This window comes from Manis javanica, chromosome 14, assembly GCF_040802235.1.
Source record: "Manis javanica isolate MJ-LG chromosome 14, MJ_LKY, whole genome shotgun sequence".
In the NCBI taxonomy this organism is placed as follows: domain Eukaryota; kingdom Metazoa; phylum Chordata; class Mammalia; order Pholidota; family Manidae; genus Manis; species Manis javanica.
The window spans coordinates 9,825,683-9,895,473 of record NC_133169.1 but is presented as its reverse complement, the minus strand read 5'-3'; the positions used below and the strand labels follow the sequence as shown (position 1 = coordinate 9,895,473).

The window sequence follows — 69,791 nt, the reverse complement described above, 5'->3', positions numbered from 1 at the left end:
TTTTGATCTACAACCTCACTCTTTTTGTAGGTCCTGCACTTTCATTTGACCCTAGGTATATTGCACCAGGTCTAGGGCTCAAAGATGGGAAAAGCAGCAGATAACTGGAATCTCTACCCCTACCTGCCTCCTTTCATCAGAATATTCTTGTGCTTCTCCGGTACTGATCCCTCTCAGACTGAGATCCTAATCTTTTAGGACGGCAGGATCTCTATTAATGGTTTTTCAACCCAAAACAATGAGGGAAAGGTTTTGGAAGTTAGGGGCTCCTACTGGGAAACGCGGGTCTGAGCGAAGCTGGGCCTCTTTTTTCGCCGTAACGGGAATATCTCTTGAACCTGTTCGCGCACAAAGTTCCAGAAGGGGGAGGCTGAAGAATTCCAGTCCACATTAACCGGGGCAACACCTGCACATCTGACGGTGGCCAAGGAGACCCCTCGCGAGAGCCTTCTCTCCCTTACCCCAACGGGTGCGCCTCCAACCTCGAACCCTGCGCTCCTACTCCGGTTCGGTCCCCGAGTGTCTGGAGAGACGCGGTCCCGGGAAGGATCACTCTCCTGGAAGGTTTCAGGTTCCGGGCTTTCCCGACCCGGCTCTCTCTGGTCGGGGAATCATAGCCGAATAACGCCGGGTCCTAACCCGGGGCCTCAACCGCCTCCCGCAGGCAGGATCCGAATTTTCGCTGCCTGGCGGAATCTTTGAGAAGGGGCCCCGGGCCCCTACCTGAGCCGCTGTGCCTGTCAGGGAGAAGTTGGAATACCCATCCCGAGTTACCAAACCCATCCACGCACCCTACTCTCTACCACTTTTCTAAAAAAAAAAAAAAAATTCCTACGACTTAGACATCTGGAGCCAGTCGGTCGGCCTCATATGGGCGGGCTCTGTCAGCAGAGGTCCTCCAACACTGGCCAACGGGTGCCCTCCGGGGGATCCCGGGTTGGGCCATCCTGTCGGCCAATTTGTTTTATCCACCTCTAAACAATCTAGGACAAAGCCCCAAGCCTCAATGCTGTTCACCTCGGTTAGATGCAAATCCATGACCAGTGGGTTTCATTTGATGCTCCCCTCAAAGACTGAAGACTGAACAATCCCTGCATAATTGTGATGTGGGGGATAATTTGACATAGGATAAAGCCGGGGTCCAGTGTTTTCCTACCAGAAGAGCAGCTTGGAACTGAAGCAGACAGCCTGACACCCCCAGGTCTCAGGGCATTCTCAGGGCTGTGCTTGTCAGAGGCTTTCCCTCTGCTAGCCTTCACAGGGTCTCAGGGCCCTTTCCCAAGGGAAAGGCTTTCTAGAGGCTTCCACAGTGTCCATTCTTCACACTGCCAGAACTGGGAGCACACCAGTCAGTGGTGGGGAGAAAAGGAAAGAGACAGTGTCCACTCCTTATTTTGTTTTCTCCTGCCCCCTTCCAGCTGGGAAAGGAGCTCCAGGACAGCTGCAGAAAAGCAGAACCTTCCCCAAACACTTTCACAGATAGACCTACTCTACTGTCATGCTGTTAAATGCACTCCCTAAATGTATGCTCCATACCAGGCCCCAGAGAAATTCTAGGCCCCTTCCAGCCTTTTCTCTTCATGCCTATACACCTCTTCAAATATTTCTCAGTACACCACCTTACCCCGTTTTATAGGATAACCAACATTCTCTAGACATTGCAGCAATCCCAAATAGGGCCTACATCTCTCCATACCATACAGCCAAATTGACAAAAATTGCCCCATCTGCCCTCCCACAAGATCCCTTAAAAGTACCTTGAGAAAAAAAAAAAAGCACCTTAAGTGACCCTTTGTTGCCCTCCTTCCTCTCCTCACACACAACCTGGGAGGCTGGGGTCAGCTTCTGACAAAGAGCTGGCTGTCCTGCTGGCTAACCCTCTCCTGTTTCTTCTCTGTCACCAATTTCCAACCAGCCCTCTGTGGGGCCCCAACTTATCTCCACAACCCCTCACCCTGGCCTGGACCATTCAGACAGCACAGGAAAAGGCATCTGAGATCAGCACGAAACTTCTTCTCTAATAGCCACTGCTATATTTTTGTTGGGAAAGGGGAGGACAGGTTTCTTTGCCCAACAGAGACCACCCCCTCCCCCTGCATTGGCCAAATTCAGACTCAATTGGACTTCCTCAAACCAAAGTCAGGATAGAAATGGGTATGGATCGAAATTTCTGCAGACAGCTAAAGAGCGGGAACCCCTTGCCTCTAACTGACTTTGGCTTCTACAGACGTGCCTCATCCTAAACAGAGAGTCCGAATTTAAGGAGGCCCCCACAAAAGAATGGAGATTCGTTGAAGCTGTTCTGGCACTGTCTACATGGAGCCCTCCTCTGTCCAGATTCCTGATGAAGTAATTTTTTGTTTTTGTCTGGAGGAACTTGACAACCTGATCTCCCCTAGTGCTCCTGCTCAGAAGGTGAGAGGGCTAAGTCTTCACTCCAATGGAGAAGGAGCTATAAGCCATGAAAGAAGCAGAAAACTCCCCACTATCGTGTTAACAGGGATTAATTTGTATACCAAGCCACTTTGCTCTAGTTTCAAAAAAGAAACTATGAGGACAGCAAATGAGACAGCCCCTCAAGAGCAGAGGCAATTCCATTCATATTAGAGTCTGTGGTATTTAACACTACCTAAAAGTAGGTGCCCAGGAACAAGTGAATTAATAAGGCCTGTGGGTACCTGGGAGTGTGTCTGCAAGCCTGAGTTTGCCATCATGTGGTTTGAGTGCATTATGGGTGGAGAGGGGAGATACTGACAAAATGTGTGTCCTGTGGGATCTGTGTATGTGTGTGGGGAGGGGATGGGGGGAGGAGTTTTGTCTATCCCGTTATGTTTTAGTGATTATTCAGCAGTTCCTTTGATCAGAGGACACCATTATATTATCTAGAATTGGATACACAAAACTGAGAGGCTAACAGCTGTCACAAAATGGGTGTATTGGGTCCCCCTTGTGCTTGGCCCACCACCTCAGTCTTCCTAGGAAGGCCTCAGTTGGAGCAGTCCCCTCCTTCTAGCACAGAGCGCACTCCACTGCAGTGTAGAGCAGTGGTTTGTGGAGCCCACCCCAAGTCCTTCCAGGGAAATTCTGGGGCACTGTGGGGAGAGCACAACAAATCCCTGGTACTGATCTGAGTCTCTAAGTGTCTCAATTAGCTCAGGAGCCTACAACATTCTTTGCCAGCGCCTGTCCCCACCCCCATCCCTACAGTCCTGATGCCCACCCATTCATTGTCTGTGTGCCTGGAGAGGCTCATGTACAGAAAAACATGGCTTGAATTATGCTCTCTGGATGCAGCCTTTGGACAGATTCTTATAATTTGGGTCCTAAAATAATTTGGTATTAAGCCACTATCTTGAAATATTCCTAATTAAATAAAAAGTGTATATTTTCTTTGTTTCGGTTATCAGGTTAATTTGCTTTGAAGATACAGATGAAAACTGCATTTGGAGGAGGGTAGGTTCAGGTATTTATTTGTCTTATAAGTGCATTGTTATAATGAATATTATCATACTTATTCTTTTGCTATAGAATATTTGCATTGTCTATGGTATAGAGACAAATAAAAGCAAGAATTGGCAGTTTAAAAAAATGCCGAAGCTGTAAAAAAAATATATAAATATCTCCAGTGGGGCAGATAAGGTTAGAGGGCAAGGGGACATACCTGGAAGATTTTATCCCTGGGGATGACACCCTCCCCTCCCCATGAGAGCGGATTTTTGTTCTGCTGAGAGGCCAGCCTGAGCATCCTCGGGCCTGTGTAAGCACTACTTCCCCCGCCTGCTCCCAGTTCTGTCCTTGAACCCACATGCTGCTCCCTTGCCTGAGGGTTCCATGGGACCTGGGAGGTGAGAACAAGGTGACAGAGATGGTAGAGGGTGGGCCATCAGCAAATGGTCTCCTTGAGGGGCAAAAGCCTGCACATGTAAGGGGGCTGTGCATGTATGCACTCACACACACACAGACACACACACACACACACACACACACACATACTCCTATCAGCTGAGGTAAATGCAAAGACATATTCACAGATACTCCCAGTAGGACCATCTCCCGGTGTTTACAGGCAGACTCCCTGGTGCACACAGGGCTCCCTAGGTCCCCACTCACCACAGCCCACTCCTCTCCTTTCTCACTTCTGTCACCCATGAACAGATACTCTGCTTCTTCTGTAACCCAACCACCTCCCCCAAGGGCAACTGGCCTCCCTCTCTGCCCTCAGGAGCCTCTGAGAGATGGGAAAACAGTTCCCTGAATCCTCAATGCCTCCCCATCTCACACAGAACTGAGCACAGGATGGCGGATGGCCTTTCTTTCCTAAGCCACCTTGTTCCATTCCCACTGTCAATGGCTATACAGGACTTAAGTGCAATTGGAGCAGACCAAAATCAGTGCCCAAAAGCCAGAAGAGATAGGGAGTGGGAGAGAGGGGTGTAGGGAACAGGAGAAAACACGAGTGATGAAGGGCCAGCTTTCTTTCTCCTCCCCTACCCATACCACCATTGAAAACAAACAAATAAAATAAATACCCCAAAAGCCAAAGGTGGCCAATTACGATGACACCAGAAACAAATGAGGCTGGTTCTTCTTGGATGCCCAGCTCCTGTCAAAGAGAATGCCAAGGTTAAGGTCCTGTTAGTGGCTCCAATCTTCTCTCCAAATGTTGCCAGTCTCCCTCCCACTCTCTCATCGACTCCTTTTCTCCTTGTCTCATGTTTTTAGGAGCTAGGCAATGTAGGTTGCCCTTTTCAACCGCCTGAGCTCAAGGCTGCACAGGGAGATAGCTGAAAGAGAAAAGCCTAGCCATCCAGGGAGGGCAGAGCCCTTGGCCAGAGCCTCTCCAGCTCCATCCTGCCTGGACAACTCTATCCCAGCCCCATCCTCACAGCCTCGCTCCACATTCATCCAAAACCTCAGGGCCCAGGGGTTTGAACTGGGCCTGTGGAGATGCAGCAGCCCTTCTGGCTTAAGCCTAAAGTAGTCCCCTACCCAATGGGCACTACTCTTCACAGATTCCTGCTGCTCATGGTCGACCAGAAAGCATGCTCAGGATTGAATGAAAAATCTGGGGTCAGGGATGTATTTTCATCCATCTATATATAACTTCATTGTAAACTGTCAAGTGCCATGCATTTAGGATATTGTCAATCACATTATGTCTAGCTTTCTCCCTTCTCATCTCTGTCATTATCTAACTACCTATCATCAATCCATGCATATCTCTGAGGATCCATAAAGACATATCCTGTAGCAATCAATTTTCTCCCTCTCTTCCTCTCCTTCTCTTTCTCACATACACAAAAGGAGTGAATACAAAGCAGTTAGGTTTTTTAAATTTTAATATTAGATATGGAACCCAAGTCTCAATATCTTATAGTCTCACCTTCTCAGTATTTTGCTTTCAGGCTAAATTATTATTTGGGGGAATGACTTGTATACAGTAAGTGACCCAGCTCCTAAAATACTAAGAGGAATGGTGTGTGTGTGTGTGTGTGTGTGTGTGTGTGTGTGTGTGTGTGTGTGTGTGTGTGTGTGTGTGTGTGTGTGTGTGTCTTTGTGGGTAAGTTGGTGAATCCTTCTACCTCAAGCCAATTCCACAATTAATTATTCTTCTCTCTTTTTTTTTTAAGTCAAGAAGGTAAACCTACTTAAATGAAGAGGAAATCAGAAAAAGGAGAGCTGGGAGCAGGGATAAGCCTTAAGGCCAATCCTGATTTCTAGGAGGGGTGTTTTGCACCTCTCCTCCCCACTTCTAACACCTACAAATAACCCCTTAACTCCAAGCCTCACTCTGCCAGCCCATCCAGTTCCTAAAGGGATGTCTCAGTCTGAAATTGTTATCTTCATACCAAAGAGGGAATGACCCCCCCACAACTTTTAGAAAACAGACACAAGGACAGTTGAGGAGCCTCTGTCTCCTTCCACCCTAATCAAAAGAGTTGTATGGTCCCTGGGGCAATGTACATCTCCTTGCTGATCTCTGACTTGTACCCCCCAACACACACACACACACACACACACACACACACACACACACACACACAGTGCTCAGGGGAACACAGTGACAAGGACCACCCCCCAGGAGGCATGGAACATGTGTGTGCATGTTTGATGGCTGACATCCCCAGCCTTTCCCAGAAATCTGGCCTCTGGGGTACCCAGAGATAGTCCACTGGCCTACAGCCTCCAATACCCCACAAGCCCTAGCCTGTCTCCCTGAAAGCACCATGTGGGTGGGGACTAGGGGTGAGAAAAGTGCCTTTTTCTATAACCCCTGGTCCTTGTTAAAAAACAGGAAATTTAAAAATCAGATGGGTGTGATGAGGGCTGGAGTAGAGTTCTGTTCCCTTCTAGAACCTAAGCATCTGCCCCCAACACCTCCCTAGACATTAAGCTCCCCTCAGTCCCTTTCCCACCTGCCAGCTCATGGGAAAAGCAGCAGGAAGCAGAATGAAACTAATCTAGATTCTATAGAATGTTTCGGATTTTTTTTTCTAATTCTGGTCTCTATCTTTTTGGAAATGTGGCTCCTTTCCCCCCTACCTCTGCCATTCAGACTTTGTCTTCCCCTAAAACCTGAAGTCTCTGAGGCAGAGAGGAATAAGAGCCAGAGCGAGGAAAGAAGCTCAGCAGCCCAAATACAGAACCATTTTTTGTCTTTCCTCCCTCCCATCTCCATACAACCTCCCTTCCTGCCTCTCCTGGTGCAGGCATTAGGATGTTGGCTGTGTCTGGTGGAAAGAAGGGAGGGGCAGATTAATAGGATCAGTAGCTCTGTGACCCTAAAGCCCCCTGAATCCCATTGACAAACTTAGTGAGCTGTCTCTCGGTTGGCCAGGGAAGGAGAGGGACCTAGATGCACTCTGGGGCGGCTGGGCAGGGCTGCTGCCTCAGCTTGCCACCATAGGTGCCCAGGAAAGGTGAGGGCCCACTCTGCCAACCATTCCTTCACACACATGCCTCCTCCGTTTTTGGGCATCCCCTAGATCTAATCTGCCTTTCCTTTCTGTGATTATTGCACCCACCTCCATTAGCCGGTGGGCAAAGTAGGAAGGTGACGGTGCCCTGACTGAATGTAGGGGATCCCTTCCCACCCCAGCCCAGGTGTCTGACGGGGCAGGACCCTCCCAGATGGCCACTTACCTGGCTTATGGAGGAGAAACTGCTCGGGTGGCCCCAGCCGCTGGACTGCCTCTCTCCCCGGCTCCTAGCCTCTTGTGGAGCAGAGGATGCAGCTCCGGTGACGTAGCATCTCTCTATCCATTCAGGAATTTCGCTTGCCTCTCTCTTTCTTTCTCTTGTTGCTCTCCCTGGAAAGGCAGCAAAATGGGGGTGCTGCCCTTGTCTCGAGACACTGCCACCACCAAAACAGCAGCCCACTCTGATGAAGCCCCCTCCTTTCTTCTAAAGGGGGCTTTGTAACCTCCACTCTTGCCCACCTGCTCCTACTGCCTTTGCTGACCTGAGGCAGGAAGAAGGGGCTCAGGGAAGCTATTGTTCCTCCAGGCCACCCTCATCCCCAAAAGAAGCAAGAGAAAGGGTGTGACAGAAATACCCCTGGGCCCAGTCTTCTTCCAGTTCCAGCTCACCTTAGAACCTGAGAGCACGGTCAGCTGATGCGTGTGTCGGGCGGAGGAGTGGAGTTGATAAGGAGTGATAGAAAGAGGAGTTTGTCACTGGAGGTTCACGGTGTTCTGGTCCCCCTTCCCAAACCTCCCCCCACCGACTCCCTGACCCTGTCAGCTCAACTAAGCACAAATCCAGATCTTAGTTGTACAGGAGAAAGTGACAATTGGAAGATGAAGGCTGAGAGCTGGAGGGGGGACAAGGTGGGGGTGGTGAAGGCCAGGCCTTGAAAGTCTAGACAAGGAGGAGGGGTGGGACCATGGATTCAAAGTGGGAGATAAATTATCTTGTTCTTGGAGGAGGGAGAGTGATTTGGGGGTTGGTTTCCAGGGCTGGGGTCCCGATATTTGGTGGGAGCTGGGGCCCAGCATGGTACAAAGGTTGGGTCTCTTTTCTCTCTCACCCCCACTCCCAGCCCCTCCCGTTTTCTCCCTCCCACTCTTCCTGGCCTGCATGGGAACTCAGTCTGAGCTCGATGTGACAGACAGCAGGCCTGCATGCTAATGAAGTTTGTCTCAAGTTCATTGTCAAAGCCCCCCCTTCACCAAGATCCCCTCCCCTCCCCTCTCATATACAAATCTCCCTCCAACTTTTGTCCCACAGACCTGGAGGCCACTTGAGTCTCTGCGCTCCCCTCTCTCACCCTCCCCCACTGCTTTCAGGCTCCCCTCTGCTCACTACCTCGCTTGGAGCTGGGCGCTCTTCTCCCCGGTGCCTTTCCAGCCACCTTCTGGACTGGCCATCCTAGGCTCTGAAAGAGGGATTCTGAGAGCTAAGGTCAGAGGCTATATAGACCTGGTTCTTCTTTCCCCACCCCAAAGTAGGGAGACCTTGGGGAGGTGGGAAAAGGCAACGGACTGCCCCCACTCACGGTTCCCTGCCCCCCCAGTTCTCACCCGTCCCAGCCCAGTCCCTTCACTCCAGCCTTGGCCTCCCCTCCCCTCAATCCTCCCATTATGATTATTTTGCTCTCCCCTTGATTACATCTGCTTCACTAGCTCAGAAATAAAGATCCTTTGAGACTAATTTTGCACCCCCCACCCCAGTTGCCCACCCCTTCCCTCCTCCTTCCCTCTAGACCAGGGCTCCCTTTAGCTCCTTTCTCACCGGCTGGAGGACATTGAGTTCCTTGTCTAGGGAGCTGGGGGGTTGATGGGAGGGGGTGCCAGTGGAATGGAGGGGGGGTCTCTCCAACTCTGGGACGTGTCCAGCAATCCAAACCTGTCCTTCCTTTGTTCCTACAAATCTCGTCATACTGTCACCACCCTCTGGAGTCTGCCTTTCCCCCAGTAACCAGGGGGTAGGGGAGGAAGGGGAGGAGGACCCTGAACTCACTCCACCCTTCAATTCCAGGGAAAGGAGGGAGGGGGAGAAGAGGGAGAAAAAAAATTTAATCCCCCCCTCATTAGCCAGAAAGGAAGCAAAAGGGGATAATTATAATTAAAAGCAGACAGCTGTGGATTGCATCTTTTATGTTCCTCTAAGCTTCCTCCCCACTTCTGCCACCATCACCCAAAAATCTGCACAACTCTGTGAGCATCTTCCCCAGGTTTCCTGAGAGTGGGGAGCATGCGGAGCGTGGGGGCAGATTTGGGGAAGGGGTGTCCACTTCCTCTCCCAAGATAGCATTTTCTTATACATCCCAACAGGCCTAGGGTCTGGATGTGTCCTCTTTGCATGTACCCCAGTGTGTGGGCCTGTAGGGGGTGGGGGCATTCAGATAATAGTAGCTAATTCAATAATTCTGGGAAATCTTTGATTTTCCTAAAAATACTAAAGGCTTATTCATAATAATATCAATAAATTAAATATAAAATTAAATATAACCAAGAATATTTTCTCATTCAGGCATCTCTTTCTTCCTCCCTTGGAGTTGCCTCAAAACACAGGAGCAGCTGAAAGCCAGAAGTCCTAGGATCTGTAGAGGAGTTTATTATAACAAAGAGAAGCTCACAGATTTAGAGTACACATAAATGCACACATATACATACATATACATTATAATTTTGGGGGTGGTGCTCCTAGGCTTAGCTTTGCTATACTATGTATTTATAGAACTTGATCACAGGCCAGAACAGCAGGGTAATTATAGCATTATTAGCATATATGCAAATCAGGTAAGCTATATATGCTGAATGGAAGCAAATTATTATTTATTTCTCTCCCCCCTCTCCTTCTCTTGTATCAGCTCTGGCTCCTCAGAGCTGCACACCAGCAATTATCTGACATTATAAGAGGGGGTTGTAGCCCTGGAGGAGGGGGGCTGAAAGGAGTAGGACAGGCGGGTTTCATCTCATTTTACTCAATGTTATTCTGGGAAGAGTGGGGAGGGGCTCAGTGAGAAAGAAGCCTTTGAATTAACAAAAGGAGGGGGGTGAGCATGGAAAGACAGAGACAGATGAAGCCAGAAAAGCTGTGAAGCAATGACGGTGATGGAGAGCGGCAAATCCATAGTTTGAGGGTGTAGAGAAGCCAGAGATAGTCACAAACTCACACAGAAGGAGGCACAAAGAATTCAGGTCTGGAGAGAAAGCGAGGATCTGTTTACCTAGAGCAGGGAGGGTTGAGCTCTCCAGTTCACTGGGGCTGGGGCAGCATGGAACCAGGCCTTGCCCATCCACACCCCACATTATCAAGTCCTTTGCCCTCTTTCTATGACCTATTAAATGGTCAGGGGACCCAAGCAGAGGCTTTTAGCTCATCCTTTATTTCAACCACCACATGATAAGCACAAATCACGTGGACAAAGTCCGACTCTCCACTCTCCCTTCTCCCACCACGCCTGAGCTGCCCCTCCTCTTCCCTATGGGGTTGTGCTATCTTAGTCGGCTAACAAGTCTTGTGCTTGTTCAGTCTCTGGTTCTCTAGCTAGATCTCCACAGGGTGCTCGGTCTCTAAGGAGTCAGTCACATCACTGCCTTCCTTTTCCTACTCTAGCCTTCCCTTACTCAGATGTATTTACACCAGATCTGTGATTTGGAAGCAGGACCATGACAGCTTTTGTTACTTTTCCTTCATATTGCTTCCAGGCCTTGCCCTGCAGTTGGGCGCCTCTTCCCCTGCCTGGCTGTTTGGGATTCCGCTGGCCCTTGGCAGCCATGGACCAGGGCTGGGATTTCAGAGCCTTGTCTACATCCTTATTCCACTCCTCCAACCCCTAGGTAGATTAAGAGTTTCTCTGGCCCCAAAGCCCTTTCTATGTTCCTAGAGATACTTGCATCTCCGTCAAATTTCAAATGTCTCCAGGTCAGCTGCAGGGGGACTATTAGCTATCTCTGTCTCAAAAAAATCTGTGCCCACCTGAGGCAAACTTCAAAGAAGGCAATACGGGGGGAGGAGGGATTACCAAAACTGGCAGGGTGCAAGGCCCAAAACGCCTGCTCACATGTGCCACAGTGGAGAAGGGGAAGGGCCCTTGACAGAAATGGATACAGAGACAGAACATAGCCAAAAGACTGAAAGCAAGCAATTTCAAGGCTGTATGTAGTTTTTTATACACACATAAAAATGTGCTGTCACTTAAATGTATACAGATCCAAGATGGGTGGGCTTTCTCATCAATGACCTCCACATTTATGATGTGCATTTGTATTTATAACTGCTCCCGTCTGGATCTGGCTGTGTTTCTTTGTGGCCATATAACACAGGATAGTAAAAGAGCTAGAGAGGCAGTGACAGAGAGAAAGACAAAACCAACCAGAGACAGAAACTGAGAGAGAGAGAAACACAGTGACAGATCTACAAGAGCGAAAGCCAGAAGAGTGGAGAGGCACCAGCAACCCAGCCAAGGAGAGTGCTGACCCACAGAGTGCGAGCCAACCCGCCCCAGGGGCCAAGCTTGCCATTCTCTACCCCATGTTAGAGTACTGGGATGTGGCCCTCATTTCTGCCTGTTTCTTCCCCAGGTTCAGCCTGGAAACTGACAAGTAGATTTGCAGCATCCCTTTGCACACATCTGGAGTTGTGTGGGCAATCAACCGACCCCCTTCCAGGGCTGCCCCATACAGACCCATCTTGAAGTCTGGCATTCTACTTGGGACTCACCGGCATTTCTCTTTTGAACTACGCACGTTCCTACCTCTTCTGTGGCTCTCCTATACAATAACTGAGCTCCAAACCTATTCAGCACTGTGTGTATATATACATATCTCTTATTTTCTCCCCTACAAAATTAATGTCCCTGGCAATCCAGGTGGACATCTGTGACTGTACATTGCCTGCCTCCTGCCCGGTGTGGTTGTTGGGAGCTGTCTGTCTGAGGAGCAGGTCTGTGTACGACATGAACAGGTTTGTGTTTTCACCCAGACGGTCTGTGTTTGACACCTGCCTGCACTCAGGCTCCACCACCTGACAGGCATGTCTGGCCACCACTTGCACTGCTCTGACCAAGGGCACCTTCCAGACCCAAGACTTCTGGGGCTTGGTCCAGATAGACTTTTACCCCAGAGATTCAGATTCCCCCCCACACCCTGCAAAGCTTCCCAATCTCCCCTTTTGGGGCCTTGATAATATATCAGATATCTATGGTTCTCCCACAAACCAGCCTTTCACCACAGAGCTCCCACAGCACCAAACAATCATGTCTGCCCTGGAAAGGAGAGCAGACCTGGACACCCAGGCTCAGGCAAGTGTGCCAGCTTGATTACAATGCGGTAAGGAGCTAGAGAGAGACTTCCTACTTTCCACCTCCTAGGAGTATACTGGTACCTGTATTTGTATCTGTATATACATATTACTTTTAATCCTCAAACCAAATACATCTCCTCTGCTCATTTTCACAAAAATAATGGTCTCTATGCAGGCATCTGGCCAAACACCAGCGCTGTGTGTGATCCATGTGGCATGGCATACATCCTGGCACACACACCGCATGCCTGCTTTTCCTCTAAGAGTGCCATTTTCTTGGTGCAGTGCTGGCTTCTGTCTGCTTCACAGAGGGCTCTCTAGGTATGATGCTCATTTCTGGGGCTCAGCCTCTCAGATTTGGGCTAGATCCCTCAGCTAAACAAGCAGCCAGTGTTCCCCACCTTTGGAGCCCCTACAACCTTAGTCCAGGCAGAGGTACTGAACTCTTGTGTGGCTGTGTACATGGCTACTGCTGTGCCTGCTGGTGAGACCAGGCAGGTTTCCCTTCCACTGCTCAGTGCTCCTGAGGGTCACCACTGTGATGGTCTGAGTTAGCCCTGAAATACCCCTGAGCTGCTAAGTGTGTGCAAGTAGGTTTCTTGTATCTCTGTGTCATGTGTGTTTGCAGCGTGTAATCATGTGTGTGCTGGTTGGTGTATGTGTACTATGATCACGTATATGTCCATTATATCTATGCTCTGTGAGGGTTGTGTATGTGTATGTTTGGGGCTGTGCGTGACATTTGTTGATCTCGGTGTTTGTGGCCGGATTTGGCTGTGAGGCTCGGTGTGCCTGTGTGGTCCGTGGACGATGTCTGCGGGCCGAGTCCCACTGTGTGGGGGCCTGTGGCTTGTGTGTGTGAGTTGCGGGTCTGCCCCTCTGTCTGTCCCCTGGGCCAGGCCAAAGCCAGCCCGGAGCGCGCCGCGCCGCTGCCTGGTCGGCGCTCTGGCGGGTGGCTGCGGCTCGGGCTCCCGCTTCCGACAAAGTCCCAGCTCCGCTGCGGCCGATGGCGCACCGAGGGGCTCCCGGAGGCGAGGCGCGGGGCCTCCGGCTCTTCCCGGGGGCGGGCGGCGCCGACGCTGCCCGTCCGAGAGCCCCTGGCCGCAGGCGCGCGGAGAGGAAACGAAAGCACGAGAAGAGCCGAGGCGAGAAGGCTGCAGGGAAATAGAGACTCGGAGACGTGAGAAAAGGGAAAACTAAATCCATTTGGACATACAGAAAACGTGGGAACAAAAGGGATAAAGTGACGCTAAATGAAGTACAAGGACACTGCATTTGTTAGACTAAATGCCAGAAAAGGCAAGAAAACAGAATGTAAAAGAAAAGGCTGCCAGGCGCCCAAGGGGAAGGGGCTCCTAGACGGGGCGACGCGGCGTTTGCGCTTCGGGAGCCGGGCGGCTGCGCCGGGCGAGCCCAGACGCCGAGTCTCCGCCGCCGCCCGCTCCCCGACCCGGGTCGGGCGAAAAGTCCCGCCGGAGGGTCTGCCAGCTCCCACCCACCACCGGCAGCAGCGGGACACACGGAGGGCCACCGGCCCCCACCCCCGCCGTTGAACCCCTCCCCCGGGGGAAACACAACCAAGCGTGACCCTCGGAGCCGCCGCCTCTCAGGGTCAGGACCCCCCAGGGTTCGGGCTCTTGGCCGCGAGGCCCGGGGTCCACCGGGTCTCTAGGTTCGCGGCGCACAGCGGAGCCTTGCGGAAGCCCTGACCCATCGAGAGGCGGGGACTCGGGTGGGCGGCCGGCACCCCTGCCCGCGCGCGGCTGGGCACCCCAGCCCCAGGCGGCAAGTCCCGGACTGTGGTGCGGGGCCCGGGGGTGAGTAATCAATCACCAGGGAAGCTGGGGTAAGAGCGGAGTCTGGCAAGCCGAGGTGGAGGAAGAGGAGAGAGACAGAGACAGAGGAAAAGAAGAAGGGGCCAAGAGCCAGGCGACAGGAGAGGAAGAGTGGCCGGGGAGAAAAAAAATACAGACGAAAGGAAAAAAGCGGGAGAGAGGCGGTGGGCCTCTGCGGGGGTTTGCCAGGGGCCCTGATAACCTCCCCAAGCAGCTGCTGGGAGCCCTTTCTCTTTTCTTCCAAGGCTACCGAATTGTACCCCTAGACCCTAGGCTTCCGGTAGTGGATGGAGCCAGGGTCCAAAGAACTAAGAATGTGTAAACCTTGGTGTGGCTCTCAGAAGCAGGGAAGGTATGGATAATGGGGGCGATGGGGAGGCTGTAACATCTCAGGGAACAGAGAAGATGCCCAAGAGAGGGACCCGGCAAGCCCAAGTCCTCCAGGTCAAGGCACACAGAGGCATCTGGGATTCTGGGATCACAGCAGAAGGAGGCTGGCAGGGTCCACAGCTTATGCATCTTAAGCCTCAGTGGACTTCAGGGTCAGGGATCAGTGGCCATTTCATTCTCAGAACACCTGAATAAATACTTCCCCTTAGCACACCCCGACCCACATACCTGAACTGGTGGGGAAAGGACCGCTGTGACCAACTATATAGCCTTAGCTCAAGTCATTTCCTCCACCCCTCTCCTCCTTTGTACAAGAAGTGTCTGGGGCAGGAGTGACCAAAGTCCTTCCAGTAGAAAGATGATCAGAGCCAGGAAGGAATGGGACCAACCCAGATTTGGTGGATCAATCAATCTCATCCCAGCCTACTTTGGACTTCATCAGGAAATACATTGTGAGGCAACCTGAGAGAAAGCGGTCAGCTGTGCGGGTAGGGAGTGAGGGATGGCTGCCTTTGTGAGAGAAACCCAGCACACGGGGAACAAGAGGGCTTCCCAGGAGGGTCCCTGCGGTGAGGTGAATAACCAGACAGGGGGCTCTGGGCAGAGGATGATGGAAAGGCTGCACAGCTTGGTGGAGGGTGCAGGGTGTTGGGAAGAGCACGGTCTGCAATAGCAGCCCCATCACTTAACTGGCCGTATGACTCTAAGCCAGTAACCTAAACTCTCGGTATCTCCCTTCTGAACAGGTAAAATGATGGAGGAAAAGCCTGCTTCCCGGGGTTGTGAACGCAAGTGAATTAATATACCCATTGTGCTGGCTAGGCCCTTCATAGATAGTCAAAAAAATAGTAGCTGTCCTCCAATTCAGGATAGTTGTGTCAACTTTTTTATTTTCATATTTCTGGGTGGGGGGTGGCCAGTGGGGGGAGTAGGGAGTGGGTTGGGAGGTGGGGAATGTCTGGAGCTTGCTGCCTCTCCACCCTGCCTTTCTATTTTAACCAGTCTACAAATCCCTCTGTCAGCCTCAAATTACCTCAAGTAAATACATGTATAAGAGAGTGTCATTCTTTTAAAAAATGATACTAAAATAAAACAAAACATACCTCAATTCATTGAAATAGCCTGAAATAAAATTCCTCCTGCGACCTCCACCAGTCAGCTGCTATATCTCTTACAGCTAAAGTTAATACACCCAAAAGTGTTGGAATTTCTATTTGGAAGTGAGTAATTTGTGCTGCCTTTCCATCTGCCCAATCCCCAACTTTCCTTATTTAAGTATTTATTTTCAAAGAATTGTGGAGAGTCTGTGTATGGAAAAAATGCATATTTTAACTGTTCATGTTTTGGTTTTTAATTCTCCAAGTTAAATCTATACACTTGATACAGTTCCAATCAGATACTATTCAAGAATAGTTGTAACAATAAACTTGTGAAAGTGACTTAATGCTGAAGTGAATAAACAAAATGTGAAGTAGTTAAAAGGAAAATTTAGACTTATATTTTTCAACATGAATAGATCTCATAGTATAATGCAGTCACATTTCAGTCCTGCCTCTTACTGAACTGGGTGACCTTCTCTAAACCTGCTTTCCATTTTCAAAAGCCCCCCTCACACAGTTAGTTATTAGGAGATCCAAATGACATTGACATTTTGCATATCGGTTTCTTTATAAACTGTGAAGGGCTATAAGGATACTGTAAATAACTTATATGACCCAACTTACTGTACCACACCTCATACTGAATGGGTCTCCCATATGCCCCCAACTCAGTGGCCAGATTCTCCAGATGGAGGGGATCCTGGGCCTGGGGGCACTTGGGCTCTGGGGGCTGGAGGTGAGTTAAGAGGGTGGAAGGCTGAGCAGAGTGATTCATTATCACCTTATCTCTCCTTTCACATTTCTACCCCCTTCCCAGTCCCTCCCCCAGTTGCAGAGTACCCATTCCCCCTCCTCCTGTCTCTCTCTCTGCCTGGCTTTCCAGGCAATGGAGTGTGGAGGGGTCCTTAGGAGCTGTAGTGTTGGGAGTGGGAAATGGACGGAGGTCCCAGTGGGAGGGATATAATTTGGTTTCTAAGAATTTTCTGACCTTCCAAGGCAGGAGACCCAATATCTTTCTCTCCTCAAAGAAGGGTCCCTGAAAACCTTGGGAGTGGAAAGGGTTGGGGGCAGAGGATGGTAGTGAAGATACCCCAGCACACTCAAAAGAGAGCAAGAAGGGAAAAGGAGGGAAAAAATGAGGCTATGAGAGGGCCCGGGAGAATTCTTATTTCTGTGCTCTCTCAAGAGGAGAGGGGCTTGCATTGCGCAGCTAACGAACTTGTTCCGAAATTCTCTGTGCGGGATTTCGCTGCTCCCAGAGGGGGGTCCTTTCTAACAAGGTGCCCCTGGGCCCTGCCCCTCCCTCCCCAGGAGCTGAAGCCGCCAAAGGTTCGTGGAATATAATGGATCATTTTCCAATTTACCAGGGTCTTAGAGATTACGCCGCTAATCCCATCAAAGACCATCTGCTTACATTGTCCCTCCTGAGCCAAAATAAATAGATCCTTTACTCCATCCACTTCAACTCCTCTAGGGTATTGTAGCGGGAGAAAGTCCGACAAGGCCCATCCCATTTCCCCCTCCCTCCCGCTGTGGGCTGGACAGAAAAGGAGAAAACAAACTTAGCTTGTCTGAGGTGTGAAAGGTCACTTATGCTCCCGACCTGCATTCTTCTCAGGAGCCTGCGACGATGGGAATCAGGGAGAGGGGCGGGCCAGGGGCTCGGGGGTCTCTGAGGATCAGCCCCCTGCGGAGCTGTGGGACAGGCTGTCTCAGCTCTGAGGCCACCTTAGCCCCAGTCCATTTTGGTCTCTTTCTCTCTAGTGTTTTTGAGTTTCTCCCACCTGCGATTGTTGGGAAATAAATAATTTCTGAAATCTAACTTTCATCTGTCCCTTGACAGAACTTGGGAAAAAGGACAGAAAAATCCACAGTCACGTGATCCCAACTAAAAGACGTTCTATAGGCTTTTCACATTTATCCTCTTATTTGTTATTACTCTGTCACTAAAAGGGGCTTCATAAATGGAGGAGAGAGAGGCTCAGGAGGCATCTTTCAGGAAGTATATGGCTAGAACCAGGAGGAATGTGTATGTGAAAATCAGGCTCCAGGAATTAGATCATGCAAGTTATATATTAAAAGGTGATAACTGCCATAGAAATAAAAGAAATATAAAACAGGGTAAGGGAGTGAGGGGCGGAGCCTCATCTAGAAGGTGGCATTTGAGCAAAGACAAGAGGTGACAGAGTTATTTGAGACAAATCAGGAGAGTTTCACACACAAAGAATAACCAGGATCTTCTCACTGTTTCCTCTATCTTGGCCATTTCTGTCCCATTCAGCTCCTTGACCATCATTTTTAACTGTTTCTTAACCTGCTCAAAAACCTAAAGGGGCTCCTGGCAGCCTGTCTTATTCTCTGCCGGTCTCCCCAACTCTGCCAAAGCTGCCTGTGTGGGGTGACTGCCCTAAACACATTTGGTTTCCAGAAGGGGCACATGTTTTGCTTTAGAAAAGAAGCTTAGTGACAGAAACAACACAGCCATTGGAATCAGGAAGATCAGTTTGAATCAATGTTCTGTGCTTACCAGTGAGGTGATACTGGGTCTGGATTCTCAACTCTGACTCTCCATTTCCTCATTTGTAAAGCAGAGATAATGCCTACTGCAGAGGACTGCTGTGAAAATCCAATGAGATAATACACATTGTGCAAGAACAGAGCAGGGATGGAGCCCCAGTGTAAAAGCATTTACATATCTGGGGACAAAATATGAATCTCTCAGTTATAAAATTTCTTCATTTGGCAAGTGTTTGTGGGATGCCTCTATGTTCAAAGCACTAAGGACACAAAGGAGAATGAGGCATATACTTCAATTAAAGAGTGAAGACAAGGACACAAATTACTGGTGTACATAACAGGGCATGATATGGACTCAGAAAATGAGATAGAAATTCTGTGGAGAGAGAAAGAGATAATACTCAGTTGGGATAATGTGAGATCAGGAAAGTTGCATAAAGGAGGTGTCATGAGCTGGGTGGTCCTTGAAGGAAGGACAGGATCCAAACACGCAGAACATAGGAGAAAGCAGAGACGTGAGAGGCCATGCCTGCTGACAGTGCATATCCAAAAGACCTGAGCATTTAGGTAACCACAAGCTCCTTATGAGCCAAGAACATCATGGAACTGCTAAAGCTAACATCGTCTTTAACTCTCTGAGGGGAAGAATCACATGCAATCAAGAAAGATGAAGAATGTTACTGTACTTTGAACGGGCTCCATCTGAAGTGAGATACTGACACACAAGAGAGCGGTGAGATTAGTCAAAAACAGTGAGGGGGCGCTGACATATACAAAGGGTGTGATCTTGGGTGGATTTTTCATCTTCAGTTTCCTAATCAGTAAAGTGAAAATGAGATTTACTGCCCGGTAAGTGATGGCTAAGTGAAATTATATGAAAACACCTGCTAGAGCGCTTGGCACATGGGAAATATGTAAAGTGATCCTTGAAAAATAACTCCTTAGACGAGAAGCATTGTGAAAAAACTGATGCTGAGACATAATATCTGTCTTCAACTATAGAATGGACCATTATGTAGAAGAGGGGCAGATTTATTTAATGGTGTAGAGAAAGAATAAGTAAATGAAAATAAGGAAACAGATTAGGAATGGCATGAAAAAATAATGTACAAATGGTTGGAAAAGACAAAATACAGTGTTAGGTCAAGAATGGTCACCCATTAAAGATATAAAGAAGGAATTTCTGTTCTTCATAAGTGACTGAACTAGCTAGTTTCTAACATTCTGTCCAATGCCAAGATTCTAACACAAATCAATGGATGTGTCAGCTAAGTTGAAAACCATGAGCTTCCTTTAAAAGTTCCATGAAAACAGGGGTCATGCCCATTGGTTCATTTCTTTCTTTTTTTTAATCTTGGTATCATTAATATACAATCACATGAGCAACATTGTGGTTACTAGATTCCCCCCATTATCAAGTCCCCACCACATACCCCATTACAGTCACTGTCCATCAGTGTAGTAAGATGCTATAGAGTCACTACTTGTCTTTGTGCTATACTGCCTTTCCCATGCCTGCCCTACATTATGTGTGCTAATCGTAATGCCCCTTATTCCCCTTATCCCTCCCTTCCCACCCAGCCTCCCCAGTCCCTATCCCTTTGGTAACTGTTAGTCCATTCTTGGGTTCTGTGAGTCTGCTGCTGTTTTGTTCCTTCAGTTTTTGTTTTGTTCTTATGCTCCACAGATGAGTGAAATCATTTGGTACTTGTCTTTCTCTGCCTGGCTTATTTCACTGAGCATAATTCCCTCTTATCCATGTTGTTGCAAATGGTAGGATTTGTTTTCCATTGGTTCATTTCTATCATGTGCCCAGAAGAATGGCAGGCATATATAACAGGCATCTGATAAAGTATTTGTTGAATGAATGAATGAATGAGACAACACAGTGAAAGTTTTTGTAAACTAAAATACTGCAGTAGTGAGAAGTAGCAATGGTAATCATGGCATTTATTATGCTTCAAGTGCTTTTTATGCATTATTATGAAGACAGTAGTGCTACAAAAGTTCAGACAAAGGAAAAGCATGGGAAGCAATGAGGTCTGGAGAAACAAGAAGCACCAGGGAGTCATAGCTCACAGACAAGAGGAGACAGAATAAGATGGTGCTCTTGGTTCTACTGAGCTAAAGGAAACCGAGAGGGGCATCACTGGGCTGCACATCAATGGACAGCTATTAAAATAGGATGCTGAACAGAGCAATAGGCGGAATGGAAATGATAGCAAAAGGGTTCATCTTAGAGTTATAAAACCCAGCAAGGGAAGCTAGGGAGAAGGCAGCATCTTTCCAGTGGAACTATGTATGACCCAGAAGACTTGCATTATGGTGGCAAAAAGCTGGCATGATTAACTCCCTGCTTTGTACCACAGTAGCATTTCAGGATGACATGGCGGCTTACTCAGTGGATCCCAGCTTTTGGCAGAGGCTTCGTTCCTGTAGCAAAATCCAAATCTTGATGGGAGGATAAAATGAAGTTTCTGTGAACTACATACCTGCTTTCTTATCTTCTTAAAGATTTGAGACTCTTCAGTATCTTCCTTTTTTGTGACTCTTCAGTATCTTCCCTTACTTTGCTGAGAAAGGCTATGGGCTCTCTATCTATGGAGAAATTGGAGGAGAGACGTCTGAGGTGTCCTGAGGCAGAAACAGATGAGCAGTAACTTCTTCAGAGTACCATTATTTGATTAAAGGTAAAAATAAAGATTCCTGCCACCAGTTCTTTCCCCAGTCAGTCCAGATTGGGGAATCCTGCCTAAATGCTTCCTTACCCTCATCCAGACTTCTCAGGCTGAGTTTCAAATTTTCCTCTTTTCATACCTTTTGAGAGATGGGAAAATTCCAATCCCAGGGGCTAATTGAAACCAAGCCTAGGTATTATGTTTTTGGCTCCCCCTGGGTTTTCTCTTGCCTGCCTGCCTCGGTGTCTTTACCATTAGTCATCATTTGAAAGCATGTATAGGGAAAGGAAAGAGGAGCTTAAAGTCAGGAGAACACGGAAGAGCAGCCTTCCGGCTGCTCTAAAACATAATGCCCTTTAAGAGCGTCCAGAAAGAGGCTCTCGTCATTCGGTTTGTTGCCCTGTGCTGCCACCTAGTGTCCCAAAACCTTAAAACAACTTGCCTTATGGAGGGACCCTATTTCATTCATTCATTCATTCACTCATTCAGATTCATTTATACATTCATATAGAGAGAGGTTGTGAATCATCAATGTAAGGGAGATCACTGAAGCCACATAAGTAAGTGAGAAAATCCAAAGAGAGAGGGGAGAGGGGAAAAGATGAGGGATGGAGCACACAAACATTTAGAGGGCATGAGGAATCACAGATGCTGTCATGAGAGGAGAACAGGAGAGGGCAGGAACATGCAGCCAGAAGAGGGCCTCAGGATGTATGGCATCACAAGCAAAGGAGAGGACAGAGACCATTCAAGATGGCTTTGAGGTAGCTTGGGAACTTGAAGACTGCAATTTCAGGAAAGGAGCTGGAACACAGGTAAATGAGAGTCAATGGACTCTTTGGAGAAGTTTAATGGTGAAGGAAGGAGAAAAGGCAGTAGCTTGAAAGGGTAAAAGGGATAAGGGAACTCTTCTTCTCCTTCTCTCCCTCCTTCTCCTTCTTGTATAGGAGAGATTTAAGTATGTTTGTTGTCAAAGAGAAGGCATTAATACTCTAATAATGGGAGACAGTGCTGATATAAGACAAAGGCTCTAGGAGGAGGCGGCTGGATAGGAGTGTTTGTTGGGGGATCAGCCTTAACAAGGAGGGAGAAAAAACAACCTCTCAGAGACAAGAATTTAGGAAAAGAGGAAATTAAGGGAAGATACTGAAGAGTGACAAAAAAGAACGCACTGTGCACAGGAGCAGCAAAAGCAGGACTAGAAGCTTAAGGAAAACACAGACGACTGAGAATTATCCCTTTGAGAAATCTGGTGTCACCTTCCCCTCTGCCTTTCAAATGAGCTGTGTATTCCAAGGGTATTGTGGCAATACTCATAAGGGGATGATGAAGGCTTTAAGAGAAAGGCAGGGGCTGAAAGCTTGAGGGACAGATATAATTTATTAAATCAGCAAAAATTAAAAATAATAATATCCAATGTTGGCAAAGGTACAGGCAAACTAATACTGCCATACACTGCTGGTACAGTTTTTCTGGAAGGCCATTTTGGCAATATGTATTAAAAGCTTTTCAAATGTGTGTACTTCCTGGCCCTCCATTTTCAGTTTTAAGTACTCAAACAAAGGAAATAAAATATAGGCACAGATGTGTTACTGCTATTTATAACAGAAAAAAGGAAACAGAATTTTCAACAAGGTGGTAGAATATAGTACATGTGTACTATAATACTACACTACTATAATATACACTATACATACTATACATAATAATACACAGCCACTAAAAAAAATGTAGATAGGTATTGACATGATAAATGATCATGACATAAATAATAAAAAAAGAAACCAATATAAAAAATACGTTCTTATTCTTCTAAATACCTATCTACCCACACACATTTGGAGAGAGAGAGGGAGAGATGAAGACATGTACCTGGCTTGGAAAAGTACTGTGACCATAGCTAAGATAAAGAACTTAGGAGAAATGAACAACTTCAGTAGGAGATACTGAGTTCCTGTTCAATTTAACCTGTTAAACACACTGTGGATATGTTATATAAGTAGCTGGATACATAGATCTGAAGCCCAAAGAGGGATTTAAGCTACAGTCACAGTTTGAGAGTCTCAGCATTTGGATGGTTACTTAAACGTCAGTAGATGACACTTCCATGAACAGGAGTAAAGAAGAGGGGGCAGGCAAAGACAGAACCCCCAGGAAACAATTGGGAGTGAGCAAAAGCAGTCTGGCCAGCAAATAACAATGTCTCTGAGATTGCCAACATCTGTAGTTCTGCTCTATCCCCCCAGAACTGGAGACATAACCTTGCTTCCATCTTACTGATAAAATGCACAGGAGCTCTCGTGTATCACCAGTCCCCACCTCAAAAGTCTGTATATAATTGACTTCTGCCTTTTACCCATCTGCCTACTTCAGAGGAGGTGACTTCTCACTTCCTTGCAAAGGCTAACCAAACCCTTCAATTGGCTGATTCAGTTCTCTCCTGTCACTTCTGATGGTGCACTCCCAAATGTTCCCTTTCTCAAGCATTTTCAACATCTCCTATGCCACTGGTTTTGTCCCCCTTACCTACAGATATGCCAGAACTTTCTCAACCTTAAGAACTCTAATTGGCACTGTTGTCTCTTGTACCTCCTGCTTGATTTTTCTTTCCATATTGCCAGACTTCGCCAATGCATGATCTACACCCTCTGTCATCACTTTATGACCCTCTACCTTATAAAGTACAGCAGGATGTCTTCCAACTCCCTTTGATGAAACTGTCCTCTCAAAAGTTACCAATACTCTCCTAATCTTAAAATCCAATGGGTTTAATTTGGCCAACACAGTCTTTGATCTTTCCACAAGTTTGTTGATGCTGACCATCCTTCCTTTTTGAAGAAAACACACTTCCCATTTGGTTCAATAAACACTGATGGAACACCTCTTAGGTGATAAAATAAAAAAAACTTTAATACTTGATCTCTGAGTGTGAGGAAGTTTAGCCTAGTTGGAGCAGTTCAATGACTTTAACAACAGATACCTTTGACCTGGTCAGAAAGGCTTCAATGCAGTGGTGGAGGCTCACCTTAAACTACAGTGAGTTGAGGAATGAAACCAACTTATAATGGGAAAAGAAAGAGTAGAAATAGCAAATTGATGCTGTCAAGAAATTTGTTGGAGAAGGGAAAAAGAGAGAAAGAACTTTCTAGAAAGTCCCTAGGAGGAATTTTTAGGAGAACAAAGCAGTATTTTCAGGATGTGGAAAGACTTCAGCATATTCTTACAGTGAAGGGAAGATGCAAATAGAAAGGGAGAAACTGAAAACAGAGGAGAATGAGGGGATAATTAATGGTACAAAGTCTTGGAAGTACCAAGAAGGGCTGTGACTGATATCACAGAACTGCTATCAACAGAAACAGGAGGCTCTTCAACCAAAATTATACTTAAGCATGTATGAACTGAGGGTGGGAAAAGAGTTCCTCCTTGGTATTACACTAGAGAGGTTAAGAATGGTAGCCCCACAAATTTGGCCTATGTATGTGGGTTTTTTGTTTGTTTTCTCTTTTTTACTTACTTAGAATTTTTAAATAATCTAATTTGACTGTCAACACTGAGATTTTTTTTTCCAGTTGTAAAATTCCAATCCTCTGCACAAAAATCTGTGTATAACTTTGGACTTCCCAAAAACTTAATTACTAATAGCTGGAAGTCTTATTGATAACATAAACAGTTTATTAACACTTATATTTATGTATATATATTATGTACTGTGTTCTTATATTAAAGTAAGCCAGAGAAAAGACAAAAAATCATGAGACTTCAAACAAAAGTTTGGATCTCCAGTTTCATCTTAAAAACTGGAACACATACCAAGACAGACACTGGTAACACAAGACCCCTGACTTCTTTAGATAGTCTCCAGTCTCCACCACTCCCTAATACTTACCACAGGGTGACTTCACTCATTTATGTTATCTGTCTGGCTCTTTAGGCATCTGAATTTGTCACCCTTGCTATTATTATCTCTCCTACTTCTCAGACTGAGCTTCTATGTCACTTTTAATGGCTTCTCTTTCTTGTATGGGATAATGGTGTTGCTTCTGGTTGCAATCTTCTTCTACATGTTTCCCTTGGGGAACTTGATCAACTATCACTTCTGTGAGATTATTTGCAACTCAATATTATAAAATCATTGAATATTGGAGTTGGAAAGGACTTTAGAAATCAGAGAGTTCAATTTTCTTGATCCATAGAACATAGTTGGATAATTCTCTTCTGAGAATTCTATAACTCAGAAGAACTTAGATTAACCAGCTTACTTTAGAAATACGGAAATTTAGGTCTCAGAGGCATTAAACAATGCTTTCTACTTCGCCACACAATTCTGTGCAATTCACACATCTACTGAGCTCCTGCTTTGTACAAGGTACTGCGGAGGAATATAAACTTGAAGACAGGAACTTCTCTCAAGGAGTTCACTTCTAGCACATGTGCACAAAGTAAAATGTGGTATAAGTTCCATAACCTTGAAAAAAAAACATGATTTATGGGACAACAGAGGAAAGTAAAGTTCCAATGGTGGATACATGTACATTTAACTATATGAGGAGATTTAACTAGATCTTGAAAAGGGGTTAGGACATATTCTTTTTTTAGTTCTTGTGGCGTATATATGTTTCTTAATATATGAGGAAATAGAGTGACTTGACCAATTTGACAGTTACAGAAATAAGATCTCCTAGGTCAAACTCCAGAATTCATCTGTATTCAGCCCTTATTTACCCTGAGCACTACTCTAGTGTCAACTACCTGCCAGGCATTTCTAAATGAATGCTCACTACCACCTTGTTTTACTTAAGTCAGTAGTACAACCATTCTTCTAGTCGGGATGGATCAACATTCTATAGCCACAGACAACACAACTACAACACTCCTAGCATCTATTCTTCCAGTAAAGCCTATTTACTTGTTCTTCAAAATGTCTCTTTCATCCAGGCCTTTCTTTGGTGACTACATCTACTACCCTAGTAGGGAATCTTATTAATACGGTTTTGTCTGCAGCCTCTGATAAATGAATAGAAACTTAAGAGCTGAAAAGAATCTTAGAGGTTATCTATATCGAGCACTCACCCAGAGAGAGAATCGCCTCTATAGTTTCCTGATCCTGACAATGGTCAGCCCGCTACTGTACAGGGTACTCTGCTCTGAAGGCAGCTGTTTCACCACTAGACACTCAAGTAATTAGAAACTTCAATCACTCACCCAACTCAAGTGTTTACTGAGCATGTTCTCTGTTCCAGGCAGAGCACTTGATGCTCTGGAGATTAAGCTGCCCAGGACTCCCCACTGGCCTTCTGCATTCCCACCTTTCTTGTCTTTGTTCACTGGCCTTAACTAATTTTCAGTGGTGTTTCTTCGTCTTTAATTTGGAGATAATATCTTAAAGGGCTGTTCCTTAGGATCAACTGATAAAATGTGTAGAAATGCTCTGGAAACAAATGTACTACAGGTAAGGCTTTCTCCCCTCTCTCCAACCATGTAAAACTTTTTTGGGGGGGAAGGGAAGAGGTGACTCCACTATCATCTTATGAATTCTATTTTATATTTACAAAAGCATCATTGCTGTATGTGTGTATTATAAAGAAAACAGAATGAAATACCCATAAATCTACCATTTAACCCAGTAACTAGAACACTACCAATAGCATCCACCTGGGTCTTCCCATCCTATCCCCATCTCTCTCCAAGGTAACCACTAATGAATTTTGCGTGTATCATTCTTCTGCTTTTTAAAACGTTTTATCATATATGCTTAAACAATACTGTTTAATTCTGTATGTTTTTGAAACTTATAAAAATAGTTTCAAATGTCTGTAGCGTTCTGGGATTTCCTTTTTCATTCTATACTATGTTCCTACCATTTATCCAATCCAATTATACTTTTAATGTTCATCTTATTCACGCCACCTTTTCAGATCACAAGGGCACAAAGGGATCTTTCCCGCTCAGAACGCCTCTAAGCACTCATCGTCTATGTAACAAAATGGGTTGAAACTGTACCTTCACTTTTCCTGTATCTTAAGTGTCATCACCTCGCCTAGACCATAAGCTCCTCGGAGAGCAGAGGCGCTCATCACGGTAGAAGAGCACTGAGTGGGGACTTGGGCGGCCCGGGGTCCGGTCCCGGCTTCCCCCTCACAGGCAGTGTCCTGGGTCTCGTCCCTTCGCCTCCCTTCGCCTCCGCTTCTTTAACCCAAGTGGAGAGGTATTTATGAGGAACTCGTGAGGTAATGGATATAAAGCTCAGTAAACAGCGAGGCCTCGTCCTCACATTAATATTCACGTTACCGTTGGCCTACAGCTTCCAGAGGGGCCTCTGCACACAGAGCCGGGCCACCGGCTCCCTGGCTGTATTTGGGCATGGTCGTGCTGCCGCCGAAGGCAGGCACCGAGATTCTGGCTTTCTCCGGGGCTCTCGCAGCCGCAGGGCGGGCGGCGGCGCTGACGGAGGGCGAACGCCCGGGAAACGGCCAGGAGGCCAGAGGGCGCTATCGCCCCCTCACGTTGCCCTGGGAGGGAGAGGCGGTTACGTGTACGCGTGCGCACCTCCTCCTCCAGGCTCGGGTGAAACCTAGCCAAACTTGGTTCGCTCCGCTCGGTTTTATCCCATACAGGGACTCGATCTTTTCTGTACGCATGCGTATTTTCCATGCTGCGGTTGGTTAATAATCCCATCTGTCATTCGAACAGCCAATGAAGTGAAGCCTCAAGGTCCACGTCCCGCCCAATGGTGGGGGTGTCCTAGGGGCGGATTTGAGTCTTTGTCCACACCCACCGCCGCGGGGACAAACTGGTTGAGGACTGTTTTGCGCTATGGCAGTACGTTCGGAAGTGTTGGCTCACGTGCTGCCGAACGACTGCTGCTTTATTTGCCATGTCAAAGCGGGGAGGGTGGATGAGGGAGTAAGGAGACCGATGTAAAGGGCACTTTCTGCAGTGTCCAAGGGGCAGTTGCCAATCAGCCATTTATGGAACACCTACTGTGTGTGTCAGACACTTACCGAGGTTTTGGAATGGTCATCTCTGCCTCCATGAGAGTTTATAGTCTAAAGAGGCAGATTAACCAAGTGCCTTTATTGCTTTTGGCCTCCCCTCCTCCCCTTCGCCATAGATGGAGATTTCTCTCCCCGAACCGTGAGCCATTTGGTCGTCCCCGCCTGGCTCTGGCGCAGAGACCGGGCGCCACGGCGTCGGTGCCAACCTCGTCTCCCAGGGGAGTGTAGTGACGGGCGCGGACCGGTGCCGCGGTCACGTGAGGGCGGAGCTTGGCGAGCGCGCGACTTCCCGCTAGGCCGGCTCTCCGCTTGCCCCCTCGGACCCAGAGCTTCATCACCAGCTTTTATTGGGCACGTGGCGGCTGATGCACAATAAATAGGAATGACTCTGGGCAGCCACGCTGCTTAGGTGGGGACCACACTTCTCGAGAGACCAAACTGCCCGAAGCGAGGCCTAAGAGCTGTAAGTACGTGGAAACAAGTACAAAGCTCCCTCCCAGCCGGACTTGAGGGGGACCTAGCGCCTTCTGCAAATCAAACCAACAGGAAGCAATAAATCCTGGGCCCCCAGACTGATCTGAACTAGACCTAGCAGGGAACTCCGAGTCCCTGTGGAAAGAACCTGAGAGCCACCTCTTCCTTTTAGGGCTTGGGTTTACCAACTGTGAAATAGGGCAGCAGACTCAATGTGCCCCTTAAGCGAGCAGGGACACAAAATTATTTAACTCTGCAAACAGAAACAAGCAGTCTGTATTGGCTCCAGTAGGAGCCACTTTGAGGCCTGGGGTGGGGTCGCCTTATGTCCCTTTCACATCCGCTGGCTGTTCCTGAAACAAGTTTCCACAATCACAAGGCTGGAAAAGTTACTCAGCCCATGGGACTGAAGAGTGAGTCAGAAGAACATGAGCTACAGGGAACTGGCCTGGCCTCCTTCGCTGGAACAATCAGATACCACCCTTCGCTTCCTGCCTCCCAAGATCCATCTCTTGGGGAGTATGAGCCTCGTGGGTGCTAATTCTTCAGTGGACCAATAGCTAAACCTAGGAAACGAAGGCGCACCGGCTTCTCAACACCACTGCATGTAGCGCTCCTTCAGGAGCTGGTCCTGGAGTTGGAAAGAAGCTGCAGAAAGGCCACCACGCCCATGAAGAAAAAAATCCTTCAGGTTTGTAGTTTATATAAAGTGCACTTTCACATGCGTTTTCTTATTTTAGTCTGACTGAACACATACTGTGTACCAGGCACTGAGCCAGACACAAAAATGGGTAAGGCAGTGCATTTTTTTAAGGCACTTAAATCCAGTGGTGTAGAGAAAATAGGCACTAGAACCTACACTTTTGGTTAGAATGAGGTAGGTGCCTAAGACACCTCTTAGAGCAGGATATCACAGCCAGCTGAGTAGAACAGGGGAAATCAGGAAAAGTTTTATGGGGAGAAAGCTGTAGGAGTGAAATCTGCAATGATAGGGAAGGTTTCAAAGGTAGAAATAGGGGTATGAAGTGTTTTTTGCCCATAGAACTTACCCAAGTAAACTCATCTACTTTCATGTCTTTGATAAGTAGCAGTAAGAAATAGTAACACTTACTGAGTGCTTATTATGGGTTGGCGATGGTTTTAAGTGACTTAATCTGTATCATGTACTTAAATCCCACAGCAAACCAGTTTACACACAAAGCCACAGGCCTGGAGAGGATGTAATTCTTTAGGCTGATGTCTCGAAAATCTACTCTTGTTCCCGCCCTAGGTCTTGCCCTGAGCCATAGCTTCATCCAGCCAGCCATCTACCAAGTGGTTCCTCCCACATATCCTTCAGAAACCTAGTAAAGAAGTGTTATCTTCCCCTATCAAAATAAAACCAACAACCTCTCAGGTTGTACTGGGTGAACCTATGAAGAAGCAGTTGGGCCTTTAGAACCAGATCTTCCAGTGGCTCCCGTACTCACGCCTAACCCTGTAGTTAATCCTGGAGAGTAAAGTACTCACACCCACTTTGATGCCCCAAAGAATGCACAAATGAACTTGCCCTTGTTCAAGGTTAAGCACAAGATTAGTGAGTCAGGTGAGACTTCAGTAAAGTTAAGAGATCACAGATAGGAATTACATCCCTGGTTCATGTAATCTCCACACCACCACTGCCCATATGCAGCTTGGCACCCTCTGAGTCTCTTCTTGCCTGGCCCACCAGCCCTCCTCTATGGTCCTCAGAGTTCCCATTGTCCTGATGACAACTTCTTCATAGGTAACCTGTACCATGAATGGTTTCCGTCTTCAGAAAAACCTCCCTACCCATGAGGTGACTGCACCCTGCTGGTCCAAACAGGATGACCATCTAATACCATATACATCTCCAACTCAGTTCATCTGAAATGAAACTCATCTCTTCCTGACATACCTGGTGACACTGTCTGCAGCCACTGCCAGTCACTAGTCCAAGCACAAGTTTGGGGAGTCATCAACCCTCCTCCCTTCCCTTCCGCTTCTACCTTCACCAGGCAATTTCCAATTTCTGTTATTCCACCCATTAAATATCTACTAACCTCATTCTCTCATTTGTAAATGATCCCCATTGGGACTCAATTCTGCATTCTCCCACCTGGTTCTCCCCATTACTGTCAGAGGGAACGGGCACTGATAGCTTTCTGAAATGCAAATCTGATCAAGTCCCTCCTCTACTTAAAATCTTTTTTTTTTTTTTTTTTGAGAGGGCATTACTTAAAATCTTTTGACAACCAAAGATCTTATGCAGAATAAAGTCCAAAGCAGCAATGCCTTCACAGTGAGGCTTCTTCGTACCTCTTCAACTTTATCTGATATTCCTTTGACCTGAACCATAGTATTAGATTTCCTAAATGCACTGTTCCCTCTCCACACCTTACATGCTATTCCTGATAACAGAAATGCCTTCCCTGTCCTCATTTGCCCAGGAAACTCCCGTATCTTCAAATCCAGCTCAAAACACCTCCTCCAAGAAGCCTCTGCTGGTCTCTACTGGCTTGGATTTGGGCGTGCCTCACCTTTGATCCCACAGCCCACTCATATCCTTTCTATGAGATATTTAACACAGGCTGCTGACTCAAGTGTTAACTGTTGGTTCACTTGGCTCCCCAACAAACTGAGTTGCCTGAAAGCAGATAGATGTACCTACCATTCCTCTCTAAATCTCCAGTGCCTAATAAAGGGTTTCACACAAAGTAGGTGCTTAGTACATGTCTGTTGCATTTTAGACAAGAATGGCATGAAGGATCTGTTAAGGAACTGGGCTTCCTGGTCAGCCTCAGAGTCCAAGGGATGCACAGCAGGGGTACATGGGCTAAGCCTGGAAAAGAGTGTGTTGGCTCTTTGAAGGCCCTGGGCAGGCCAAGGAGTTTGGGCTTTATACAGTGGGCAGTCCTTGAGGTGTTAAGATGACCAGAGCTGTGCCAAGGATGAGAGGACGGACTGGAGGACAGGAGGCTGGGGTGAGGGAATAGGCAGCTCCAATCACTCCATCACAGTTGATGAAACAGTGACTCAGCAAGATTGTGGCTCTGCAACTCCAATTCCACAGCCACACAACTGGTGTGGCAGAACTAGGAGTTGAACCAGTTCTGGACTGTGCCAAGTGCAGAGCTCTTTGTATCTCACCACAAGGAGTATGCAGTAAATGGGGCTTCAGGGTTGTCCAAGTGTGAATGGATACTCCTTCAGTCAGGATAGGATAGGTTAGATTGCAGACACAATACTGAAATCTGTGTGGCTTAACACATTTATTTTCTGTTCACACAAAGTCCACTGTGGTGCTGGACACCACCTTAAGGCAGCTGAGCAATCCAGGCTGCTCTGATGTACTTCCACAGTTCCCACAGTAGGGGAAGAGCACTTGGAAATCATGTCCCAGCTTGATTTCTGAAGTGACACACATTACTTGCCATTACAGTCTCGGCCAGAACAAGTCCAGTAACCTTGCTTGACTAGAGTGACTGGGAAACAGTCTTCTGTGTGTCCAGGAAGGGGAAGAGAACAAGAGATATTTGTGGGCAGCAGTACTGCCTGAACTCAGGACATCAGGGGGCGGCGCCTACAGAGAAGGAGGGGCAGGCCAAACAGTCTGAGGAACTGATAGGAGAGGTACAAAGAGAGAGAGGCTTTGCGTAGGATTTGCATGTTAGGTCAGGGCTGTTCTGGTCACTCCATGGGCATAGGAGAGCGGAGCGTATATCACATCAGTGGGTTCTCAACTGTAGCAATGTGTCGGGAAGCTCAAGAGACTCCTAAGGACAGAAGAGAGGAGGACCTCATTCAACAGGCTGATGGGAGGCCTCAGTTCTGTCCCAGGCCTCTCCACAGAGCTGCTTCAGTGTCTTGGCAAGGCATCTGCTTCCCCCAGGGCAAATGATGAGAGGGGTGGAAGCCAGGACTTCACCTCAGAAGTCGCATACCATCACTTTTGCCGCATTTTATTGGTCATATGTACCAAACGTGACTCACCGTGACAGAGGCTTGCATAAGGACATTAGGACCAGATTGGGTAACTAGAGACCAGCTGAGAAGCTGCTGCCCAGGCACCAGCAGGGGAGCCTCATCTGGAGGTTAGTGTTTTCTTAAACCCTTGCTCCCAAGCTCATCTTTTATCTGTGAGGTGAAGTCTGCAATGAGCCTAGGAAGGAGGCAGGACTGGTCCTGATCACATTTTACAGATGAGGAACCCAAGGCATGAAGACGTTCTGTGGCGCCTGACTCCGAAGCGCCCTCACTGCAGCCTGCATGTGCCGGGACCACAGCATTTGCCATGCAGCGAAGGCCTCTGTGACACATGCATGTGGGCCTGCTTCACTCCATCTTTGCCTCCACAGCACCCGGCATGGGCCGGAGACAAGAGTGGCCGAAACCCTGTTAGTGTGAGTCAGGCCCTATGCACTTCGTCCACAGTCCCTGCATTGGCCCAAAGTACAGGTGTGAGGGGTGGGGAGGTGGGAGTAAGAGCCGAAGGGACAAGGTTGGGGGGCCCTTTGGAATAAGTGAGGAGATCAGGAGGAGGCTCCCTGGCACTGTTACAGCACTTCAAGGGGGAGGGGAGGGCAGCCGCCCCTGCTGGAGTAAACTGCGGGGCCATGAAGGCGGAATCCATCTGTGCCTAACAGGGCCTGGGGAGATTGGCCGTGGAAGTTTCCCGCAGCGGAAGGCCCTGTACCACGCTGCTCCCACCACCACACACCATCCTATTCCTGACTTGGCGGGTATTTGTTTTTCTTATGTCCTAGGATCCCTCCTATGGCTTCTAGCCCGATAGCCCTCCCTGATCCTGGGACTGCCCCTGCTTCCGATTGTGCACCTGGAGGAAATTTTCACCTGGTAACTCCACCTCAGACACCTTAAAGTGCCCACCCCACAGGCTAACCGCCATTCCTTCCTGTTGAGGCAACGCTCTGGCCTCTGGCCCCAGCAGGGCCACATAATCCTTCCGTCCCCTCCTCAGCCGACCGCACCAAAGAAACCAGACCCCAAGCCAAAGTATCAGAAACGTGTATTCTTTTTCTTTTAATAGTAAACCTCTTTACAACAAATATAGTGAAAGAGTTTTCAAACAAAACTCATAAGAATCTCGAGGACTTTGTCTTTTCTTATTGTGTAGAATACTAAGAAAGCATCACCATACAGCACGAAAAGAAATATTGAAAACAAATCAACTGCCACACACTTGGACTCGCCCTGCCCAGGACCCAGGAGGAGCCCCAGGAGTGTGGGTGATTGTCAGGTTTGGGGGTGGGGCACCTCTATGGCCTATCCCCCCCGCCCTGCTCCCCCTGTCTGGGACTTGAGTGGGGAAGACAGAGAATCCAGATTCTCCATGTAACAGTCCAACCCCCCTCCCCCCATACAAATCCCATTCCTTCTACCAACTGCTTAGCGGGTGGAGAGAGGTGGTGGAGGGGAGGGTGAGGAGTTCCCAGGCTCCGGCCTCCTCCCCTCCGTGAAAGCCTAAATTCACCCCTGCCCTACCCCAGGGGATTCCAAAGAGTCAGTTAAAAATATATAGATATAGATATTTCTAGATACACTTTTACATCATTTCTGTCTCTCCAAACAAATAAATAATCAGCAAGAGAAGGTGCATTACTTCCTTCCTGTCCAAGATGGGGAGGGCTGGGTGAGGGTCAGGGGTCAGTCTGGCTGCACTGAGTGCACTGCTGGGGAGAGGGGAAACGGTGCGTTCCACTGGGGCGTTGGGGGGGGGTCCTCTTGCCCCCTGTCCCTGAAAGCTGTGGGAAACCTGGGGAGGGGAGGGACAGTGGATGACTCCAGTGATTACTTTGGCAAATGCCCAGTTCTTCTGAGGAAGGAGTGGGTGGAGGCAAATTTGGCTTGTGAAAGGAAGAAGAAAAGAAGTCCCCACTCAAGGTCTGGGTTCCCAGGGACCCATTCGTCTGGCCAGCCAGGAACCCCTACCCCCAAGAGAAACTTTGGGATACTGAATTGCAGAAGTATCACATATTCATTCAGAGACCAGCCCCTGCCCCCAGGGATGGAGAAGAAAGGACACACACATCCGCACATGGTAATCAAAAGCCAGGTTTGCCATTACAAGGCAGAGGGCAAAACTGGTGAATATTGCACCGTGAACTGCAGGGGCCCTCACCCCCACCCCATGTTTAATGGTGGCCAAGCCCAGCCTGGAAAGGTGGGCAGACTGATGGCAGGAATAGCCTGAGAAGGGAAGGCCAGTCGTTCCACATTTATTGAGCACCTATCATTCACCCATTCAACATTTGCTGAGCGCCAACTATGTGCCAGGCACTGGGCAAGGCTCTGGGGCTGCACACATGCTCAAGACTACACCCTGGCTGCTTTCAAGGCCCTGATCAAGTCTCATGGATTCCTGAAACCCCTCTAGGAACCTGCAGGAACACGACAAGCTATGTGCCCAGTCGGCGGGAGGGACAAAGCTGTAAGGACTGCTGCACAGGCAAGGCAAAGGTTCAGAGAGGAAGAGGGCGTTGAGTGTCACCCTGAAAGCAGGACTGGTTGGGGAGGAAGAGGGTACCCCATGAAAGGGAGCTGTGTGGGAAGTGTGAAGACTGGGTGGACAATTGTGCCTGGAGCCCCAAGAGAGGTAGGGCTATGGGTAGAAGCAAAGATGGACAACTGCCAGAGCCCCAGCTGCGGTGTTACAAACATCCCCGAGCTGGGGTGAGAAAAGGTGAAGGAGCAGGGAAGGAGGGTCACAGAGCTGGAAGCCAAGGCTGCGTGGCAGCAAGAGCCACCTATTCCTCTGTAAACACACACCCAGGCGCACTCGCCCGCGCGCGCACACACACACACACACACACATGCCCTCAGAGCTCCAGTCACAGATTAACGGGTACGCCCAGATGGGCTTCAGAGATGCCCAAAGGTACGCCCAGGCAACCACACACACGCACATAAATATAAGGTACACTCAGACACATGAATACCATATGCTCTGGTAAGTACATACACCACATGTGTGCTCGCTCACATGTACCCCTGCTTTTGGTTCCTTCCCTGCGTTGTGTCAGAATACTGCAAGCGGCTGGGTCAGAGGCGGGCAAAGACAGTCACCTACTACCAAACTGGGCCTTGTCTAACTCCACGTTCCCACCAGGATGAAACTCCAAGGGAGCACTGCGCACCTGGGCAGAGGAGCTGGGCTTCTGTGAAGGTTGGGGAGACCCCAGTCTGCCTGCCCACAGCGCCCCAGGCCGGGCCCTTAGGGTGGGGGCGGTGGGGGATCACGGGCCGGGGGCCTGCCCCCTCCAGTTTGTCAGTGATCCAGCCTGAGGTCTCAGGACCTCATGCCTCGGCTGCCCCCAAGGTGGGGGTCAGCAGAGAGGGACAGACTAGGGGGCGGGGCGGGATCAAGAACAACAGCAGAAGAATCTCGTCTGTACAGTACGGGCCGTTTGAGTCATTATTATTACAATATACTTTGACAAAAATAGAATCTCATTTCATATCAATACAACAACAACAAAAAGAACAGTTTCCTGGACTGTTACACTGCTAACGTTTTCCAAAGGTTGCTATTTACAATTACAGTAGCCAAGAGGGAAAGTGGGATGCGGCCTGGAGGTGGTGGGGCAGGAGGTAGCAAGACAATGAGGGCGCCAAGAGCAGGGAGGTGGGGTCAAGATGGGAAGGAGCTGGGAGGAGGTGTGGAGAGGGGCCAAGGAGGGAGGGAGGCAGGCCCTCTGTGGACCCCTCAGTCCCCTCTCTCTCACATGCCATCCCAATGTCCACTCCTCTGCGGATGTGTACGTGCAAGGAAGAGCAAGTCCCCACTCCCACCCCCACCCACGGTGCCAAAGTTGGGGCCCTCAGGCACCCCTGAGTGCCCCACGGCCATCTCCTGCTGAGCCACCTCACTCAAGTCCCTCTCCCCAGTTCTCCCTGCACTTTGTGGCCAGCTTTGCAGGGCTGGTGTCAACTGAGGGGTGGTGAGCTATTGCACTGTATATCTTAGAGAAAATGCTGGGGAAGGGAGGGGGCCCCAATTCGCCCCTCACCCCAGCCCTTCTGCCCCTCCTCATGGCTCTGTCCTTCTCTCCAAATGTGCTTCAGAGGGGCCCCCGCCTCAAACCCTATCCCCAGCCTCAGATTCCCAGCCCAAAAGCTCGGCTGGCCTCCCATCTCCTTGGGGGTGCAGCTCACATAAGAATCAGTGAGAGTGTGTTGTGTGCATGCAGGGGCATTTGGGGGCCAGGCTTGGGTATTCTGCCCTGTGTGCCTGCAGCCACAGGAACAGTCCAGAAGCAGAGATCCGTTTTAGAACCTCTGCCTCACTTTCCCCCAAAACACAACCCCACCCATCAAGCCGACTTTGGGGTTTCAGTCTTTGTAAGGGGTTTTGTTGTTTGGTAGTTTTTTTGGTTACTTCCCTCTATCTGGGGGATGGGGTGGGAGGGCTCCGCATGCAGGGCTCGGCACCTGTCCTTTCCCAAAGGCCTATCGGGCCCCCCACCCCCTCCTGCAGCATATGTGTACAACGTGCAAAGTGTCCCCCCCTTCCCGCAAAAAAGAGCCCCCCCCAGCCAGTGAAAATGGCGGGGGGTGCACAAAGAGGGGATGGGAGCATCCCCCTCTCCAAAGCGAGAATCCAAATTAAAAAAAATATAATAATAATAATAATATAATAATAATTATACACAAATGTAACCGTCAACAGGACATGGAGCACAAGAAAGGAAGTGGGGGTCGAGCGGGAGGAGCCCAGGACAGGGAGGGGTGGGCGGTGTGAGATTGTCAACTCTTCATCAGGGAGGCTGAGAGGAGGGGAGTGGGAATCGTCACTTTAATGTCTGTGAAGAGAGGAGACGGAGAAGTGGGTGAGGGGGTGGCCCAGGCTATGGGGTATGTGCCCCTCACTCCCCTCTTCCCGTAGTGGCAGGGCCAGCTCCAAGGGGAGGAGGGACTGATGCTGAGGGCAGGCAGAGAGGGACCTCTGGGGGTATCAAAGTGGGCCGGTGCTGCCCGAAATGGGCTGGTGGGAGGGCTCGCTGGCCAAAGGCCTCTGAGGTTACAGATAAGAAGGTCTCGGGGGGCAGGGTAGGGGGCATACAGGGCAGTCCCTGGGTATAGCCGACACTGGCAGACAGAGGGGGCGATGCTACAGTACCCAGGTGTCGAGCCTCATCCTCTTCACGGCTGAGCCCTCAGCCTCAGGCTCTGGGGCTGGGCGCAGCAGGCCCAGCGTGGGCCCGAAGTCCCCCCGTCCGTCATCCCGGTCCCCCGACTCATAGGAGCCCCCAGCTGGGCTGCTGAGACCGTCACCAGGCTCAGGGCGGGCAGCTGGGAACACAGCTGGAGGGGGAGGCGCAGGGCTGCGCTCGCGGCTCGGGGAGACTGGTTCCGACTTGATGCTGATGTGTGGGTGGGTGGTGACCGTGAGGGCGGCACCCACGTGGGGCAGGGAGCTGCCCGGGCTGGAGACAGGTGATGGGGTCCGGGGGACAGAAACAGCGGAGTGGCAGAAAAGGTGATGGGAGGTCACAAGACAGAGAGTGAGTGAGAACAGAGAATGAGAAGATGGGTGCGGGGGGAAGGTGAGACAAGTGGGCAGACAGAGAGGCAGGGCCACATGAAGGGGAAAGAAGGGAAATAAGTCACGTTAGTTTTATCGCACATCATGTTCTGCAGTCCCGGCCCTGCCTCCACCCCGGGGCTGGCTGGGGAGGGCTCAGGGTAGGTCTCCCAGGGCTGTACAGGGGACTCCGGGGCTGTCACTCAGTGCCTCCCAGACTCTGCACCGACAGACGACCTCCAGGCGATCCCAGCTCTCTGGAGGACCCTCCTCTTCCTGCCCCTCCACGTGCCCTTCCTAGACACGCCCACGGCATCCCGGGAGGACTCACATTAGATTGCTGAGAGGGACGGGGACCAGGTGAGGCTGCTGCTGAGGCGGCTGTGGCTGCTGCTGGGGCGGCTGGGGCTGCGGCTGGGGCTGCGGCTGGGGCTGGGGCTGCGGAGGCTGCGGCTGGGGCGGCTGCTGCGGCTGCTGCCAGGCACTGACGTTGCCTAGCGACAGCCCCCCAGGTGAACTGAAGGCTGGCAAGGAGGAGAGCTCTGCACTGGTCAACTGGTACTCTGCAGGGGGTGGGGAAAGCGAGGATGAGAGCCTGCACCGGGAGGACAGGCACGGCGGGAGGGAAGTCGTTACTGATAGACGTGGGCATCACTACACCCATACAAATCCCTAAGGATGGCATTCACAGCAAAGAAACACAAATCGTAATCATTTTTTTTTATCACGTGTAGGTATCACTCTTAGGATGTCAATTTAAAAAAAGAAAGGGAAAAAAGCAAGGAGGGAAGGTCTAATAAATGTCTAATTGTCATCTCTTCAACTATGGAGTCTTCAAATGCCTTTCTGGGATAGAGGGAAGGCAGGGAAAATGCTGGGTGAATGGCTCATCGGGGCAAATTACTAAGTACCACTCCACCTGCTGCAAAGTCCCCATCTCCTAAAGACTCCACATAAAATAAATCGCAGCAAGGCTTCAAGCTGCTGTGCCCACACATGGCAACACAGAGGACACATGCCTGCCACCCGCAAGGACCTGCAGAGGAACCTCGAGGGAAACGTGTCTGTGACACAACTGGCCAAGGTCCTGGCAGATTTCCCTGTGAGGTGGTGCTTAATGGTTGCTAAAATGTCTATCTTCACGAGGAAACTGTGATATTTGCACTGTCACAGAACAAACAGAACCATGAAACATTTCACAATTTATACAGCCCTGCTATGTTTCAGGTTGCATCCTATTTAGGACAGATTAGAAAATGTCTTCCCTGAGGAACAAATGCACTGTGGTAGTGGGAGGTCACAAGAACACCCAGTCACCCCAACACTACACCTCGTGCTCTTGCCCAAGGGGTCACCTGTTCCAGTCAGCTGTCTTCATGCACAGAAGAGGGTATTATCTCTGCAACAGAACAGTATGGCCAAACTTCCTGGCTACCTCCACTTACAGGTCAAGTCACCTTGGGCACACTGCTTACTCATTTACCTATAAACTGGAGGCAATGACCTGGCCTGTATCATGAAGCTGCTGTGAGGACTGAGTGAATTAACACACATGAGGCATGTAGAACAATGTCTGGTACCGTAGTAAATATTCAAAAGATTTACCTATTGTTACTACTAATTTACAAATAAGGCAACTGCAACCTCAAGTTTAAGGAACTTGCCCCAGGTCACAGAGAAAGCCAATGGCAGAGCAAGATCTCAGGCCTTAGGCATCTTTAAATGTCACCCTAGATGCGGCCCATGCTTGCCTCTGGTCTCAAAACGTTAGCCAGGGCACTGAGCAAAGCACAGCAAGGGCACAAACGGATCCTTAGTACCAACTAATTCCAGCCCTCATTTTACAAACAAAGAAGTCAGCCTCGAGCAGTGCAGGGCTGTGGCCAGCCTCCCTCAGTCAGCGAATCGGACAGACTCGGCTCCCAGCCCCACACGTGGTCCCCACACCCCTGCCCTATCTATCTGGAGGCTTGGCTCCCAGCAGGCTTGATTCCTCCTAGACAGGAGCGCAGCCCACAGGCCACCTGGTAACCTGCTCTGCTCCTAGAATGACCACAGCCAGACCTGCACAGCCAGTGTCAAGAGGGCGCCCGGCCTGCCCTCACCTTTGACATTACCATGCCAGATCACCCCCCAGCCGAACTTGAGCTGGGACCAAGGACTGTGAACAGTGAACAACTAAACAGCAGTGTGCTTGTAGGATTTGTTTACATACCGAGGGTCACCTGAAAGCACCTGCTGTTTAAACTGAGGTCTACTTAATTACTCCTGCAGCAAGTAGGACTAGAGCCCCTGGTTTCTGAGATGAGAAAAGCTCACCCACTTTCCAGCAGGGCTCCAAGGGCAGGCCCAGCATCAGAATCTGCTTCATACCAGACTGACAAATAGAGCCTAAAGTCTGGTCTTGCTCAGCAACTGTCCCAGTTCACTGATACCCATTAATCTCCCTCCTGCTTCACAAAGACTGGTGGAGGACCAGAAGGTAGCAGAAAACCACCACCATGGGATTCCCCCAAAACACCAACTCCTGAAAAGGGCTCAGCGCTGCCCTCTGCCAACCAACCCTGCCCACCCTCAGGGGGCCAGCTTTGCTAGTTAGGCCCCAGAGGGCACTGGCTGCCTGTCCACCCACAGCTTTTACAGGTGAGGAGCCCGGCCCCAGGGCTGCACAGCCATCTCAGACGGTCTTCTCTGAAGCTGCCTGAGGACATAATAACCTGGAAGTGGGCACAGGCATGGGAGCACACAGGGGCTTTATGATACCTGGATGATAAATCTGGACCCAGACACACATGCCACCAGCAGAGTCTGGCCCTCAACCTGAGGCAGCTCTCTTACCTGCCCCAAAGGGCTTTCCTATATACAGGGCTGGAGTCTGGATTTCCACACAGGTGGAATTTTGTGGGTATCTGTTCTGGTGTCTGAGACCTAGCATGGTTCAACTCTGGAATGGGGGGTGTGGGAAGGGGGAAAGTTTTTGGTCTACTCTCATCTCATCATAGAAGAGCTCTAACACAGCCACTCATAGGTGACAGAACCTGGGAGATGGCAGGTCTCCTAGGTGGGAAACAGACTTCCTTCCCAGCCACACAAATGCTCTGAAACAAGGTGACAAGGCATTTCCTCACTGGAAAATCCTTCCTCAGACAGCTGACTGGAGAGCAGGCAAGGGTGGCTGAGAGTATCCCGGACTGCTTCTGGGAAGGTGTGAGTGGGTGACACAGGCCAGGACAGCCCTGGGGACCCAGGACGGGAGGGCACGGGGTGTTCCGTATGGTTTCTTCTACTGAGAGACCTCTCCCCAACCTTCACCCTCCCCCTTCCTCGCTCCTGCCACTCTAATCCCAAGCCAAAGTCAGGGTGAGGGACCCTCCTCTTCCCTGCTCCGGAGCCCCCACCTCATCTTCCCAGGACACTGGATGACTCTTTGTGACCATGTCTCCTCTCTGGGCTCCTCTGCCTCCCTGTCCCTTCCCTCCCTCATTCCTTCATTCTTTTCCTCCAAGAAGCCTTGCTGAACTGACCTTGTCCCCTTCCCCACTCCCCAACCACGGTCAGCCTGAATCAGCTGCTCAACCCGCCTCTGGCCTGACTCCTCCTCGGACAGAGGCTCCCTAAGGACAGGGCCTCCCTCTTCCATTAGGTTTTATATTAAAAATAAGGAATACCCAGTTCAATCTGAATTTCAGACAGAAAACAATGAATAACTGTTTAGCATATGTTCTTTGGGACACACTTTAGCAGAAAAATGTCTTTGAGACAGACTGAAAAACTATTCATTGTTTTATCTGGAATGTAAATTTGAGTGGGCATTCTGTGTTTCTATCTGCTAAATCTGGCCACCTTAATCAAGCAGGGGATCGTGCAAATCAACGGCCTGCCTCAGACTGGGGCACACCCCGGGGAGCATTTCATGTTCCCTCCCTTGCCCCAAAGTCAAATGCACCCAGCTACATGTCACATGAACACTCACCTGTGTTGTAGGCGGTGGGCATGGAAGAGAAGGGGAGGCCCTGGCTGAGTAAACTCGGCGTTGCCACAGAAACCACTGGGGTGGTGAGTGAGTGGGTAGACTGGGAGACCCCAAGGCGCTGGGCATTGTTCTGCAGGAGAAAACTGTCTGTCAAGAGGTGGCAAACAGGTGGGCTACTTTGCCCTAGCCTTTCATTCAAGGCCCAGCTAAGGTCCCTGCATTGCAGGGCCCAGGTGGGGATGCCTCAACATGGAGGCCCCTACATATACACAAACATATGCTGGGGCAATCACAGAGACACTGAGATCCAGAGGCAGAAACATGCACACTCAAATCCATTCGCACCTACACACATGCAAAGAGTAAGGCGTGTATGCTGGCTCTGTAGCCCCAACAACGCCCAGCCTCCTCAGGCAGGCTGGGAGGAGGGAGAGACACTCCTCTCCTGGCTGGTCCCTCTGGGGCTGCTCTCCCCATCCATCCCTCTTCAGCACACACCCTGTAGAAGTGTGCTGGCATCTGTGAGGGGAACGTGGGGCCTGGTGTGGCATGTGCCTGCGTGTATGCACACACGTGTGTGGGGCTGTCAGCTCCATCTGCCGCTGACTCACTTGTTTATTCCAACTCCACGCTGGGGCCGAAACTGCTGCGGTATTGGCCGCCAAAGCCTGCCTGCCTTTTCCAGCCTCTCTGGCCTCCCGACAGGGAGCTGGGGAGGGAGGAGCCCCCGCCCCACTCCTGGCTCAGGTTGAGCATGTAAGTGTGAGCACACAAGAGCGGCTGCGCATGCCTCTGAGTGCCTGTGAGGCGGGCCGTGTGCAAGACTGAGCACAAGGGGACAGAGGGGAGAGGGGATGGTCCCCACCAAGAACAAGTCCGGGCTTGCCTTGGGTCTCAGCTTCCCTTGGGAAATCGAAGTCATTGTCTGGCTGGCACCTCCCTAAAGAGGTCCTTATCCTGGGTCCTGAGAATGCTCAACGGGACTGAGTAGGGTCAGAGGGCAAGTGTGGGCCAGCCTGTGGTCCAACGGCCTAATCCAGGCATCTTGATACACATCCAGATGGGACCTTTAAGGTCTGGGGCTGGCCCACACCATGGCATGTGTGTACATGAATGCAACATCACACAAAGACATCTATGTACACACAGGTACACACACATGCAGGTCTAACCCCTCATAGCCCTGCCCCATTCATTTCTGCATCCCACTTGGCACTAAGCACAGCTCCTAGCAAATAACCAAACAAAGGACACGCACTACACACACAGATGAAAGGGCGAGGGCACACACACTCCATGCTGGCCCACCCAGAATTCAAAGCCACGGCAAAAAAATCTCATTGCCTCACTTACCAGATCTAAATGGTCCTCAGTCTGGGAGCAGAAATAAAACCAAGGGGATGATTCAGTCTCTGGCCTCTGTCCCCCTCCCCATCATTCCCCTGACCCCACAGCCAGTCCATCTACCTCTTTGCATAGAGGCAGGATGGCTCTCCATCCTAGAAGGACAGAGCTTTCCACTGTCCTGATTTCCAGAAGGTACTATACCCCAATGTCCACCAGTTAGGAAATCCTCACAACCTAGTCCTCCCATCTGTAACGGCAAATCTCTCCCATCCTCTTCCTCATCACAGAACCTTCTCTCCCACCTCCTACCCATTTTTTACTGCCCTCTAGGCTGGTATTTCTGTGTTTCAACCTTTTGTAAGGCTCTCTGGGAAGAAGGAACTCATGAGAAGCCATGCTTCCATGATCTCTCTAGGCAAGTCCTAATTACTGGCTGACTATCATCTCTCCTACTAGAGGTCTTTTCTCCTTCCTCACTCACCTATTCCCCAGCCCCTGCCCCTTGGCCCAGATGCCCACTCACCAAGTGATGCATTAACCCCTTTCCTCCCTGGGAAGTGATGACCCTCAGGTCAGGCTTGCGGCTGGGGGCTCCAAGCTGGGCGCTGTGGGTGGGCGGGGGCGGAGACTTGGCAGGGATGACCTTGTTTAGGCTGTTGCCGTTGGCCACGGGGAGGAGGCCAGGGGAAGCCCGGGCACTGACATAGCCATTCCCTGGAGAAGAGATGAGGGTAAGAGGAAAAACATGGACCCACCCCCAGTCCTGTTAACTGTCCCCCGCCAGGACACCTGCCACCTAGAACCTCACAAAGCTAAGCTGAGGCTTTGAGTGGGTGCTGAGCTCTCTGATTTTCCCTAAAACCACCCTGTCTTGGGAGTAAAGGGAGAATACCCCCTACTCCTAAATCACTGGGCTCATCCCTGGGCCTCTAAGTTATGCGTGATGGACTGGGTGGGAGGAGGCCTGTGATTGGTGGGAAGAACAGGAAATGGAAACCACAATGGCCACGAGGTTCTTCTACAGCCCAGTCTCTCCTGCCTTTTCTCTTGGTATCCAAAAAGGAAATCCAGTACCTTCTGGGCCCCCAACAACCCAGGTTAGAGACAGGCTGGAAGGCTGGAATGTGGGCCCCAGTGAGGCTTCTGGGCACCAAGGCAAAACAAGCACTCAGACCACTCCTTTGCCACACGAGTGGAAGATGCTGTGACTTGGATGAGCACAAGATTTGGATGACAAGATCCCTGCGGCTCTGGGGAAGATGAGCCGGTCACTAGTGGTGGTGCTGTTACTGGCACTGGGGGACTGATAACACAGTCACCACCATAGTTAGACAGATAATAACAAACACAATAACTATTTGCTACTTATGCTCAACACTCCTCAAGCTACATAGGGCTTTTACATGCATATTACCTCATTTAATCCCCACACTAACCCTGCAAGACAAGACAGGACACGTATTGTCAGCCCCATTTACAAAAGAGGAAACTTGAGGCCTGGTTGGCACAGGTGTAATGACTCGTCCAGGGCCACACAGCTGGCTGGAGGCCATGCTGGGCTCTCACCAGCTATCTACATGCTGGCCTTGCGAGCCAGCAAGTATCACTGTTTCCTTAAGGTCTGCAGGCATTTCTTGGGCCCTTTCCTTGGAGAGCGAGGAGTATTCACCCATTCTGCCAATTTCCTGACCCCAGTACACAGTTATTGCTAAGGAGATATTCTGTGGTGCCTGGGATAGACTGAGGGACTCTAAAGCCCAGAGATGTGGGGGTGATCTCAGTCAGAATGTCACCTTGCTCTGTCCCTTGAGAACACACTGTTGCCGTAGAAGTGTGTGGCTGCTTCCATTCCAATTCGCGGATCACTCTGGGAATGGCAGGAATGTCAGGGTGACGTCAATGGTGACATTCGAAGTCATAGTCACCAGTTGGACAACAGCACAGGGTAGGAGGGGCTGTCAGCTGCAGGACTGGGGGGTATAGGGGAGCAGCCTTTCTTCTGTGGCTTTTAGATGTTTGCTCATAAGTGTACATCTTATGTTGGGATATTTCCATAAGCATGAGAATGTCTGTGTGTATGTGTGTATGAGCCCATGCCTAGTGTCTGTAGGCAACACTAGATATTCACATCCTCCAGATCACAGCCAGATGCCCCCAACTCAACTGAAAAGACTTGGATCTTCTCCTCCAACTAGAAATGTTGGTCCCTTCTCAGTTTTTCCAGATTCCCTGAGCCTTCATCTCTGCTGACCTATCCACATCAGTTTACCACTAGACAAAAAACTCCAGGGCTTAAAAATCCTCAGACTGTACATTCAATTCAGGCCCTGGGATCCTCCTCTTTTCTAATCTAGCCATTCCTGGTCTGTGGACCTGGAGCTGCTGAGCAGGCAGGTCCTACCCCAAGCGCAAGGGCAGCCATACTCACCGACAGGGCTGGGGCAGGCTCCATTAGCACTGCTAAGATCTCCCCCGAGCATGGCCCCTGGGGGAAAAAAAGAACCACGATGAGCTGACAGGACACCCCTTCCCAGAGCCAGTCCCTTCTCAGGAGCCACTAACCAGGAGAAGGCGTGGTGGGCTGGGGTGTGTGAAGGAAGTATTCACAATTGAAAATGGAATCTCCTAAGTCCTCACCACACCTTGCCCACCCACTTACAGGCCACTCACCGGCACTGGCTGGCCGCTGGGGCAGGCCAGGAGACACACTATTCCTCTGTAGTGCTGGCTGCTGAGGGGACAGGAGCCGTGGGTCGGTGAGGGATGACGTCACCAGGGAAGGAGTGACCAGGGAGCCGCTGGGATTGCTGAACTGCAGTGAGCTCTGATTGGACACGGGCACCGTGACAGGCATGGCAAAGTTGGGGGCCGGGACAGCTGACTAGACAGAAAATGGAAAGGCAGGGTCAGGCCAGGATGCCACCTTACCTTGGTCCTACTCTGCCAGAGAGTCCAGGCAAGGGCTCTAGTCTCTGGGCTGTGCGTCCTAGGCCCAACAGCTCAATCTCTGCCTTGGGCCCTCTCAGAGTCCTGCCTGCCATTCCCACCAAGGAAGCACTTTGGTGGGAATGCTTGGGGATCATCTCTGGCCTAGAGAATGAGAACAAGGCTCTGCCCACTGCAAACAGGACCAGGGACACCTGGAAGCTCCTAGTAGAGGTGGGTTAGTCCTCAGCCAGGCAGGACACACAGAGAGCAGGTTAGAGGCCCCTCGTACAGACCCGCACTCACACACACAGCTGTTAAAGGCCTGTGCCGTGGACAGGACCTTGTTCCACTTGCAGTCTCCTGTCCGTCCGGCCTGCAGCAGCAGGTGTTCACCCCACCTCACTGCCTTCCTCTCTAGCAGTCTCCGTCTCCACTAAACAATGCTACTGAGTATCTCTGGCTCGGTGTCAGCAGGCCCATGGGGGCCTCTCCCCAAGAGGTCTGGACAAAGAGTACATTCTCTAGTTTCCTGTTATATAAGGATCTCACATCATCTACACACTTCTTGCTGGGGAGCGGGACACTCCAGGCCTGTCCCAGCTTATGCTCCATCCAAGATGAGTCTCATCAAGGGTCACAGGTTTATCACGGCCAAGGTCAGAGGTTCCTCAGTGGTCACTAATAGCCCCAGCATGGCTCAGAGCAGAACATCCATCAGAGGCAGCCGAGGGCCGGGGCGGGGCGCGAAGCCACACCATGCACCACAGGGAGCCTCTCCTCCATGCGACTACTCACGGCCAGTCTATAACTCTGCATCATTTTATCAAACTCCTCGTCTATCTTTTTATATTTCTCCTCCGTCTGGGGGGTCAGGGCAAACACCTCGTCCACCTCAGGGCTCTCACATTCCCTGTGCTTCTTGTGCAGCGCCTGGTGGGGAAGGGGCCGGAAGGGGGGAGCCAACAGAGAGAGAGTGAGTGGGGCTCACCCCATAGCGCCGGAAGAGCCCGTCCAGCTCCTCGCTGGCGCGCCGATACTTGTCCTCCAGCAGGGGGCTCTGTTCCAGCGAATCCTCCCCGTCGGGCTCCGGGCTGTCGCAGCCGTTGAAGCCCTTCTTCCTCAGGGTCTGTAACCGCACCACTGCCGTCAGTGGGGAGAGGGGCCTCCCCGCCCCATTGCCCCTGAGGTCCTTACAGCCCTTCCCTGAGACCCCCCGACGTTTTCCCAACTTCCTTCCTTAAGGTTCCCTGCATCTCACCAGCCCTCTCCATCAGTGTCACCTTCGCCCCTCCTAGAGCACTGTGTGACTGACTATGCAGTTGATGAGGGAGGTCACATGGAAGGTGGTACTAACCCAGGGAAAGAACTTGACACAGACATGTGCTTCCAAGTGATAGGTGGGAAGGGGGCTCTCTGGGGGATAGGCTGAGGGGCTGGTGCTCTGGGCCAGCCCCTGCCTGACCACCCTTCGGCAAGCCCTGGCCAGAAGGCACGGAGCACCCCCATGGGGAAGGTGTCAGGGCTGGCTTTGCCCAACTCAGTCCCTAGGCTCTGTGTATGAGAGGTGGGAGAGAGAAATAGAGATGGAGACCGAGAGGGAGAGGAGTAAGGGGGAGAAAGGCAAAGAGGAACTAGCAGTTATGAAGCTCCTACTATGTACCACACCATATGCTGTCCTTGCCCAGAGGTCAGGCTTCTCACATGTCCACACAGAAGAGAGGCACACGTGGTAGGTCTGGAGTACACTGCACAACTGCCCTCTCCATGCTCAAAACACCTTCAAAGATACTTATTTTGTCTTAAAAATTAATGCCAATTTTATATTCTGCTCTACAGAAAATTTGTTTTCTTTAATATAAAAATAAGGGAATTTCCTCCAAATCTTTCAGTGTCACTCCCGGGCACCTTCTCCACTGGCAAAAGTTCTGTACCCCCAAGACATGCATACCTCAGTGCGGGAAGCAAATCGGGCTATCTCGTTCAATTCACACACTGCCCTTCAAAGCAGGCACCGGCCCCATTCTTTGGAGGTGGGCTTCAGGGCTCTGGGAAGCTAAACCATCTGCCCAAGGCCACGTGGCCAATAAAGGCCAGAGCTGGACTCCAAACCCATGTGCAACGGTTCACAACGCCCCCTCTCTTTGAAACAGAAACTGAGCCAGAGGGACAGAGAAAAAGCAGGGAAGACAGCAACCAAGAAAGCGACAAAGGAAGGAAGAGTCAGATGCAAGAGCAGACCAAAAGCTGCAACGTGAGGAGGGGAGACAGAGAATTCAAGAGGACAGAGCAGAGAGATGTCATGTCATGCCTGACAGGCACGAAGAAAGACTCTCAGAGGGGGCTAGAGTGGGAGCGGGCTGGCAGGCAGGCCCACTGACATCCACCTTGCTGCCCCTCCTTCCTCCTCAGACACGGGGCTTACGTGAGAGGATGTGGGTTTATACATGTGTGCACATAGGTGAGTGGCTGCGAGGGGCAGGCGTACACCTGTGTGTGCACAGGCAGGTCTGCGCGTGTGCTGCACGGGCACTTCGTGAGCAGCTGCAGCAGGAGCAGGGCCGTGCGTGGGCGCCCACCTCAATGATGTCGGCATTGGTGCGGCTCTCGTGCGGCTCGTTGTACTCCGTGTACTTGAGCAGCACCTTGTCCATGTCGGTGCTGGCGTACTGGAACAGCTTGTTGGAGTGGTTAAAGATGATGAGCGCAATCTCGCAGTCGCAGAGCACACTCAGCTCGTATGCCTTCTTCATCAGCCCGAACTTCCGCTTGGTGAATGTCACCTGCAGGTGGGCGGGTCGGTGGCCAGGTCTGGCTCAGTCCAGGCCTGCCCAGGAGTCCCAGCCTATAGGTAGCTGGTCACAGACCCTGCCTCGGGAGCCCCCATTCTCAGGGTGACACAGCCCTGTTGTCAGGAGCCCCTGGTCTGGGGAAAGAATAGGCCCATACCTCTCTGCTAACACCTGGGCGAGACACAGCCCAGAGCCAATGCACTGAAGGGAGAGGATTTAGATGGACAGAACTCCACAACTCTGCGCTGGGAGCTCTAAAGAGGTCAGGAAGGAGAAGAGAGGGGCTTCTGGGCTCTCCCATGGGGGTAGGAAGAGGGGAGCATCATCAGGAAAGGGGGCCTGCCTGGGCGTGGCCTGGGGCTTGCACATGGTTCTGGGTTGAAGCACAGGTCTGTCTGGTTGCAGCTGCAGATGAGCCTCTAGGTTCTGGGACACAGGGTTCTAAGAGCCATAGGGAGGTGGGGCTCCTCTTCTCCCAACCCAGCCCTTCACCTTCTGTGATAGCCTCCAGAGCCCCCACTCCCAGTGGCTTCAGTGGAGGCAGAGGCCAGCTCCCTCACCTCACCCACTCTCTGTGGCTCCCCGACCTCCTCACCTGTCGGTTCCGCTCATCAGTGATTCGCTGGATCTGAATCTTTTTCCTCCCCATCTTCTCCGGGGATCCTCAGTGCTAAGTCGGGGAGGGGATCGCTGGGTGGTGGTGTAGGCACACCTTAAACTCTGCTCATGAACAGTCTGGGACCAGTGTTCAGTTCATGGTCTACAGGACACCTTCTGTACAGCCTCCTGGGAGGGGAGGGTCACAGGAGGACTGTTAGCTCTGGCAACCCTCTGCCTTGCTCCTTGGGCACACATGCCAGGCTCACAGCACCCCTGTAAGAGGCCAGCAGGGTCTGAACACCATCCTCAAAATGCAGATATGTTACGACCTGAGGTGATGGCATGTCATAGCCAGGCACAAGCTGGAACTCACACTCAGGGCACAGGACTGTGGTCCAGCCGCTTTCCACACTATCATTGTTGCCCTCAGATTCTAGGTCACACAGAATATGGGAACTTCCTGGCTTCTAAGGGTCTGCGTCGTAAAGAACACCCCAGCCCACTCCAAGTAGAGGTAACTGGGTTCACCAGCAGCCCCTCTGGCCTAGAACAGGGCTTCTAGTTCAAGAGCCTCCTGCAGAGAATGAGCTGAGTGTATACCTGCCACAGCCACAAAGAGCTAGCACCGTGCATCTGGTGCCAGGATGGGAGTGTTTGGGTCCCCTGGCTCAAGAACATACCAGAGCAGGTCTAGAGCAGCAGTCCTCACACCCAGCTCATGGAACCCTGGAGTCTGGGGTCCCAGAGTGGGGCTGGGGCTACAGAGTCCCTGTCTTCCTTTAACCAATTGTTTTTACAACTCTATCAGTGGGCCTTGGCCTAAAATTTGTTTGAAGAAAGGGTTCTGTTGCTTAAAATAAATAAATATACAAAAATATAAACAAACCACTCCTCTAGACCAGAGGTCTACCAATTTTTTCTGTAAACGGCCAAATAACTATTTTAGGCTTTGCAGGCCATATAGTCTGCCATTGTAGCGTGAAAGAAGCTGTAGATGACACATAAATGAACGAGGGTGGCTGTGCTCCAATGACAATTAGATTTATAAGAACAGGCCTGGGCCAGATTTGGCCCATGGGTCATAGTTTGCTGACTCCTGCTCTAGAGGAACTGCACCAAGTATAGAACCCAAGTTCACTGTCAGGAATGCTTCCCAACCTTATTCACTCTGAAGCACACAGAGAAAATACAGAGCCTACTGACATACACAAAGGAGGCTGCTGGCAGCCGGGGGATGCAGAAACCAGATAGAGAGATCCCCATCTCAGTACCTCTATAAGTCAGCCACGGCCCACCAGGATTGGAAGGCTCCAAGCCCAGAACCAGGATGGGAGGAAGCACGGGAATGGCAGTCCAGCCTGACCCAGAAAAAGTACATGCTCTCAGATGTGTACAGTGCCAAACAGGCTGCAGTAGCTCTTGGGTACTGGAAGGGCCTGGGGTGGAATGAAGGCATGAGATGACCCTCCATCTCTGTGATTCCAGCAGGCTCAGAGGTGGGGCCTTCCTGGTGGAAGGGAGCAGGGAGCACGGACCATGCTTCCTAACCCACTCTGACGGGGTCCTGAGAGGAAGACAGCCAACGAAGTCCAGCCCTCCCCTCCAGAGCTCCCCTTCTGTGGAGCCAGAGACCCCACATTGCACAGTCCCGGTGGGCTTTCACCTGCCCCAGCCTTGGCAGAGGTGTCCAGGGAACCTCTGTCTGACATCCTCCACAGCCTGGGCAGAGGGGTCCCTTGAGTGCTTTATGACAGACACACCTGTGATCAGGAAGCCCCTGCCCAGCCTTCTTCTCTAATAGCTGCCGAGTTTCCCTGGGCCCTTGCAGTTCCAGTCAACCATGGTACCCGGGTTCATGTGTTGGCATCTTGGCCATGGAGGGAAAGGAAGGCAGAGACATCTATGACCTTGGGAGGAGCCAGGAATACCGCTCCCTACCCTTCCCCATTACCAGGACTGTCCCTCAGGCTTTCCCTAGTCTAGCTGGAAAAAGAGCTTCTGCTCTGTCCAGCTATCTTCAGAAAATAATGTAGCTCCCTGTCCACTCCTAGAAGAACCCTGCAAGCCCTCTCTCTCTCCCCAGAGAGGGATCCTAGAACCCTCCTCCTCTTCCTCAGGTGCTCAATGGGCCCTAGACCTTCTACTGTCACCCCCATACACACCCCCTAGGATAACACCAACAACAATGCCCAACCAGCCCTGGGTGGCCCAGCAGCCACCCCACTCCTTGCCTATGATCCCCATCTCTGACAACCGCCAGGCTCTACCCCACCACGGCAATGCCCAGCCCAAGGGTTTTGGCTCTCGTTTCCCAGCACAACCCAAAGACTGTATTTTCTACAGCTGAAAGGGTATGGGCTCGACAGGGCAGGTGGTGAGGCCACCTTGAGGGCACGGAGATGCTAAGAAGAGGTCTTTTTAAATGAGCTTCTCTAGCCTGGCCCTGAAAACCCCGATCCAGTATGGTAAAGGCAGTCACTGTGGCACACCTCTGGCTTACGATGCCTGCCTTCCCTTTCTCTTCCAGTTTACTATCTTCCTCTCACCACCTTTTGTTCATAGCAAAATCTTGCTGAAATGTAACCTCTGCCAGGTTACGGCCAATCCCATCCCTTCTCCAAGTCGGGAGAGAACCTCTCCTGCAATCTAACCTCATTGCTTTGGTTCCCCCAATTATTTACTCTCAGGGTGTCCTGTTCTTTTCTTCCTAGCACTTACCACAACTGTAATTACATTTCTGTGTTTCACTTTAATGCCTGGCTCTGCATGAGACGGAAGCTCCATGAGGGCAGGAACCCCCTCTGTCCTTTTCTCCACTCTATGCCCTGGAAGGAGGAGCTCCGGAACTATCTGTTGAAAGGAAGGATTATTTTGTTGTTGTGACTATTAGAAGTCCTTCTTGTGGTTTAACTTCTGTCAGGCCTGCTGCAGGACCAGCTCCTCTCACTGTCCTCGGTGGAGAAAGAACTCCCCTCCCACCTGTCCCTGACGCTTGTCCATTTGGGCACCACCTACCCTCCAACTACCCCTGCCACTCCAGTCCTTGACCTCCCCCCACACTCCCAGGCTGGCTGATGCAGAGGGTGAGACTCTAAAGTCTTCTAAGGAGCAGCCCTGAGCACATGGAAATAGAGAGGATGGGGTTGCTTAGGCAACTGTCGCCTGGCAACCAGCTCCCTGGCTGATCTCCTACACCCCCCTACCCCCACCTCATGCTGGGGGAGCTGGGATGCAAGAGGGATCAGGGCTGAGAAGACAGGGAAGCCACAGAGACCTACTGAACATCCTCTGACAGAGAGAAGTCAGGGTTGGGAAGACAGGGCCCGCTCTAACCCCAGTGTCTGCCAGTCGCCCAAAGCACTTTTTTATAACTGCATGTTCTCAGGGCCCCTTCCCATTGCTGCTTCCACCTCTATGCCAACACTGCCAGGGAAGGATTGGCCCTGCCTAAGGCAGTCCTTCGTCCTATCTGACCAGGAGCGCTCCTATAAAGCAGGCTCAGTCTGCACTAATCTTCTTTCTCCTCTTGTTCTCTACTCCACATTGTTACAGTCACCGAAAGCCCTGGGGCAAGAACAGGGACTCAGCCCTGACTTGCAAGAAGGGGTGGCTGAGGCTTGGGTGGGCACAAAGGACCCTAAGTGGACCCTATCCAAGGTATGGAGGCCTATCCTGCTCACACTTCCCTTCTACTCAATTAGGAAGATTTTAATGAACACCTGGACCTCCTTCATTAGCCCTCTGCCTAATTACCTAGCCAAATGCCATGAGCCAGAGGCCTGGGCATGTTCTCCAGATGTGAGTCTTTTCTCCCTAGCCTGACCTGTCCCTACTTCTCACCTCCCTTTCAGCCTGCTCTTCCTCCAGGAAGCCTTCCCAGATGACCTGGCTTTTGGCTGCTTCTCCTGATGCCCAAGGCTTGGGTAGGCTTAGGGCTGCCATGGAAACAAGGGCTCGGTCAGGATGGAGTTCCTATTCTGATGGCCCCAGGGCCTACCCAATCCTGACCTCAGGCCACAGCTATAGCTCCTGTGGCTGGCAGCATCTGTGTCACTGAAAGTACCCCTCGAAGGCTCCTCCTGCTTGCTTCTGATTCCGATTCACCCACTGGGGCAGTGCTGGCAGGACAGGGTTGGACAGAGTGGACCTTCTGCGGGGTGGGAAATGGGGGCAGGTGGAGGCAGGAACCTCTCCTTTGGAGACAGAAGGAGCAAAGAGGGAGAGAGGATGGCAGTTGGGCCTAGCCCCAGGGACGACGTCTGCGGAGAAGGGTGGTTACTGAGAAGCCTTAGCAAACAGAGAGCAGAGAGGGCACAGGACAGGAGGCTCCTCTGACAACACCCCTGATGAGGAGGTGGGCCTGAGGGAACTAGAGATGGTGGGGGATCCAGAAGGACCTCAAGGAGGACAGGCATTTTTCCAAGCAAGGCTACAGACCCAAAGGGAAGCTATGGGTTGTTATTTACATGCAAATGAGGTACAAATAATATGTAAAATGTACCCTAAAGGGGGTCTTGGTTTGGAGGGGCATGTGAAAAGAAATAGGTCCCTGCCTCCCCCAATGTTAACACTTCTTGGTACCTGAGCAATATTCAAACCATTCTCAGGTTTCAGAATGATGCTATCTCAGTTCCTGTGTGAGGGTGGCCTGGGGCCAGTGAGGAGGGGGGAGCGGTCAGGGCAGCCTCGGAGCTGCAGCTGCAGCAGGGCCCTTCCTGGGGAGCTGCAGAGGTGCCTCCCAGCAGATGACCCCTTCCCTCTCTCCAGCTGTAGTCAGGGAAGTACCTGCCTCGCCTTTGCCCCAATCTGCCCACTGTGCCAGTGGCCCAGAGGCTTAAAGACCTGCAGGGCATCTGCTTCCTAAGCTGCCATAGCAGTGCAGGTCAAAATGGAGGAGATGCCCAGAGAGGCTGAGTGAGCAGCTCCCCGTCACAGAGCACTGGGTTTCAACCTTGCTCTTCCGCACAGCAAGAGAGGCAGCTCTTATTAAGCAGGCCCTTTATCCCTCCCTCCCAGGCTGCTCAGGGCTGCAGGCTGTGGACTGCAGGGGAAGGCAGGAGGTGCTGGAGACAGCTGTCATCCCTCCTCCCGCCCCTTCCCGGTGGCTGGGCTGCAGGGCATGAAATAAGCAGCAGGCGCGGGGGGAGGGGGTGACAATCCAATCCACCTGTCACCCCCACAGTCAGGCGGCCTCAAGCAGCCTGCTCACTAACAAGGGAGGAGGCGTGGGTGAGGCAGACACAGAGGGGGGTGGCAGAAGGGGACAGACACACAGATATAGGAAAGGGGACAGAGAAAAAGAAAAAGGGGTAGAGAGACCTTAAAGGAAGGCAGAGTTGGGGGCAGCAGCAGACAGACAAGGAGAGAGCAGAGGAGAGGGACAGAGGCAGGAGGGCAGAGGCAAAGGTTCCAAGAGAAGCAGGTAGAGAACACGAGAGGTCCAACAACTGCTCGCCGGGCTCCAACGCTAGGCCAGGCATGGCGCCATAACTTGACAGGACACCATCCCTGCCCTCTGAAAACTTGTAGTCCAGCCAAGAGACAGATGAGGGAAGGGCAGGTCCCACCTAGGGCCAGGGCAGGGAGAGGCAAAGGGGCCCTGGGGGACCTGGCCTGGGCCCACAGTTCAGCTCTTGAGACTCTGGGCTATGCCCAGCCTTGAGAGTGAGCAGAGGTGGGCACGAGGGCCCTCTTGATCCCCTGGGCACGGCCTCCATTCCCACCGCACTCCAGGGCTCACAGGGTTCTAGTCACTCGCTAAACAGCAGCCTGGGGACCTCATCCCTCTAAGCAGAGACACATAGTGAGGAACTCTGGAAAATGGGGTAGGAAGGTGAACTCCGATGGCCTCCAAAAACCAGGAGTCGGGGCCCCAGGCAAGAGGACCCAGGGCTTTACAGTCCCAGGAGCATACACAGGAGCCCCTCCTCCACAAACACCATACTAGCTGGGAAGTGGGGGGCATCACCCCTCTGGGACCGAGCAAAGGTGGGGGGGGCGCTCACACTGCCCCGCTCCCTGAGCCGCCGCACCCTGGCTCCTCTCCGGATTCCTTCGGGCCCTCCACTCTCTCCGCCCCTCTCCAACCCCCACCCCTCCCCCCCAGCACTGGCAGCCTCTCTCATTCACCCCAGAGTTCTAGGGTCTGCTCTCAAAGGCACAGGCACGGCCCCATCCCTGCTCCTCCTCTCTTCAAAGTTCCGTTTGGCAGGCTTACTACCCAACCCCCTGGTTCCCACCGTCTTCCCCTCCCTCAGGGACTCCCCTCCCCCAGTCCAGCAAGCTCAGGGTTGGGCAGGGGCTATTTTTAGCCTGGGCACTGAGCTAATTTTAACTCACTGACAAGAGACCTGGGGGAGGACTGTCGGGCTGGGGGAGAGGGGAAGGACGAGTCCAGGAAAGCTGGACCTGGGACAGGGGCAGTCTCAGGTCCCAGGTGTCCTAGGAATGCAAGTGGAGGCAGGCACTGCAGCTAAGGAGACACGAATCAACTGGCCAAGAGGAGCACCCGGTGTGAGGAGCAGGCTGGGAGCCCCCTCCCCAGCTCCCACTGGACAACTCCCCCGCGCCCCACCCTAGCTTCCCACCCTCTTCTCCCTGGCACATCTCCGGGGATGGGTCATCCTGTTCTCTGCCCAGGAGATGTCTCTCCAGTGAGGGTCTATCTCCTGAGCCTCCTGCACTGCTTCCCACCCCAGCCTGTCCTTCCTGCAGTCTAGCTCTCATCCTTCCTGTAGCAGCTGTGAGGTTGTACAGCTCCCAACAGAGGCAGCAGCCAGCCCCCAGCCCCAGGCTCACCCCAGTGGGGCCTTCCCATGGTAGGGCAATGAACAGCCCAGGGAAACTTGGGGTCTCTGGGCAGGGATTCTGGATGCCTGGGTTCTAGTCCCTGCTCTGGTCGTTGCTCACTGTGTGACCTTGAGTAAGCACTGCTCCCTGCAGGCTTCATCCCACTGGCCAGGATGACAGGTGGGTCCAGTGGCCTAGTACCCAAGTGCCCTTCGAGCCCAGACAATTGATTCCTGTGCTCTCTAGAGAGGCCCAAAGGAAGGGTGGTCACGACTGGCTGATTCCATGGGGAGGTAACAGAAGAGGTGGCCGGGTTGAGTCCACTGTCCTGCAGCTTAGGTCAGGGGAGGGCAGTGTGGAGGCCCGAAGAGCACAGGGATGGAACTGACAAAGAGGGAAGTGCTTTCTGAACAGTAACCCCCAAGACAGAAGGCCAAGGACTGACAGAGGCTCAGGGTCAGCTAGGGCAGGTGCCAGGTGGGGCACACTAGGCCCTGGCAGCAGAGGTTCAGCTATCCCAAACCCCTCACACGCCTGGAATGCCTGTGAGACCCAGGGCCTGGTGTCCTGCTCCTGGTTACCGAGTACAGACTGAACCAAGGTCACTGTCACAGTCATCAGTGGGGCCAGTTCTGGAGCCCAAGCCTGAGCCTTGCGGCAAGCTCCACACCAGGTTAGTGGTGACTCACTACCGCTCATTTGAATGGCGATTTGCATTCTGTCTCAGACCTCCTTCCATCAGGCTCAACTTCCCATTCCAGGACCTGCCTCACCCCCAGCATCCCTAGGCACTTAGGGACCCTTAGAGTTCTTGGCACCTCAGGTTTCCAGTCCCATCCTTCTCCTCAGGAAAGCATTCCTGACTTGATAAATACCCGCAGTGATACTGTCTAGAGCTTGCAATCCATGCAGGCCCTCCACTCTTACCTGGGTCCCTGTCCAGGACGGGATGAGGAAAACATTAACACCGCACACAGCTAGAGGAATTTGGTAAGATTTATGGGGTGAAGTGTGATGACTCCGCAACTGCCGGGGGCTCCCCAGGAGTTCCCCTCCTTAGTGCCCAGGTTGCACAGCAGTAGGATGGGGTGTGTCGTCCTTTATTTCTACCTCTATCCCCATTTCTAAAATCCACTCCCAAGAGTGTAAAATGAGAGGAAATGGCCTAGTGGAGCAGGCAAGACAGATGCAAGATTACAGAGAGGACTTCCCGAGGCTGAGTTTTCGGACTTAATGTGCTCTCTGGGGCTCAAATTTGCTTTGTTAGAAATCACTCAGCCAAGCCTAGGCATCTGGTAACATCTAGAAGGCATGGAGGCACTAGCATTACACTGCAACCAGTGGGAGCTAACCTCTGCCTGTCCAGTTATGACATCTATACTTTGGCCATACCCTCTGAAATAATGAAGCCCATCAGTGGGAAGTCCTTCCTGCTATCTAACCACCACCCCCTCACTGTAGCCAACCTTCCACTGCAACCTAAGCCCATTTCAGTCATCTCGATGAGAGTGGTGGACAGGGGCCCCTGGCCATCCACAGCGGTTGGGACGGTTTGTGTGTCACCTTCCACCTCCCCACCCAACTTCCCCCTGGGGTCTTGGGAGACAGAAGTGAAAGTGGCAGCTGGGGCCCTGGGGGCGGGTCAGCTTGAGAGCCGTTGGGGTGAGTATAATGCCACCAGAGCTGGGTCTGGGCTGCCTACTACAGCGGGTGGGCTGATAGATAGATCAGAGGAGGGACTTCCCATGGAAATGAGGGCATGGCGTAACTGGAGTGTGGACCCCTAGCCAAAGCAAGAGCAAGATGAAGCGGAAAGAGTGGAGACAAGCAGAAAGAGTGGAGGCAGTTTCAGAAGGGCCCTCTCTTCCAGAGCAGTGGTTTGTTCCCTTGTATAAGCAGCAGGATCCTTTCTTTCCATCCACAGAACAGGGTCACGGCTGCTCTGGCTGAAGCACATGAAGGGGGTCCAGGCCCTGATGCTCAGATGTGAAGGTAAAGACAAGAGATTGGCCGTCTGAGGCCTGGGCCTCCAATCTGATGGAAGGAAGGTGGGGGATCAGAATGTGAAATGTCTACCCACAATTACAGATGGGGGGCCTGAAAGAGGCCAATCCAATCAGAGAAAGCAAATCCTCCTAGAGACATCAGGACCTCGGGAAGCCAGTGAGGACTTAAAGGGGCCGCTCAGGGCTGTGGCTGGGTCTCCTTCTGACTGGAAGGACAGTCCTCTAAGCCCCTGGCAGGGGCGGGCAGGCAGTGCGGCTGCGTGGGCCTGCTGAGGCAGCCAGCCAGGCGGCTCTTACAGGATTAGCTTGCTGCTGTCAGGAAAGGTGCCAGGTGAGGCTAAGATATGCCCAGCCAGATGGAGGGGGGCCTGGACAGGCAGTGGGGAAGGGGAGTACTTACACACGGGTATGCAAATATTGCCCCCAGATTTGATTCATGCCCCTCATCAACACCCAGCTTCTCACCCCTTCATGGACACACTTTGCAAAACCTCTTGGATGCCTGCAGCTCCCCTGCTAGGACCCAAGCCTTCTCTGCCATTCCTAAGATCATAGCTAGCCTTCCTCTGAGCAGGAAGTCCTGCAGATTCTTAATCTTTCTGCTATACTTTACAACTAGGGCCCCACCCCAAGGAACAGGTGAGGGGGCTGAGGGGTTCCTCCTCTCCCCTCCCCATCAGCTTTCCCCCACACCCCCGGGCTGACAGGTGGGGGAGACAAGAGGGAGCAGCTGGGCCAGGACACCTGTCCCCACCGTCAGCCTGGGCCCCACAAGCCTGCCATGGGGTATGCATACGAGAGTCAGCAGAGAGGCAGGCAGCTGTGGGGGCTGGAGGAAAGGGGCTCAGAGGTCAAGGAGAAACATGACTGGGAAGGCCTGAATCACCCCTTTCAAGATCAGCCCTTCCTCCTGGTCTATCCCCAACCATTATCCCTCACCAAACACAAAACACACACATGCTTTAAGGGGAAAACTTGAGGTTCGAGGTCACCTGCTCCATCCCCTTGTCTTCATGTTACTCGATCCAACTGGAGTGGGAAGATTCCACGAAAAAAGACAGAACCCTTCTCTCCCCACCCACACCCACTCCCACTGTATGTTTTCTCCTGAGGTTTGGGGATGAGGTCTCTCATTCCTTGTTCTCCCAATGCTCAAGCCCAAGTATTTGCAGGCAGGGGCAGGGCAGGGAAATCATGAGGAGTAAGAGTGCAGCCAGAGGGATTTGGTGAGACTCGAGGGGAGAAGTGTGGACGGGGTAGGGTTGGGGGCGCAGGGCTGGATCAGACTGAGCCCTAGAACTAAAGATCCCCTCAGGGCCTCCTCAGGAGATCAGGTCTCTACCCAGGACCCTGCCTGCTCCCACCCCACCTTCTGGGTGGCTGCCTTGGCAGACAAGTCCTGAGCCAGGCTGGAGCTGTCTAGATGCCTAGAAATGTCTAGAAAAAGGGTGCCCGTCCTTACTAAGCTCCAACTCTGTGCTGACTACCACACATTTTCCACTGAATCTCCTTCCTTTCACAGATGAGGCATCTCTCTTTCACAGACATGGAAACCAACTCAGAGATGGGCAGGAACTTGCCCAAGTTCACAAGGAGTAAGTGGCAGAGGTGGGCTAACTGCTGAGCAATGCTTCCCCACACAACCAGGACTGAGAGTAAGCAGGGTCTCCCTCCGCCTAGGAGGTACAGCACATCCTTCCTGGGCGAATTCCCTCACTTCTGAGCCAGGGAAATCATGTCAGCCATGCGTCTTGCCTTTAGACAAGCCCAGGACCCCTGTAGCTTCTGTCTTCTGGCTCCAGTCTCACTCCTCATTCAGCTCACACCGCAGCAGGGGGTACTAACAAGTGCGGGTGGGCGGTGGTGGTGGTGGTGGTGGTGGTGTGTCTGTCTCAGTGTCACTCATTCCACCTCCATACCCCTTTGGGGGCTTTCTCCCACAGTACTCAATCAGAAGACAGTACCTTCTCAGGGAACCAAAGCAACATCACACCTAAACTTGCCCCCAAACCCTAATCCTCTGCCCTCTGCCAGGAAAGCCTATTGGGGTCACTCTTCCCTTCACTGCAGCCTCCTCCTTTTCCCAGGTCTCCCTGGGCCTCCTTTCCCATTCCTTTCCCCTTTATTCCCTGCAGGGCAAGATCCTCCTTCCCTTAACCTCAGACAAAAGCCTGAAGACCTCCTAACTGAGAAAGTTTGAGCAAGTCACACAAATCTCTGACTCAGTTTCCCTAATAATAAAAAACAGTTGTAGAGAGAAATAAATGAACCTCATGTTACCATGCCCAGCACAGAGCTTGGCATACAGGCACATGACCAAATGGAAGCTTCCTTCCTCCGGTCCCCAGAAATCTCAAAATTTCAGTTTTGGGTCTCCAAAGTATATTGGAAAATAGGGTGAGTGGGGTACTGCCTGAGGGTAAAGCTCTCTTGACCAGAGGGCAAAAAAGCTCCTCCTCTATATGCTACCCTGGTCAGCCCAATGCCTAGAGGAGTGGCCAGAGCACCCAGCCACAGGCATCAAGCCAAGGTCAGTGACCAGGCCTAGAGCCCAGAGCCTCCTGGGAGGGTGAGCTTAAATGAGTAAATATGGTCCCGCCTGGGTGTGGCCAGCAACAGGCCAGAGCTCCAGACAAGTCCCTCTTCTCCCAGCCCAGTCAACAGCAAGGGGAGAGATCTGACTGCAGGCACAACCTCCAAACCCCCAAAGGCTACCAGGGTCCTGGGCAGAAACCGTGAACACTTGCCCTGTCTCTAGGACAGCCAGGACTGACCAGAAGCACAGCCAGCCTCCCAAAAAGGGGAGGTTGTGGCTGCAGCCTCAGGCAGAGGAAAAATCAAATGCAAAGGGCCTTGGGGCTTGCCCAGGCCAGGAATCTGCCCCCAAATGCCTGAGGGCTCAGATGCAGCCCTGATACCTCAGAGTGGTCTCACTCATCAGGCTGAGTGGGGAGAGCAACAGAGATGAGTGCCAAACCACCAAAACACCCAGGTGTTCTGATCACAAGGCTAGGTGAAACTCCTGTCCATCTGGAAAGCTAACTTACCCAATGACACACAGTCTGTGAGGGGCAGAGGCAGGCTGAGCCAGGGCCACAGAGGGGATAAATGGGGGTGGGGAGGGCTGTCAGGGGCAATGACAGAAGTCAACCAGGGCTCCTCAACTCACAAGCCATGCTCTGTCTGCTCATCTGTGGTCTAACTTCAATCCCTCCTGCTCCAACCAACCCTTCTCTCTTTAGATGCCTTCACCTTCTTGCCTCCAGTTTCCCCACCCTATCCCCAGGCTCCAATCCTTTAATCATCTTTGCCATTCGTTAGCCCCCCCAACCCCCACAGGGCGGCAGCTGCTCTGTGGGTGTCTACACACCCATATGTATGCACTGCACTGCACACCTTCATGCATGTATGCCATTAAATGCTGTGAACCTGCCAGGTGCATCTGGGCGTGCCAGTCTGCACGAGACACCCAGCCAGCCCCCCAAAGGCTAGCCATCTCACAGCTCCCAGACAAACTCTCCTCAGAATGCTTGCAGCCCCAAGCAGGGGGAGAGAAGAGAAAATAAATATTCCAGGAACCAACAGCACCCTCCCCACTAGGCCAAAGTTCAAGGCCTTTCAGCGGAGCTACCAAGAGCCACTAGAAAGAGAGTGATTTGAGATCCCCAGCTCTCCCCAAGTTAGAGCCATCTCTCTCTCCCTGGTCTAGCACCACTGGTAAGTTCTTCCTGAAGTCTAAACTCCATTCTGCCTGATGCAATGTGGACAGAGAGGACAGTGTCAGCCACAACACAGCAAGTGTCTAGCTTCCAGAACAGAACTACTAGGACCTAACCCCTCCCCCTCCCCCCATGAGTAAGTCACCAAACTGGGACAGAAGGACAGACGGTTGGCCGGACTCCGGCCCCATGACTGGCTCATAAAAGCCACCAGCAATTACAGTGATGCTGAGGCTATGTCAGCCCCGCCACCATCTCCTCCTTCCTTGTAAAAGGGAGATAATTGCCTCAAAACAGTTGGCCTCAGAGAGCCTGGAGAGTCCCAGCCACGGTCATAAGGCGTGGGGAGAACCCGCCACCACACTGCCACAAGACCCAGAATCTGACTCTTTATTATGATGGGTTCCAGGCCCATGTCTAATCCTTAAATCCACTTACAGAACCTGGGTGAACACCAATTATGACTTGTGCCCAAGAGGTCAAGGCCTCTCTTTATCCATCCCCACCACTCATCTTCTCTAGTAAAGCCACCACCTTCTGGACTGGAGGGGTAGAGAAGAAGGAAGCCTGGCTCCAAATACAACTAGGAAAACGCTGGACCCACCCATTTGTGCTCAACTCCCATTGACCCCACAGACGTACAGAGTTGGATGGCATGGTGTCCAACACAAGGCCAGGGTTCAGCACTGAAATTCTGGATCCAGGTGGGGCAGGAGGGGCAGGGGGGGCCTGCTGGCCTGAAGGAGAGAAGGGAGGTAGGATGAGCAGAGGGCCAGGGATGCCCACTACAGAGAGACCTTCCCAGGGCAGGGTCAGAGGAGAAGGGTGGGAAGGCCTAGTTCACAATCAACGACGATATGACCCCAAGGCCTCCTCTCCATAGAGGAGCATCCCCCAGCTTCCTTGCCACTGGTTCTCCAGCCCCTGACCTGGGGAGTCTACTCTCTGTCTTCTGCCACTATCATACCTCCTTAGAATGATTGGGGAAAATTTCCAAAAAAAAAAAGACCTGCTGGAGAAAGATTATATAACAGCAGCCAGAAAGAGTATATTTCCCAGTCCATGAGAAGAGCCAGGAGCCAAGAGGGGCAGAGATGGGAAGCCCAGAAGCAGCAGGTGCAGTCGGGTGGATACCAGGCAGCATCCACCACCCTTCCAGGTCCTTCACCACCCTGTCCCAGGCATTGGGTACAGGAGACAGACCCATGCCCATCCCCCAACACAAGGGTTACAACGCTTTCCGACTGGGTCCTGCTTCTCCCCTGGGACCAGTGCTTCCACACAACAGCAAGGTTGTGTCTTCCTTCCTATGGCCTCTCCCTACTATGAAGCCATACCCAAAAGAGTGGTGGTTGGAGTAAAGCTTTGACACAGATTTGCTGTGTGGTCTCTGGTGAAAAACTCAACCTCTCTGGTCTCTAAAGGAGTGTGAATGAGAGGTCTTCTTTCCCCCTTCCCTTACAAAGGTATATGCACACACACATACAAACACAGGGTGTGTTGAGAGGCCAGAGGAGTTACAACAAAGAGAAAATGACCAGAGAACCAAGGATCCAAATACCTGTGCCCGGGCAAATGGGGTAACAGCTATACATAACTTCCAGTGGCCCCCAATCACCCCATATTAACAGGTCCTCAGCTACCCTCATACTGATCCCACCCCACCCCCATCTTCTGCCCAATACACTGGGAAACCACAGGAAGGAAATTCATTCCCAGGCAGGCCGTGGGAGCGGGAACAGCCCGGCTAAGTCCAGGGGAGGGTGTGATCCGGCGGCCGCAGGCGGGTGGACATATGTGAACACTGACATGTGCCTTTCCAATGGTCTCCTTGGCTACTAAGACTTCCCTGTTGGGGGTTTGGAGGGAAGTGGGAGGTGGACAGCTCCCTAACTTCAAAACACCCAATCTCCTGCTGGCCTGGGCTCCCCTCCTATCTGGAGGCCAGAGCTGCCCAAGGTCACCGCCCCAGACGGCAAACTTCCCATAGTCCAGGCTGGCTCGTGAATTGCCGAGGAGACCCAATTAAAAGACAGGGGGGAGGGGCAGAGCAGGTCCGCTGTCCCCCGCAAACCAAAGAAACCAGGCCTACAAGGAGACCTCAAAAGCAGGGGCTAGACAGAGAGAATGGGGATGCACGATCCACCACTGTACCTTCCCCCAAAGCATCAACAATGAACTACTTAAGGGGAGGCAGAAAGAACCTCTCACTCAGAAGGACAAACCTGGGATAACCTAGTCAGTGGCTCCAAGCCCGTGTACATCCAGAAACCCTCCTTTCATGGGGAGAGACCTCAGGAACCTGGTGAGAGGTTAGCCTGAACACTAGGGTGTCGGGAGCCCCTTTCCCTCATCCCTGTAAGACCCAAACCTGGTAGGAAGGGGACTGGCACTGGGGTGAGGGACTAGATGCATCTTAGTCCCCTTGGCCCTCCCTTCCTTAAAGCCTCGCCAACACTCCCTAGACCCCCACTAATCAGAGCAGTTCAGTCTGCCATAGGTGGAAAGGAAAGAAGAACTCTTGCCCAGATGTTGAACAGCTGCAAACTTATGGCCAGGAATTCTCTAAATGGGGCTGCTGACAAACCAGATCAGGGGTCTCCGAATCGGCCAGAGATCCCAAAGAAGGGTCCTGCGCGCCCACCTCTACAGTGACTACGCGTCCCAACTCCACAAGCACCGGCGAGCCCGGGCCCCAGAGATACACACGCTCCCACACCCCAACCCACCACCCCGATGTCATCAGAACAACATCCCCCCTCCCTCCCCCGCTTCCCAAACAGCTGCGGCTCCCCCCGCCCCCACCCTCCCGCCGCCCTCCCAGGCCCCCTTCTGCACCATTTCGGGCCAAGGCGGAGTGAACAGGCGGCGCGAGGAAGGAGAGGGAGGGAGGGACGGCTGTTAAAATGTCAGTGGCTCATGGCTGTCACCGGAGACCCCCTCTGAGGATGACGCCCCTTCCCAGACCACTCGGAGGCTGTCGTAACCCTAGGGTACCAACAGACCGACGCGTCTCCAAGCCGCCGACCCCAACACTCAAGGGAATTACAGCCACTCCACTTGTCCCCCGCAGGCGACTCCTTAACACAAACAGACCCCCATGTAACCTCCCACCAACGCCACACGAAAACAGCCCGCTCCGCGAGTTCCTCCCACCCCAGGAGGCCACCCCAACCCACCCCTCGGGGGGAAGGTCTAGACCACCCTCTACCCCAACCAGGACGGGGTGGGGGAGGGGGCCTCTTAAAGCGGCAGGCGCATTATTTTTCTCTACTCACCGGCCCTTCTGGGGGAAGGTGGGTGTCACGGCCGGGAAGGGGTAGCCCGCGACACTAGTCCGAAGGATCTTCAACACCGGGAGGCCTCAGCTCCGAGCGGGGAGAATAATAAATGAGGCCGGCGTCCGCGCGGGCCCTGGGCGGCGCCGGGGGGCCTGAGCCCCCGTCGAGGACGCGGGGGCGGACAGGGGGAAGGCGGGCGGAGAGGACCGGGGCCGAGCGCCCGAGCCGCCTCGGCTGTTGTTGATATTTTGCTTCCTTCCTCCTTTAGGGCTCCAAAGGTAACTCCTCCAGCCCCCGGGAGTCGAGGCCGACGTAGGCACAGCTCAGCCTAGCTTGAGGGGGTGGGGAAACAGGGGTGATGGACAGCCGGGGGGGCCAACGGGAGGAAACCGTGGGGGCGGGGGGCGGGGCCTGGGCTGGGGCGGTCCCGGGGACGCAGCCCCGCCCTCGGCTCGCTCTGGCAGTCCAGCCCGGGCGGGTCGGCCTCCACCCTGCTTCCCTCCCAAGCTAGGCTGCGGCGCCGGGAGCAGCGGATCCCTCCGCCAGCCGGGAGGGAGGGAGGAAGGGACGAGTGAGGCAAAGTAGAGAAGCGAGACCCGAAGGCCTTTAAAGGGATCGGCCCGCGCTTGTGGTGCGCTTTCTGAGCTTGCAGGACGGCCGCCCAGCAATGCTGCCACCATGCGCTCAAGGAGGTTCTTTCCGGGGATGCTCTGCGGACTGCGCGCACACCCTCACACACAACGCGCGATATACCTCGACGTCTCCCCCAAGCCCCAGGGGAGTTGGGAGGTGGGAGTCTAAGTAGATAAATTAAGGGTAGAAGCTAAATGGTGAAAAAATTCTGTCTTCCCCAGTTGGGGTGTGCCAAAGCCCCACTTACGGGAACACGTTCTTTCGGGAGGGCGCTACCTGGGGAGCACGCTTACTCGCTCTACCTGTGAAGGGCCCCGACTCCTCCCTGGGCCTGGCTCGGCAGACGCCCAGCAATTTAAAGCGACAGCGCATAGTTCTCGGGTGACCTAATCCCCAGTGCCTGCGGGGCCCCAGAGCATTTACAGCCAAGGGGGGCAATTTAAAGGGGCGGGACTCTAATTTCCCCCCAGCTCAGGAAACGCCCCAAAGCATCTTATTAAAGAAGCAGTAGTAGCTCTTTAAAAAATTAAGATTAAAAATTCCTGGTTGCCCCAAGGTGTTGCGAATCTTTACAATGTCCTACAACAGGAGTGTGGGTGCCATGCCTACTGGACCATTGGCCCATCAGATTTCGTCTCTAGCAACCCTGTTACCTCTATTTCTACCTGAGATTGAGGAAATTATAGAAACTGGCTTAGATCTCAAAGAACCTTACAGAACAGAAGGGCACTCAGTTCTTCACACACCCTGATTTCCATCTGGCTAGGTCTAATTTACTGGACAAAGACGGATGGATTCTGGGTTAAGTGCTGAAGAGACTAATATATACAGAGAGAGGCAGTATGTCACCGTGATTAGAAACATCAACATTGGAGTAGTCAAGCTGTCTTGGTTCAAACCCTTATTCCACCTGTGAACATAGGCACATTGTTTAACTTCCCTATACCTCATGATTCTCGTGGGTAAAATGGAGATGATGATCACAGTGCCTAACTCATAAATTTGGTGTGAAGATTAAATTAGTTCATATAAGTAGATTGCTTGGAAGTGCCTCATACTGCATTATAATAACTCAAGGGTTGGACTGCTAAGAACCCTTTAGGCCTATTATCCCAGGCAAGCCTCAAAGGAGGCAGGTTCAGTGGAATTGCTTTGCAAATAGGTTGGAGGTTTATCTTGCCTGTCCTAAGACAGGAAGTCAGAAGGCTGTTTCCTTGGCTCTCCACCTGACCCCTCCTTCAGGAAACCTGATTTAAACAGTGTCCCACTTTGTCCCCAAATGTAGCTTCTCAGTTCCCCATCAAATCTGGCAGATGGGGCCACATCACCCAAAGATGTCAGTCTTCTCTGCCAAGCAGGGCTAGCTTGCCCAAAAGACCAGGGTAAGCAGAGGTAGCCCGGCTGTCCTGTCCCCAAGGACTCTGAGAAGAACGGAGCCTTGTGCCAGGCCTGGGGCCGCGGCAGTAGCAGGATGGGAAAGTGCCCCCCCTCCCTCAACTGGGGAACCTCCCCTCACTTGTGGCCTCTATTTTTAGTGCTTCCCCAGGCTCTAGCTGGAGAAACCGTTTAGTCATCAGGGTGTTTATTTTCCGGCTGTTTCCGACGTCGGGAAAGCAGAATGTTGAGACTGGAGAGAACCAGGGCTGCTGGAAAAGACTTCTTAGGAACAGGCCTGGGAACTCAGCTTTCAGACCATTGGGTCCCATTGTAGGAAAAAACCAAAGTGGGCGGGGGGCAGCCAGGCCCTCAGGCCCCCAGGAGACCAAGAGAGCTGGGTTCTCAGTCTTCCTCCAGTTTGAGGGTCTCCAAACCAGAGATCCCTCTGGCCCCAGCTCTACTTTAAGGGTTCTCTCCAAAAACACAAGCAGCCCCAGAACAAATTCCTTCCCAGGACTGAATTCCAGAAACCCCCTCCCCAACTTCCTACAGATTTGTGCTGGGAGCCTTCCGCCAACCACAGCTTCAGCCAATCTTAAGCCTGAGGCAGTCTTGTCAGGGCTATAATTGGCCGGCTAGAGCCCCCTGCCTTGGAATGTTGGGTCCTTAACAAAGGAATGAGGAAGGAAGGTGACTCACCTGGGAGGTTGTTAAAGGGCCAGGAGCAAGAGGGAGAAAGGAGGAGAGGGAAGGCTCAGGGTGGGAGATGGAGTGTCCTGGACCCTTAGAATAATAATTCACTGGAGAAGAGAGTAGGAGAGGCTGACATTACAAGCGGGATAGAATTAATATGTGTATATTTATAGAGAAAACTTCATTGGAAAGCAAAAGTAACAAACATGAGTTCTTGATTTCCATGGAGAACTAAGACAGGATCTAGAGAATAATGTTACTGTACTTAGATTATAATGAAGACTTCCAGAAAGTGACTCACTACATCTTTTTCTTATAGATCCTGGACTACCCACCCCAGAATCCTCTAGGCGGGTAATGCCTGGACAGGCTCAGGTGCCTGCATCTCATTTTTTCTTCTTCCCCTCTGGTTACTAACCCATCTTTCTTAAGAGAAAAGTCATCTAACAGCCCTAAATTGCAATAAAATCTCATGGGAGTTAGACAGATGCCCACCAAATCCTAAAAACTATGTAAATTCCTCTGTACAATTATCATTTTCTTAAGTTTATGTGACGAAGTAACATCAACGGCTCCTTTTATTCATGCCTCTCTAAGCATCCCTAATCCAATTTAATTTGAAAGAGTGTTCCTCGTCGTCCCCAACGGCTGCTTCTCTTTCTGCCTGTTGTTCCACAACGCTGGAAAGGCACTACCACTGTTTTAGCCTCTGTGAGCTGCTTGGTTGACCCCTCTCACCTTTCTCCTGTCTTTTGGGCAACCCAATACCCCATCTCCATCCACCTCACCTCTTCTATTGAGCTCATCATTCCTCCTAGATTTCCAGTAACCCCAGAAAAGGCGCCCAGTCTCTCCCATCTTCCACCTTGCTTGTGAGAAGAACCATCAGCCTGTCTACTGGTGGTCTTTCTGTGTATACATTCTCCACGTGGACTTGTGTATCATCCTGTGCCTCTACTTGTAACATAGCGCTCTACGCTGTGCATTTACTTCATCAATACACCATATTGTACTGACATTTTTAGTGCCCAATTTATTCTTCACCAGTCCTCAGATCCTTGATGATCAGCAGCAGTTTAACTCAACTTTGGGTCTTCAGAGCCTTGCAGGGCCTGGCATGAAATGAGCTCAGCAAATATCTATTACATGAATCTGTGTGTATGTGTGTGTGTGTGTGTAGCTGTGTATTGGAGTCAAGATTATAAAAATTTATTGAACACCTCTATTTGTCCATTGATAATTGTGCTAGCCTAGGGATGGGGCTCTGATCTGTGATCCACACAAGTCCCACTCTGGGCTAGAGGTTGGTGGTGGGGGCAGAGTGGGACAGAGAGGTGTCCAAGGCTGTGCTGGCAGAGCTGTATCCCAGGCTTAGTGCAGGGTGTCTGGGGCCAGGCCCGGGGCAAAGGGCAGAAGCCCCACCCTGGAACTAAACGGGGCAGGGTACTAAGGGCTTTGATGCCAAAGCTGGCCGGGTCCTAGGTCAGTGCCCCCTCCACACGAGTTCCCTGCCCCAGGCTAGGCAGGATGTGGTGGCAGCTGCAGGAGGGGCAGGATGTGGGGGTGGGGGCAGCTGAAACGATGCCTTACAGTCGTCTCCCCAGCTCCTCCCGCCTTCCCTCTCCCCACCTCATCCGCCCCCCCCCCAGGTCACGTGCTTCCAGCCTGGGCACCGAAGGACTATTTCCCCCTTTCCGCGGAAGGACATAATTGACATCGCAAAACCGAATCACTACCGACTTCAGCCATATCACGCCTTTTTCTTGCCCCGTACCCCGGAACAGAAAGTTTGCCAGATACCCATTTCTTTAAAGCCCTGATCATTAAACCGCGAGTGGCCCCTTTAAATGCAAATGAATCGACTTCTAGCT

General features: G+C 51.5%; 1 protein-coding gene and 3 long non-coding RNA genes across 11 annotated transcripts in view; 1 reads left to right on the top strand and 3 right to left on the bottom strand.

Annotated features, from left to right (window-relative positions):
• Positions 1 to 9,472, bottom strand: part of LOC108383329 (uncharacterized) — a 25,158-nt gene extending 15,686 nt beyond the window's left edge. The window contains exons 1-5 of one of the 2 annotated variants that reach the window (XR_005060954.2): positions 9,454 to 9,472; positions 8,308 to 8,377; positions 7,590 to 7,613; positions 7,144 to 7,310; positions 4,530 to 4,603 (exon numbers count right to left, since the gene is read on the bottom strand). This is a non-coding gene — a long non-coding RNA (uncharacterized lncRNA). The remainder of the gene's footprint in view (positions 1 to 4,529; positions 4,604 to 7,143; positions 7,311 to 7,589; positions 7,614 to 8,307; positions 8,378 to 9,453) is intronic. The other variant, XR_005060955.2, reaches the window with a different exon arrangement.
• A 10,304-nt stretch (positions 9,473 to 19,776) lies between these two features.
• Positions 19,777 to 27,322, bottom strand: LOC140846073 (uncharacterized). The gene is made up of 3 exons (XR_012124958.1): positions 27,061 to 27,322; positions 26,773 to 26,958; positions 19,777 to 20,692 (listed from the first exon to the last, which is right to left on the bottom strand). It is a non-coding gene; the product is annotated as an uncharacterized lncRNA (long non-coding RNA).
• Positions 27,323 to 27,569: 247 nt separating this feature from the next.
• On the top strand, positions 27,570 to 33,178 carry LOC118972102 (uncharacterized). The gene is made up of 3 exons (XR_012125257.1): positions 27,570 to 28,932; positions 30,007 to 32,644; positions 33,008 to 33,178. It is a non-coding gene; the product is annotated as an uncharacterized lncRNA (long non-coding RNA).
• A 3,700-nt stretch (positions 33,179 to 36,878) lies between these two features.
• MEF2D (myocyte enhancer factor 2D) lies at positions 36,879 to 65,550 on the bottom strand. 7 transcript variants are annotated; one of them, XM_037016649.2, is made up of 13 exons: positions 65,215 to 65,547; positions 62,579 to 62,673; positions 49,418 to 49,608; positions 48,610 to 48,813; positions 47,022 to 47,159; positions 45,776 to 45,986; positions 45,534 to 45,590; positions 43,629 to 43,819; positions 43,112 to 43,132; positions 41,759 to 41,888; positions 38,117 to 38,348; positions 37,381 to 37,687; positions 36,879 to 37,063 (listed from the first exon to the last, which is right to left on the bottom strand). In XM_037016649.2, exons 3-13 carry the CDS (start codon positions 49,469 to 49,471, stop codon positions 37,052 to 37,054), a joined length of 1,557 nt encoding a protein of 518 aa, XP_036872544.1. In that variant the 5' UTR covers positions 49,472 to 49,608; positions 62,579 to 62,673; positions 65,215 to 65,547; the 3' UTR covers positions 36,879 to 37,051. The 7 variants fall into 7 exon arrangements, with proteins under 7 accessions (XP_036872544.1, XP_036872548.1, XP_036872542.1 ...); XM_037016653.2 differs by lacking the exons at positions 47,022 to 47,159; positions 62,579 to 62,673 and adding an exon at positions 46,829 to 46,963 and having other exon boundaries at positions 65,215 to 65,550; XM_037016647.2 differs by lacking the exon at positions 62,579 to 62,673.
• Between the last annotated feature and the right edge of the window lie 4,241 nt (positions 65,551 to 69,791).

Excerpts from the sequence above, each read along its gene's own strand:
- MEF2D (XM_037016649.2), bottom strand. The coding sequence starts at position 49,471 with ATGGGGAGGAAAAAGATTCAGATCCAGCGAATCACTGATGAGCGGAAC. Across the intron at positions 47,160-48,609 it reads CCAATGCCGACATCATTGAG|ACCCTGAGGAAGAAGGGCTT; the intron begins GTGGGCGCCCAC and ends GTGCGGTTACAG. Across the intron at positions 43,133-43,628 it reads AGGGGTTAATGCATCACTTG|ACTGAGGACCATTTAGATCT; the intron begins GTGAGTGGGCAT and ends TTCTGCTCCCAG.